This window comes from Coregonus lavaretus, assembly GCF_964263955.1.
Source record: "Coregonus lavaretus genome assembly, contig: HAP1_SCAFFOLD_754, whole genome shotgun sequence".
Classification (NCBI taxonomy): Eukaryota; Metazoa; Chordata; class Actinopteri; order Salmoniformes; family Salmonidae; genus Coregonus; species Coregonus lavaretus.
Window position 1 is genome coordinate 735 of NW_028161992.1, and position 72089 is coordinate 72823.

General features: G+C 43.5%; 2 protein-coding genes across 3 annotated transcripts in view; both read right to left on the reverse strand.

Annotated features, from left to right (window-relative positions):
• Nucleotides 1-6073: 6073 nt before the first annotated feature.
• On the reverse strand, nt 6074-22344 carry LOC311119764 (E3 ubiquitin/ISG15 ligase TRIM25-like). Its single transcript, XM_084194420.1, has 4 exons — nt 21711-22344; nt 14876-15136; nt 13911-14135; nt 6074-7357 (listed from the first exon to the last, which is right to left on the reverse strand). The coding sequence occupies exons 1-4, from the start codon at nt 22296-22298 to the stop codon at nt 6893-6895; spliced, it is 1539 nt and encodes a 512-aa protein (XP_084050546.1). The 5' UTR covers nt 22299-22344; the 3' UTR covers nt 6074-6892.
• A 40064-nt stretch (nt 22345-62408) lies between these two features.
• Nucleotides 62409-72089, reverse strand: part of LOC311119767 (E3 ubiquitin/ISG15 ligase TRIM25-like) — a 12100-nt gene continuing 2419 nt past the window's right edge. The window contains exons 3-7 of one of the 2 annotated variants that reach the window (XR_014612016.1): nt 65972-66205; nt 65692-65851; nt 65507-65566; nt 64140-65270; nt 62409-63084 (exon numbers count right to left, since the gene is read on the reverse strand). Coding sequence is in view for 1 of the 2 variants with exons in the window: in XM_084194423.1 (XP_084050549.1) it covers nt 64759-65270; nt 65507-65566; nt 65692-65851; nt 65972-66205 (966 nt within the window). In the remaining variant the exon portion in view is untranslated. Of the gene's footprint in view, nt 63085-63891; nt 65271-65506; nt 65567-65691; nt 65852-65971; nt 66206-72089 lie in introns of those variants that run through there. The other variant, XM_084194423.1, reaches the window with a different exon arrangement.

The following is a 72089-nucleotide window of genomic DNA, read 5'->3' on the forward strand; positions in this document are numbered from 1 at the left end:
TATACTCAGAGGTGGGGCTTACAATACTCACATTTCATATACTCAGAGGTGGGGCTTACAAGACTCACATTTCATATACTCAGAGGTGGGGCTTACAAGACTCACATTTCATATACTCAGAGGTGGGGCTTACAAGACTCACATTTCATATACTCAGAGGTGGGGCTTACAAGACTCACATTTCATATACTCAGAGGTGGGGCTTACAAGACTCACATTTCATATACTCAGAGGTGGGGCTTACAATACTCACATTTCATATACTCAGAGGTGGGGCTTACAAGACTCACATTTCATATACTCAGAGGTGGGGCTTACAAGACTCACATTTCATATACTCAGAGGTGGGGCTTACAAGACTCACATTTCATATACTCAGAGGTGGGGCTTACAAGACTCACATTTCATATACTCAGAGGTGGGGCTTACAATACTCACATTTCATATACTCAGAGGTGGGGCTTACAAGACTCACATTTCATATACTTTTCAAGACATCACTGTAGGACAAACATTTGATTTGATATCAGAATATACTTCAAATAAAATAAATCAATGTATGCTACAGCAGAACACATATTATAGTATATAGGCCTCCTGCCTATCTGATAATATGAAGCGCATATTCAGATTAACTTCACAGGACAGAACAAGTTTGTAAAGTTTTCCAGAACCTTCCACAACACGGCCATTTCCTGGTGCGTCTTCTCTTCCCTATCTCTTGTTTTGCTCCTGGTGTCTGTGACACATCTGGGTCCTTTAGCAATCCATGACCTCACATAGGGGACTGGGTTGAATTTGGTCAGGGGTGGGCCAACAAGGTTCAGAAAGAGTAGCCCTGATATGGTGGAGGTATGCAGAGAGGCGCGGGTTGAGGTGCAAATCAGATTCATTTGAGAAAATCCCTGCTGGCCTTCTGCACTGGAGATGGTGATGGTGCTGACCACCATCAACATCTCTTTAAGTCCATCTGGAGATGGGGATGGTGCTGACCACCATCAACATCTCTTTAAGTCCATCTGGAGATGGGGATGGTGCTGACCTCCATCAACATCTCTTTAAGTCCATCTGGAGATGGGGATGGTGCTGACCTCCATCAACATCTCTTTAAGTCCATCTGGAGATGGGGATGGTGCTGACCACCATCAACATCTCTTTAAGTCCATCAACATCTCTTTAAGTCCATCTGGAGATAGGGATGGTGCTGACCTCCATCAACATCTCTTTAAGTCCATCTGGAGATGGGGATGGTGCTGACCTCCATCAACATCTCTTTAAGTCCATCTGGAGATGGGGATGGTGCTGACCTCCATCAACATCTCTTTAAGTCCATCTGGAGATGGGGATGGTGCTGACCTCCATCAACATCTCTTTAAGTCCATCTGGAGATGGGGATGGTGCTGACCTCCATCAACATCTCTTTCAGTCCATCTGGAAAGTCTCCTTTATCATTACCATCAGTGTCCCTGTTCTGCCTGTAGGCCCGTATGACCGTACGTGGACTGTCAATGCCAAACCTCTGGCAGAGAGATTCTATCACTGTTTCTCCATACAGTGCTCCTGCATCCTCTGGCCAGTATTGAGCATAAAGCACCTTCAGCTCCTCTATGAACTGGCTGTATCCTGTATTGTCCACTGGTGACTGCCCTGTGTGCAGTAATAACACCCTCACTTCCCTGGTGACTGCCCTGTGTGCAGTAATAACACCCTCACTTCCCTGGTGACTGCCCTGTGTGCAGTAATAACACCCTCACTTCCCTGGTGACTGCCCTGTGTGCAGTAATAACACCCTCACTTCCCTGGTGACTGCCCTGTGTGCAGTAATAACACCCTCACTTCCCTGGTGACTGCCCTGTGTGCAGTAATAACACCCTCACTTCCCTGGTGACTGCCCTGTGTGCAGTAATAACACCCTCACTTCCCTGGTGACTGCCCTGTGTGCAGTAATAACACCATCACTTCCCTGGTGACTGCCCTGTGTGCAGTAATAACACCATCACTTCCCTGGTGACTGCCCTGTGTGCAGTAATAACACCATCACTTTCCTGGTGACTGCCCTGTGTGCAGTAATAACACCCTCACTTCCCTGGTGACTGCCCTGTGTGCAGTAATAACACCCTCACTTCCCTGGTGACTGCCCTGTGTGCAGTAATAACAAAATCACTTCCCTGGTGACTGCCCTGTGTGCAGTAATTACACCCTCACTTCCCTGGTGACTGCCCTGTGTGCAGTAATAACACCCTCACTTCCCTGGTGACTGCCCTGTGTGCAGTAATAATACCATCACTTCCCTGGTGACTGCCCTGTGTGCAGTAATAACACCATCACTTCCCTGGTGACTGCCCTGTGTGCAGTAATAATTGTGCAGTCTCTCTTTTGGAGCTCGAGTGACAATTCAGATAGTTGTTGAAGTGCATAGTTCCCCATACTGACCAATCCCCTGTCTACTACATTTGCTTGGTCTTGAACTGAGCCTCTGTCCAAATTGCACCTGCTCCAGGCACTGCCAGGAGCAGGTGCAACACACTGATGACTGTTTCTCACTGTAGAACTGAGTCAAGCCAAGCAGGGCCAAACTGGGCTGGCTAACACTACAGAGCTGAGTCAAGCAGGGCCAAACTGGCCTGGCTAACACTACAGAGCTGAGTCAAGCAGGGCCAAACTGGGCTGGCTAACACTACAGAGCTGAGTCAAGCCAAGCAGGGCCAAACTGGGCTGGCTAACACTACAGAGCTGAGTCAAGCAGGGCCAAACTGGGCTGGCTAACACTACAGAGCTGAGTCAAGCAGGGCCAAACTGGGCTGGCTAACACTACAGAGCTGAGTCAAGCAGGGCCAAACTGGGCTGGCTAACACTACAGAGCTGAGTCAAGCAGGGCCAAACTGGGCTGGCTAACACTACAGAGCTGAGTCAAGCAGGGCCAAACTGGGCTGGCTAACACTACAGAGCTGAGTCAAGCAGGGCCAAACTGGGCTGGCTAACACTACAGAGCTGAGTCAAGCCAAGCAGGGCCAAACTGGGCTGGCTAACACTACAGAGCTGAGTCAAGCAGGGCCAAACTGGGCTGGCTAACACTACAGAGCTGAGTCAAGCAGGGCCAAACTGGGCTGGCTAACACTACAGAGCTGAGTCAAGCAGGGCCAAACTGGGCTGGCTAACACTACAGAGCTGAGTCAAGCAGGGCCAAACTGGGCTGGCTAACACTACAGAGCTGAGTCAAGCCAAGTTCTGGAACCATCCTTGAAAGGACAATGTGTAAAGAAAATATCCCAGCCAGTCCAGTCCAGTTGTGGTCAGCTCTGTTGTGTGAATCTTGTTTCTCCATACCTCTAAATGCCATCTTTCTAGATGGTGCCATTTTCAAATAAAACAAAATAAAATGTAATTACATTTTTCACATGCGCCGAATACAACAGGTGTAAACCTTACCGTGAAATGCTTACTTACAAACCCTTAACCAACAATGCTGTTCAAGAAATAGAGTTAAGAAAATATTTACAAAATAAACTAAATTTAAAAAAAAAAATCAAATCAAAAAGTAACACAATAAAATGACATAACAATAATGAGGCTATATACAGGGGGTCATTCTAGAGGTGGAGTAGCTCTGCCAGTCAATGTGTGGGGGTACATGTTAGTTGAGGTCATTTGTAAAGTGACTATGCATAGATAAACAGCAAGTAGCAGCAGTGTAAAATCAAAAAGGGGGGGGGGGGGTCAATGTAAATAGTCCGGGTGGCCATTTGATTAATTCTTCCCCCATTCGTTTGGGATTGAGACTTGCAGTCACCTTGATTTAAGACCACTTTTGAGAAGTGTTCCACAGGCAGTAAATCTATTGTAGAATAAATGGAACCTGGATCCATTTCATTCTATTAACATGGCTTGTGTGTGTTGTAGCAGTAATGGGGTTAAACTGATATTAAAATGACAACTCCATAGGTGGGTACCAGGTCAGGGGAGTTCATCTCTGCTCCCAGCATCCCTGGGACAGTACTGATCCACATAGCTGACCTGATGCAGAGGTGGACCAGTGATGTTTTCCTCTCAGTGGTGAGACTTGTCCTTCCATTTGACACATTGTTACCTCATAAGATCATACAAGATGTTACAGGCTTATTGCATGTGTAAACAGACCTGTGTTCAAATACTATTTAAAATAATTTTGATTGAGTTTTCCTGTTCCAACGGAACAAATAGAAAAGTCCTAAAAGTATAAGCTAACCCCGCCCACCTGGAAGATTAAAGGAAATGCTCAAAGTATTTGTAATATTTCAAATAGTATTTAAATCCAGGGTCGTATTCATTAGGGAACACTGTAGCAAAACATTTTGCAACAGAAAACGTAAACAAACGTTTATTTTCAGTTAGTCCATCCCTGTTTCATTTAATTTTCTTCAGTTTGGTGCCTAGTGAATACGACTCAGGTCTCTATGGAAACATCAATGTAAATTCACCTTAGATTTTTACTCCTCACTTTCCCTTTCAGGTCCATAGGGTTTTGCTGCCCCCTGCTGGAGACTGGAGCACAAGGCAGTCCCTGGCTTTCTTTGGGCAGCTGGAGGATGAGGCCCTCCTCACCTGTTGTGACGGGTCCAACAAATATCCCCTGGTGAAGGCAGGGTCCTATCTCATCCAACGCTTCAATGACTCTTATGGGAGGCAGTGAGCATTTCCCATGTTAAGCTATGGAATTAATTGTACAGCATTGGATTGGTGTTGGCATGGGGTAGAGGGAGTTTACATATACCAGTCATTTCCTTTTAAATCCATGAAGGGAAGTGGACAAGTTCACACTTAGAAAGGAGATAATAGTTCCACACCCCATGTGTCCTGATAACTACAGGAATGGAACCATATTGAGGTTGTCTGCTTTCTACAGTCTCCCGAGTGGAGCAGTGGTCTAAGGCACTGAATCACAGTGATAGCTGTGCCACTAGAGATCTTGGTTCAAATCCAGGCTCTGTCGTAGCCGTCAGCGACCGGGCGGTGCACAATTGGTCCAGGGTAGGGGAGGGAATGGCCGGCAGGGATGTAGCTCAGTTGGTAGAGCATGGTGTTTGCAATGCCAGGGTTGTGGTTTCGATTCCCATGAGGGCCAGTATGAAAAATATATATAATAATAATATAATATGCGATTTAGCGGACGCTTTTATCCAAAGCGACATACAGTCATGTATATATATATATATGCACTAACGGTAAGTTGCTCTGGATAAGAGCGTCTGCTAAATGACGTAAATGTGTATGGTTTGAGAGAGAGAGAGAACATCAGGTAAAGTTCTGGGGGATGTCAGCCATGAAGTTGTCTAAACACAACTGGAATATAATTCATTTCTGATTCATTGTTAATGGATTTTCCATTAGGAACACAGGGGGAAAACCTAACACAACAACACACATAACACACAACCAATAAAAACAAAGGGGGAGGAAACCACTAAAGTCATTACCATATTGTCATTTTCTAACGACAGGGAGAAAACATGTAAAATCTAGAAGACTACTTTAGATCTGGTCAAAAGAAGCCTAGTGCACTACGTAGGGAACAGGGAGAGATTTGGGACAGAGACAGTAACCCCTGTATGGAAATCTTCATTCTAATGACAGCGAGCAAATCTCCAATCTCCACCCTATTCCCTATGTAGTGCACTACTTTAGATCTGGTCAGAAGTAGCCTAGTGCACTACGTAGGGAACAGGGTGTCATTTGGGCCAGAGCCAGTATCTCCCCTGGGTATGAATTGTCTCTCTATCTTATCTGTCTTCTATATGATGTTCTCCTCTCCTCCTCTCTTCTCTCCTCTATTCACTATATTCTATCATCCACACCACATGCCAGCTTCAACACAATCCATTTACAAGTTAAAGACACACCTTGGAATAAATAGCAAAGGAAAACTACTACTAGATGGATTTTTTATTTCCCATCACCATGAATCATATTTAATAACTGAACAGTAGCAGACCTAACTTCATCTGTTCCTGACTCTGGGTAGTGGATTAAAAAGACCATCAATCTCCAATGATATTAAAGTACAATTCTGAACATTACTGATATACTGAGTGGCAAGTCAAGATATCTACAGGGTTTTTATTGTTTGGTTAATATCACCACCTGCTGGACAGGTTTAATGTTGCTTGACTGAGCAGTATGGGAGAATAAAAGATGCCAAATTTAGGGCCGGTTTCCCGGACATCTCCATTAAACATGCTTTTTAGTCTAGGACTAGGCTTCATCTGTGTCCGGGAAACCGGCCCATATAGTTCAATTAGCAAGTAAGTAACACTACCTGTTCCATGATACTGAGGAAAATGACATTGAGACAGAGAACCAATTGAGAAAACATTTAAATGTTTCTGAATGACAACCAACATACATTAACAGCATACATCATGATTAATGTAAATTTATAAGATTAAAACGTTGCACTTACAAATAATATGAATGCATTGAATTGTAATTCATAACATCTTCTGAAGATCAAATCAATCAAATCATTGTACATAAAAACAGAGCAGAATGAATCATCACATCTGGGGACCATCACCACCAGCATGACTAGTATCTATGTGGACCCTACTACAGTTTAACCAGCTCAGCTATAGACTACACCAGCATGACTAGTATCTATGTGGACCCTACTACAGTTTAACCAGCTCAGCTATAGACTACACCAGCATGACTAGTATCTATGTGGACCCTACTACAGTTTAACCAGCTCAGCTATAGACTACACCAGCATGACTAGTATCTATGTGGACCCTACTACAGTTTAACCAGCTCAGCTATAGACTACACCAGCATGACTAGTATCTATGTGGACCCTACTACAGTTTAACCAGCTCAGCTATAGACTACACCAGCATGACTAGTATCTATGTGGACTCTACTACAGTTTAACCAGCTCAGCAGTACCATTGAGCCTAAACCCAGGATAAAGGGGCTGAGTGAATGTGGTCTGGACTCTGTGGAGGAGGGTCATTGTGTCAGAGACACTGTAGAAGGAAAGAGTACCTGCCTTGTGATCCAGGTACACTCCTACTCTGGAGGACTGAGGGCCTGATACTTTAGTTACAACATTATTGTGTCTGAAACAATAACTACCTCTACAACACTCTAACCTCCAGGACTTGTCATTGTCTCCAAATCCACTACCTGTCCCTGTTCTGCTGATGTCTTTATATGAGACTGCTGTAACACACTCCCCACTCCACTCCACCTCCCAGTAACAGCGTCCAGACAGACCCTCTCTACACAGAACCTGATAGTAGTATGTGAATCTGTCTGGATGAACAGGATATGGTTGGACTTGGCCTGTACGTGTCACCTTTCTGTTCCCTTCAGACAGAGAGAGGTGTGTTTGTTGTCACGGTTCAGACAGACGACCAGAGGACCACAATTGCGTCACACCAGAAAGTTTATTAAACTTAAGGGAAAAGGGAAGTAGGGAGTGAATGAAGGCTCCAGGGGTAACAGGGATCCCGTCCAATGCGCTGGGTCTGTGCCCCCCCCAGTGGCAGCGATGCGTCCTATGAAGCCGGTGGTGGGTGGTCCAGAAGTCCTGGGGGGGGGAGACACAGACACAACAGGGCGGAATGAAACCAGGCAGCAGTACAGTTCAAGGGAAATCCAAAATACGTAGTAGCAAGGCAGAAGGCTGGTCAGAGTTACCGGGATTGAAGAGTAGTCAGGAGTCGTAATGGCAGAAGCAGGTCTGGATCTCCTGAGGCAGAAGAGTATCCAAAAAACAGGCAGGTCCGGGGTCACAAAACCAGGGTGAGCCAGAAGCGCGAGCAAACAGGTTCCGGGTGTGAGCTTTGCAGACGATCTGACACCGGAGAGCTGAAAGACAGGGCCTTAAATACTGGGAGAGGTAGTGGGTAATGCAGCGCAGCTGGCAGAGTAATTAGAGCAGAGCAGAGCAGGGACAGGTGGAGCTAGTTAGGCTGAGTAGAGAGAGTGGTGAGCAGAGTGGAAGAAAATTAAGGTGGTAACCCGGTGGAGTGAGAGGCCCATGACAGAACCCCCCCCCCAAGGGACGGCCCCAGAAGTCCCAAGAGCAACACCACGCCGGGCGGGAGGAGGGGAGCCGGAGGAGGGCTAGAACTCCTCCGAACGGTCCGAGTGAACGTCCTCATCCTCGGAGGAAGCCGGAGGGCCGTGGTCGGGAGATGGGACAGGTCCCGAGACAGGATCAGGCACAGGACAGGAAGCCGAGCGGGCCGGACGGTTAGGGACCCCTCTGGGGCGGCCCCTACGGATTGCAGGTTGATCAGGATGCCGTTGGTGGAAAGCGGTGATGAGAGTCCTATCCACAATCCGACTAGCTGGCACCCAGGTCCTTTCCTCAGGTCCATAGCCCTCCCAGTCAATGAGGTACTGGAGACCCCTACCCCTCCGTCTGGACCGAAGCAGGCGGCGGACGGTGTAAACCAGACCACCATCGACGAGCCGTGGAGGAGGAGGACCAGGCGCAGCAGGGACCAGCGGACTCTCATGGATGGGCTTAATCTTAGACACATGGAAAGTGGGGTGCACCCTCAGGGAATTAGGCAGTTGGAGCCGGACAGCAGTTGGGCTAATCACTCTTATGATAGGGAATGGGCCAATGAACCGAGGTGCCAGCTTCTGCGACTCCACCCTGAGTGGCAGGTTCTTCGATGACAACCACACCCTTTGACCAACATGGTAGGTGGGAGCAGGAATTCTCCGACGGTTGGCCCCGGTAGTGTAGCTGGCAACGGATCTGAGGAGTGTGGCTCGGGCTTGTGACCAGGTGCGGCGACATCGACGGGCAAAAGCAAGTGCAGATGGGCAAGTAACCTCCTCTTCCTGGCTGGCAAATAGAGGAGGCTGGTATCCATAAACACATTGGAAAGGGGACATACCGATGGCAGAGCAGGTCAGAGAATTGTGTGCGTACTCCACCCATGTCAATTGCTGCGACCAGGAGTGGGGGTTGCGTGAAGTCATGCATCGCAGTGCCTTCTCGAGCTCCTGATTAGCCCGCTCTGACTGCCCATTGGATTGGGGATGGAATCCGGAAGTCAGACTGACTGTGGCTCCCAGCAGGTGACAGAACTCCTTCCAAAAAGCGGAGGAGAATTGTGGACCACGGTCAGAAACTACATCCTTTGGCAGTCCGTGGATCCGGAAGACGTGTTCCAGGACCACCTGGGCGGTCTCCTTGGCGGTTGGGAGCTTGGGGAGGGGAATGAAGTGTGCCATCTTGCTGAAACGGTCAACGATGGTGAGAATGACGGTCATGCCACTTGAAGAGGGCAGCCCCGTGACAAAGTCAAGGGTGATGTGAGACCAGGGACGTCTGGGCACAGGCAGGGGCTGCAGCAATCCGGCTGGGGGCTGGCAGGACGACTTGTGTTGGTTGCAGATGGGGCAGGCTTGGACGAATTCCCGTACATCCTTCCTCAGAGAGGGCCACCAGAACCTCTGGGCGAGCAGGTTGTAAGTGCGGGTGGAGCCAGGGTGACAAGCTAGGCGGGAGTCATGTCCCCACTGAACGACCTGGGACCTCAGGTCTTCGGGGACAAAAAGGCGGTCAGCTGGGCAAGTGCTGGGACCTGGCTGGTTACGGAGAGCCTCCAGCACCTGTTCCTCAACAGCCCAGGTCAGAGCTGCAACGATGCAGGGACTTGGCAGAATCGACACAGGGTCCTTGGAGGGGGTGTCATCCTTCTGGAATTGACGGGAGAGGGCGTCTGGCTTGGTGTTGCGTGATCCAGGCCGGTATGACAGAGTGAAATTAAACCTGGTGAAGAACAGGGCCCAGCGGGACTGCCTGGAGTTCAACCGTTTGGCCGTGCGGATGTACTCCAAGTTCTTATGATCGGTCCAAACGAGAAATGGAATGGTGGACCCCTCCAGCCAGTGACGCCACTCCTCCAAGGCAAGCTTCACAGCCAGCAGCTCACGGTTCCCTATGTCGTAATTGCACTCAGAGGGGGACAACCGACGTGAGAAAAAGGGACAGGGATGGAGCTTCCTATCCTCCGCAGCCCACTGAGAAATCACAGCACCAACTCCCACATCCGAGGCGTCCACCTCCACAATGAATTGCCGGTCCACATCAGGCATCTGGAGGATGGGAGCGGAGGTGAACCTCACCTTGAGGGTACTGAAGGCTTTGTCGGCTGCTGGGGTCCAGGTGAAGGGTTGCTTGGTGCTGGTTAGAGCAGTGAGAGGGGCAGCAACGGTACTGTAGTTCCGGATAAACTTCCTATAGAAGTTAGCAAACCCCAGAAACTGTTGCAGCTTCTTTCTGTTCTCCGGAACTGGCCATGAAGTGACTGCTGATACTTTGGCAGGATCCATTTGGATACTTCCCTCTGCCACTATGTACCCCAGGAAGGCCACTGTCTTGACGTGAAACTCACATTTCTCTGCCTTGGCGTAGAGGGAATTCTCCAGAAGACGATGAAGGACTTGCTGGACATGGCGGGTGTGTTCAGACAGGTTTCTGGAGTAGATTAAGATGTCATCCAGGTAAACGAAGACAAACTTGTTTAACATGTCCCGCAGTACATCATTCACTAGAGCCTGGAACACAGCAGGAGCATTGGTGAGGCCAAAAGGCATAACCAGATACTCGTAGTGGCCTGTTGGTGTATTGAATGCGGTTTTCCATTCATCTCCCTCCCGGATCCGCACTAGGTGGTAAGCGTTTCTGAGATCCAACTTGGTAAAAACAGTGGCTCCCTGGAGCAACTCAAAAGCAGAGGTGAGCAGAGGCAGAGGGTAACGGTTTTTCACTGTGATGTCGTTGAGTCCCCTGTAGTCGATGCAGGGGCGAAGAGATCCGTCCTTCTTCCCCACAAAGAAGAAGCCAGCACCAGCAGGAGATGAAGATGAACGGATTAATCCTGCGGACAGAGAGCCATTGATGTAGTCCTCCATGGACTTTCTTTCAGGAGCAGACAACGAATAAAGACGACCCTTTGGAGGAGCTGTTCCAGGGAGGAGGTCGATGGCACAGTCGTACGGTCGGTGAGGGGGCAGAGATGTGGCTCTTGCTTTGTTAAACACCTCTCTGAGACCATGGTAGCATTCTGGGACATTGGAGAGGTCAGGAGCGGAGTTAGTAGGTACTGGCCGAGGGGGTAGTGCGGCAGCAAGCAGGCAGGTTCGGTGGCAGTCCTCTCCCCACTCCCTGATCACCCCGGTCACCCAGTCGAGCTGAGGGTTGTGCCGGCGGAGCCATGGGTAACCCAGGATGAGGGGTTGGCCTGGAGAGGGGAGCAGGTGAAACTGGATAGTTTCTTGATGGTTTCCGGACAGACCCATCGAGACCGGGGCCGTGACATGAGTGACCGATCCGAGTAAGTGTCCGTCCAGTGCCCGGGCAGGAATAGGAGGTGTCAAACGGAGGTTCTCCAGTCCCAGTTGGCGTGCCAGCTTGATGTCCATTATGTTGGCTTCGGCGCCAGAATCCACCAGAGCAGCCAGGGTGTGAGTTGAGTCAGAGAGGCGGAGGTGAACTTGCAGCAGGGGTTTGCGGTCGGAGGACTGGATGGTCATTGAACTCAACCGGACTCCCCCTATGCCCGGTGAGCTTCGGCCCTTTAAAGGGCAGGTTACCACACGATGTCCATCACCTCCACAATAGAGGCAGAGGTTTGAGGTGAAGCGGCGCTGGCGCTCTGCAGGAGTGAGGGAGGCTCGCCCAATCTCCATAGGCTCAGACTGATCAAGCTGACCTGGGTGAGTGGCAGTAGATGACAGGAGCCCAGTCGGATCTCTCCGAATGCCGGTAGTAGGTGGACCTTGGCGCCCCCTCTCACGACGACGGGTCTGTATCCTTCTGTCGATCCTGACAGTCAGTGCGATGGCTTCATCAAGAGTGGAAGGCAGTTCATGGGAGACCAACTCGTCCTTGATATAGTCAGCCAAACTATGGAAGAACGCGTCCACCAACGATGGTGTGTTCCAAGAACTTCGTCTAGCCAGGGTTCGGAAGTCGATGGAATGGTCTGCGACTGTACGTCTGCCTTGTCGAATACTGAACAGTTCACGAGACGCCTCTGCGGTGGGTGAATCCAGGTCAAACACCTTCAGCATCTCCTCAGCAAACAGGTCGAAGGTTGCACATGCGGGGGTTTGACGTTCGAACTCTGCTGTTCCCCAGAGTCGAGCTCGGCCCGTCAGGTGAGTGATGGCATACCCAACTTTAGCCCCCTCCGTGGCGAAGGTCCTTGGCTGCAAGGAGAACTGAAGTCGGCAGCTAGTCAGGAATGGCCGGACCTGGGTTGAATCGCCGTTGAACCGCTCGGGGTTTCCAATCTTGGGTTCCGGAGCAGCGGCTGCAATGACCGGGGCAGGTAACTCGGGGGCTGGGCTGGTGGGCAGACTGGCTGGGGTAAGGTTGGTGAGGAGTTGAATGATCATGGCGAGTTGTTGTTGCTGCTGCTGGAACTGCTGCTCATGCTCATCGGTTTCCATGTCGGGGAAAGTGTGCGCTGAGTCCATAATGGTCAGATCGTACTGTCACGGTTCAGACAGACGACCAGAGGACCACAATTGCGTCACACCAGAAAGTTTATTAAACTTAAGGGAAAAGGGAAGTAGGGAGTGAATGAAGGCTCCAGGGGTAACAGGGATCCCGTCCAATGCGCTGGGTCTGTGCCCCCCCCAGTGGCAGCGATGCGTCCTATGAAGCCGGTGGTGGGTGGTCCAGAAGTCCTGGGGGGGGGAGACACAGACACAACAGGGCGGAATGAAACCAGGCAGCAGTACAGTTCAAGGGAAATCCAAAATACGTAGTAGCAAGGCAGAAGGCTGGTCAGAGTTACCGGGATTGAAGAGTAGTCAGGAGTCGTAATGGCAGAAGCAGGTCTGGATCTCCTGAGGCAGAAGAGTATCCAAAAAACAGGCAGGTCCGGGGTCACAAAACCAGGGTGAGCCAGAAGCGCGAGCAAACAGGTTCCGGGTGTGAGCTTTGCAGACGATCTGACACCGGAGAGCTGAAAGACAGGGCCTTAAATACTGGGAGAGGTAGTGGGTAATGCAGCGCAGCTGGCAGAGTAATTAGAGCAGAGCAGAGCAGGGACAGGTGGAGCTAGTTAGGCTGAGTAGAGAGAGTGGTGAGCAGAGTGGAAGAAAATTAAGGTGGTAACCCGGTGGAGTGAGAGGCCCATGACAGTTTGTGCTGTGTTTGGGTCCAGTGTGAGCTGACAGGAATCTGGGAGAAGAGCAGAGCAGAGACCAATGAGGGGAGTTAGAACAATAAGTGAAGTCAGATACTGTATCTACCCTGTCTTTGATTAGAGCACAGCAGAGATCAAATCAGAGAAATATGAGGAGTCAGATAGATACCCAGTCTTTGATTAGATCTACTATTGCTATATATTTCTAGAGGGATTGTTAGGAGTGTCAGTAAAAAGAGACTGTTAGTTACTTCAGAATAAAGAGACTCACATTGTAAGAACTGTTCTCTGGTCTTGGGCTCTGGAGGCAGTACAACCTCCACTATATTCACTACAGACACACAAACACATTCACAGAGAGAGGGAATGTTATCATCACACCATATTCCACATGTATATGACTAGTAGGGAACTTTCAATGGTCTAAAGTTGATGTTCTTATTATTTTCAACACACCTGTAGTGGAGATCTTGGTCCATTCTCCTTTAAGGACGTCTTCTAGTTTCTCTCTCAGTTCAGACACAGTCTTACTCACATCTCCAAAGTACTGAAGAGGACGGACAACGATGCTGGGTAAGTCTGAAGATACACTGGTACTGGAGAGAGACTGATAACTCTGGGGGGGGGAGAGAGAGAGAGAGAGAGGGAGAGAGAGAGAGAGAGAGAGAGAGTGAGAGGGAAAAGAACCAAATTATTGAGAGTTTTAATTTCATATCACATGTATCAAGGCAGTTGAGTTACCTGGAGGAAATGGATGTGATCCTCTGTGTGTGAGAGCTGCTCCAGCTCAGTGCTTCTCTTCCTCAGCTCAGCTATCTCCTGCTCCAGTTGCTCCAGGAGTCCTTCAGCTTGACTCACTTGAGCCTTCTCTTGGGCTCTGATCAGCTCCTTCACCTCAGAGCGCCTTCTCTCAATGGAGCGGATCAGCTCAGTAAAGATCTTATCACTGTCCACCACTGCTGCCTGTGCAGAGCTCTGTTAAGAGAGAGAGAGAGAGACTGACTTGTCTTACTTTAATGAGCCATCCTCATTACACTAACACTCCCACCCCTAAAAACACATTGCGTGCCACCACAACCTCCACACAATCACATTATCCAGTACCCAACACCACAGTACAATACACCAACCAGCACCACATTCCAACCGTCCATCCAACCCCTCCTCTCCAGCCGTACAGACAGCCCCACTGAGCCCCCATACCTCCTGAAACATCTCCACACTGTTGATCATTTTGTACAACTCAAACTCAACCCTAAGGCGTCAACAGTAATGGCATTACCCTGGCAACACAGAAAAAACATGATGAACAGTCTGTCATTGCAGAAAACGGACACCCCTCCCAGGTCAACCCGAGCCAACCAGCTATTGGTGTCCAGGGCTTCATGTAATACCCTCCACTGGACGACCCCTGACCTTTCCAGCACTGGGAGCTTATAGAGCACCCTCCACCTATACCCTGCCATGCTCTCAGCCCCCACAACCCCCTGCCACTGATGCCCCTTCACTCCCACTAAGCTCCTGATGTGTCTAACCTTGACACTGAGGGTGTACAGCACCTTACCCCCCACCTCCTCAAACTCCCCCAGGCTCAGCGTGTTAAAAGTCAGTAAGTCTTCCGGACTCTCCTGCCAGTCCCCAGTCTCTGCTGTCACTTGCAGTGGTGGAAACGGTGGTGGCCCCTCCTCAGGCTGCTCCAGCCCCCTCCTCACTGGGTCAGGCAGAGCCTCCTGGACCTCCCCCATGACTCTCTCCAGCAGCCTAAGAGACGTTTGTCCCGCCTGCTGTGCCGACTCTTGGGGGGTTTTCCACCCCCCCGCAGCCGCAGGTCTGCTAGTCTCCTGATGCCTGCTGCCATTAAAGGTCCCTGCAGGATGGCTGAATGAGTGGACCTCAACAGGATCAATGGGTTGTGAAAGATGGGCTCCTCCCATACCCATGGCCCAGGCGTCACACCCCCCTCTCCTGTGGACCTCAACAGGACCAGACACTTGGGAGATGAGCCACCTCCACTTCGTCAGCCTCGACACCACCGCTTGTGACACTCCTTCCCAGTTCTTCCTATCCCAACCCTCCGAGCCCAGATACACCCCAAGCATCTTGAGCCACTCACAGCCCCACTGCAACCCCCCTGGAAGCTGCGGAGGTGCCCTGTCCCTCCTTACCCACCCAGCAGGTTCCCTCATCTCCCCACAACAGAAGTTACCCACCCATCAGGCTCCCTCATCTCCCCCACAACAGAAGTTACCCACCCATCAGGCTCCCTCATCTCCCCACAACAGAAGTTACCCACCCATCAGGCTCCCTCATCTCCCCACAACAGAAGTTACCCACCCATCAGGCTCCCTCATCTCCCCCACAACAGAAGTTACCCACCCATCAGGCTCCCTCATCTCCCCCACAACAGAAGTTACCCGCCCATCAGGCTCCCTCATCTCCCCCACAACAGAAGTTACCCGCCCATCAGGCTCCCTCATCTCCCCACAACAGAAGTTACCCACCCATCAGGCTCCCTCATCTCCCCACAACAGAAGTTACCCACCCATCAGGTTCCCTCATCTCCCCACAACAGAAGTTACACGCCCATCAGACAAATGTAAACAATGGATTTTTTTGGTTTCCCCACTCTGTTTCTCCAACCCAAAAGAGCTGGGAGCATCCATCTCCCTCAACATGGAAAAACTAGCTCTTACAAGTGATCCTTTTGCTTTCTCTGAAATGAAAGCCCCTAGGTCCCTGAGTAGTTCAGATAGATTATCTTGTAGCCCCACTTTGCCCCACCAACTCAGCCTCCACCTCATAAATGAACCACTCAAGCTCCCCCAGTACTCTCCTGGCCTCTGAAGAGGAAAAAAAGCTGTTTAGTGCTGACAGAAAACCTGAATCTGGGCTTTCCCTACATCCCACCACTGACTGAGAGACCCAAACTCCCCCTTCTGCTGTCCCCACCTCTCCCAAAAGCCTTGGAAGTTTGAGCAAAAAGTGGCACCTTGTAAGAGCTTTACAATGAATTTCCAATAGGACACCTGCCTGGGCCCTGGTGAAACAGAGAACTGAGCCATGGCAATATGATTGTCTGAAAACCCAACTGGGAGAATGGAGGCCCTCAATAGCCTGTTGCTGATTCTTGAATGTATAGATACGATCCAGGAGAGCTGTGCTCACCCTACCCCCAACCACCTTCACCAACAAATACTGCTTTGAGGTGGGATACTTAATTCTCCATGTGTCCACTAGATGGAACTGATTCAGAACATCATTCAACACCCCTGCCCAGCCCAAATGAGTTCCCTCACTATTCCTGTCTTTAGCAAAGTCAATGGTGCAGTTCCAAGCCTAAACATTAATTCAGTCACCTCTGGTCGACAAAAACGTATTTTCCTAGTACATTCATTGTCAAATTCATCAACCAGCATCGAGCACTCTGCCTTCTCACGCAAGCGAGGGGCATGTTGAGGTAAATATGCTAACCGCAACGGTTGCATTATGTAATTTATTGGTGGGCTGGAAGATGCACTCCTCTTTTCTATTTACTCCCAATATGAGATATTAAGTTGATTTTTATCATGCATGTTTTCTAGGGTTGAGGTTAGCGCATCGGACAACATTATGACACTTTATCAAGTGTTCTGCCTTGCAATAATAAATAGAAAAAATTACTAGTAACAAAAAACAGCAAAGTGCTTCGATAGAATTTTGATTATTTTGTTCATCAAAACCTATTTAGTACTATAATGGTATTTACTAACAATATTATTACTTAAATAGTTTCTAAATGTGTTCTAGGCTACCCTACCCTAGAATTAGGGTTAAGGCTAAAATAGGTTATTAGTAGGGTTAAAGTTTCTGTATAGCACTCAGAGCTCAATACAACTAATAGGAGCTGGCAGGGTGAAACATGCCCTATTATTTCTAACCTACGGCAAGCATCTGGGACATATGGTAATATTACGAAACTGGGCTCCATGGCGGATGCAATGAAGTAATTTTATCAGAAAAATGTGTTAAAAATGTATTGTGTCCAGCCTAGTCCTAGCCCCCCGCAGCCGGCTGGTGGCGCTTGTCTGCACTAGCATTATGCCCTACATCCCCACACTAGAAACACCCAAAACTATCTGTGCTAGCTAACCCTGCGTTCCACCCCTCCCCTCCCTCCTGGTACCACCACCACTTGACCCTGCTCTACTCCCCTCCCTCCTGGTACCACCACCACTTGACCCTGCTCTACTCCCCTCCCTCCTGGTACCACCACCACTTGACCCTGCTCTACTCTCCTCCTTCCTGGTACCACCACCACTTGACCCTGCTCTACTCTCCTCCCTCCTGGTACCACCACCACTTGACCCTGCTCTACTCTCCTCCTTCCTGGTACCACCACCACTTGACCCTGCTCTACTCTCCTCCCTCCTGGTACCACCACCACTTGACCCTGCTCTACTCTCCTCCCTCCTGGTACCACCACCACTTGACAACTTTCATGTTTTGAAATTATACTTCATTACTATAATGATTATCAATAAGCTTAAACATTAATTCAGTCACCTCTGGTCGACAAAAACGTATTTTCCTAGTACATTCATTGTAAAATTCATCAACCAGCATCGAGCACTCTGCCTTCTCACGCAAGCGAGGGGCATGTTGAGGTAAATATGCTAACCGCGACGGTTGCATTATGTAATTTATTGGTGGGCTGGAAGATGCAGTGTTTTTTATTTTCTATTCAGAGGCTATTTACTCCCAATATGAGATAATTTTATATAGAAGGTTTTTATAATGCATGTTTACTAGGTTTGAGGTTAGCGCATCTGAGTAGGGATTATTTGGGTTCAATACCTGTCCTACCTATTAATCATATTGCTGCTTGTAGCCTAAAACTGATGATCCCCACACTAGAAACACCGAAAACTATCTGTGCTAGCAAACCCTGTGTTCCACCCCTCCCCTGTGTAACCTTGAAGTTTGTTAAGAAACAAACACTTGTCTACGAAAAGAGACAACATGTTTAACGGATTCCGCTTGGCACCCAGCCGAGAACACACGAAAACCACTTGCAAATTTACCAAAACTAACCAACTACTTGCGGTCTGTTCGTAAGTAATAAACGGAGGCAGATTAGCCACCACAACTCTTATCGAAAGAGGCGAAATCTGCACCAACACACCCCTCACAAAAATCCCACTCGCAACAAGACAAACCTTTTTCATTAACACAACCACCGCCTTGTTCATGTAATAACTCCAATAGTAGGTCACTCCTATTAGATTTACTAGATGATACACTATTCAATACAGACAGAGAATCTGACCATACTATAATTCTAACAGGTTGTACGTCCTCCACCCACTGGAGGGCAACTATTATCACCAACAGTTCAACTGAGTATACTGACAGTTCATCTGTTAGTCTTCTACATATCTGCACATCAAATTCAGGAACGTAAACGCCTGCTCCTGTGCGCCCACTATCTGGGTCCTTGGATCCATCTGTGAAAAGCAGTAAAAAAGCATAAAATCTTCTACCAATGTAATTGTCAACCAGTTTCACTATATCACTGACTTCTGAACAATCTTTCCGTTTCTCTACCAAGGTTAGATCAACAACAGGGTCTGGGAGTAACCATGGAGGAACATCCCCTATCACCACAGAAGGGCCAACCTCCAACTCCCTCAAACCACTCTCATCAGCAAGCTTTCCAACTGTCCAACCAAAACCACTGCCTTGTCTACTAGTATATTCCCAACAGTCATCTAGAACAGTAGCAGTGGGATGCTCAACCTCACAGCCTTTCAACCCAATAAGATAATGACCATTTCTTACGCTGTATATCCAAAGGCATCTCTCCTGCCTCCACCAGTAAGGCACATACAGATGTTGATTTAAATGCACCAATACATATCCTTAAAGCTATATACTGGATTCTGTCCAGCTTCTGAAGCCAAGTCTTTACCTCTGTTCCATAAACTGTACACCAGTAATCAATTGGCGTCCTGATCAGAGCTCTATAAATATCCATCAACAATTGTCTGTCAGCACCCTATTCATAACCAGAGACCCACACAACCAACTACCATGAAAGTTAATGAATGAGAGAGACAGAGACATCGTTACAATACTGTACATAGACATAATGTAACGGTTCTTCTTCTTTGGTGTTTAACGGCGGTTGGCATCCAATATGTTGCATTACCGCCCCCAACTGGACTATAATATAAATCCATTATACTTTGTGATACAAAATGGGAAAATGGGAAATTATAATAATAATAAAAAAACACCCTTCCAACTAACCCTACACTCATTAAATACCCACTACCCCATTCCACTACTTTGACCCTATCTGCTCATGCACCATGCCAACGGCCTGGGAGGACGGGACACCACTCAACACACCCTGTAACTCTTCTGAAGTCTAATCTTGTATGCCCAAATAGTTATCTGCAGCTGCCACCACAACATCTATTTTCTGTGATTTACATTCAATTTCATTCAATTTCTGCTGTACAGTTGATAACCATTGCTATGAACGGCAAGAAGCTAACTTTACTGAAGCATATATCACTCGTTGGCCTATCCCTCTGTGCTGGCACAGATCTACTACTCACAGGGATCCTCTCAGGATCTCTCACCCTTGACCCATCCTCCTCTACTTTCTTCACTGTCTCAGCATACGACACCTTCTGTACTACTCTGACTCTAGCCACCTCAACCTGCCTCTCTCGCACCGGACACTTCCGATCCCCAGCAACATGGGTATCCCAACAGTTGACACACACTTTATTCACCAGAACAATCCTTTATCCCATTCTCTTCCGCACACATAAAACATCTTGGAATCTCCCTCCCACAAACTGCTGCAACATGACCATAAACGTTGCACCTGAATCAGCACAGTGGATTCGCCACAAAAGCTCTAACAGGATAACTGATATATCCTACCATGACTTTGTCGAGTAAAGACTCATAACTCAAAAGGACTGACAGTGACTCCTCTGTTTCACCACGCTCACCACCGGGTCTGCGTTGCACCAAACGGCGGGAATCACAAACACCAGCAGTCTTCAACCTTAATTGCTCCACTTCTACACTTAACGCTACCCCAGAAATCACTCCTTTCAATGGTGCCCTGTTCCTAAGAGCAAAGCAAGAAACAGATCTTGACCCAAGTTGCGTAACACGGAGCGCCCACTCTCTCTGGTCAGAAGAAACACAAACAAATATCACAAGTCCACTACAGGTTACCTTCACTGATTCAACTGCACCCAACTCCTTTCCCACCCACCCTGAAACTACAAATGGATCTGCCAAAAGGTATGGATCCACTTTGTCCTACAATGTAACTCCTACTGCACCAGATTCTTCTTTATCATGTCCATTGATGCCAGGCTCTGGTTCTGAGCTCTTCACCACACCTTCTACCTCACTTAACTCTCCCTCATTCATTTCCATTTCACCTCCAGAACTCAGTCTGGCGAATGGCTCACTCTGTTTGCACTTGAGTTATAACATTTGAAAGTTTTTATTCCTTTGAAACTTTTGTGAGTGTAATGTTTACTGTTCATTTCTGATTGTTTATTTCACTTTTGTTTATTATCTATTTCACTTGCTTTGGCAATATAAACATATGTTTCCCATGCCAATAAAGCCATTTGAATTGATTTGAATTGAGAGAGAGAGAGAGCTCCATGTTAATGTATAGGGGACATGAGTCAGTCATGATTTCTCAAGGTTTTGTGATGAGGTAGCCCCGCCTTCGACTTCAAAATCAGTGTCGGCCCTCAGCCCAATAGGGAATATCCTCTTGGTGTAACGGTCAAGCTGTTGCTTTCTCTCCTCAGTAGACCCGGGTTCATATCCCGCCGGTTACATTAAGCAGTCTATTCTCTGAAAGGGGTCCAGACAGCCTGTTCCCAACAGTGGAGCCAGTGGGATTGGATAGGGGCATCTCCCTCTCTCTGACTGGAGGAGAGAAGTGAAATGGTGTGTCTCCTCTGGTCAACAATACTCACCTTGAGAGACTCCACAGCCTGATGGAGCTCCTTCAGGTCCTTCTCTCTCTCCTGGAATCTCTGCTGGACTTTCTGCTGACTCATCCCCAGCTGCCTCTGTGGAGAATCACTCTTCAATGAGCTATCAAGCTTTATTTGTCCAGTAGATCAATAGTATAGTAATGGGACATAGGGCACATTGAAGATAGGGATTAAAATGTTGAGGAAGAGTCTGTGTGAAATTATATTATTAAGTTGTTATGTGAATGATTATAGTTTTAACAGTGCACAAAACAGGGGAGCTGATTGGGTGTTTGATAACGAATGATAATGGTGTTTGATAACGAATGATAATGATGTTTGACTTTAGAAAATGGTGATACATTTGGAGAATCTGGGTTAGCATATCTATATAATCAAGGTTTGTGTTCATATTTGTTCTGCCGTGGATCGGTATCATTTGAATGATCTCATATTCAAACAGCCTTAGTTCCTACTGTATCTTTAATTATTTGTTTATCAGACAGTCACCAACAAGTAGTTCTGGTCTTACCTGTTTCTCAGTCCTCTCTGCTGCAGCTGACACTGTATCATGGCCTTTATGTTCATCCATTGTACACAGATAACAGATACACTGCTGATCGGTACGACAGAAAACCTCCAGCAGTTTGTCATGATGAGAGCAGATCTTCTCCTGTAGTTGTGTGGTGGCTTTGACCAGCTTGTGCTTCTTGAAAGCAGGATATTCATAGTGAGGTTGGAGGTGAATCTCACAGTAAGAGGCCAGACACGCCAGACAGGACATGAGGGCTTTCTGCTTTCTGGTCCCAGTGCAGAAATCACACGCCACATCTCCAGGTCCAGCATAGCACAGAGCAGGAGGGGGAGCAGCCTGGAGTCCTGTCTTCTTCAGTTTCTCCACCACTTCAGCCAACATGTTATTTTTCCTCAGATTAGGCCTTGGAGTGAAGGTCTCTCTGCACTGAGGACAGCTATAGACCCCTTTCAGAACATCCTGATCCCAGCAGCCCTCAATACAGCTCCTACAGTAACTGTGTCCACAGGGAATAGCCACCGGCTCCTTCAGTAGATCCAGACAGACAGAACAACAGAACTGGTCCTGGTCCAGCAGAACTCCTTGCTGAGCCATTTGGACGGTTGTTCACTCTCACACAGACAGACGACACAGAGACTCAGATCAGTTTCGTTTCCACAGAAGAGAGTTTGTGGGAGGGGGAGGGACTTCCTGGTTCTGCCAGAGGGGTGGGGTTAAAAGGAGGGAGGGAGGGGTTAGAAGAAGGGAGGAAGAGAGAGAGGAACTGCATGCAACAGGAAGAGGGAGACAAATAGTTTTGTTCCTGGGTTAGAGTCCTTAACATGGAACAAATGAAATAATGAATCTTAAAATGTGAGTTGTTAGAATATATAAAGGATAACAGTTTCTATGAAGAACATATGTATAATTATTTTAATGACCTTTATAATGCCTTATAATACACTTATGTGTTCTACTTAAGCAATAAGGCCTGAGGAGGTGTGGTATATGGCCAATATACAATACCACAGCTAAGGGCTGTTCTTAGGCACAACGCAACGCGGATTGAGAATGATGTAACACTTTCAAAAATCAAATCAAATTATTGGTCGCATACACATATTTAACAGATGTTATTGCAGGTGTAGCGAAATGCTTGTGTTCCTGGCTCCAACAGTGCAGTAATAACTAACAATACACACATCTAAAAAGTAAAGGAATGGAATTAAGAAATATATAAATATTAGGACGAGCAATGTAGGAGTCTGGAGTGTAAATATATTTATAAACTGGGTAGTTCAAGCCCTGAATGCTGATTGGCCGACAGCCGTGGTATATCAGACCGTATACAAAACATTTATTTTACTGCTCTAATTACGTTGGTACGTTAATAGCAATAAGGCAGTTTTAGAACACCTACTCATTCAAGGGTTTTTCTTTATTTGGACTATTTTCTACATTGTAGAATAACAGTGAAGACATCAAAACTATGAAATAACACATATGGAATCATGTAGTAACCAAATAAGTGTTAAACAAATCAAAATATATTTTATATTTGAGATTCTTCAAATAGCCACCCTTTGCCTTGATGATAGATTTGCACACTCTTGGCATTCTCTCAACCAGCTTCATGAGGTAGTCACCTGGAATGCATTTCAAATAACAGGTGTTCCTTCTTAAAAGTTCATTTGTGGAATTTCTTTCCTTCTTAATGCATTTGAGCCAATCAGTTGTGTTGTGACAAGGGAGGGGTGGTATACAGAAGATAGCCCTATTTGGTAAAAGACCAAGTCCATATTATGGCAAGAAGAGCTCAAATAAGCAAAGAGCAACGACAGTCCATCATTACTTTAAGACATGGTCAGTCAATACGGAACATTTCAAGAACTTTGAAAGTTTCTTCAAGTGCAGTCGCAAAAACCATCAAGCGCTATGATGAAACTGGCTCTCATGAGGACCGCCATAGGAAAGGAAGACCCAGAGTTACCTCTGCTGCAGAGGATAAGTTCATTAGAGTTAACTGCACCTCAGATTGCAGCCCAAATAAATGCTTCACAGAGTTCAAGTAACAGACACATCCCAACATCAACTGTTCAGAGGAGAATCAGGCCTTCATGGTCAAATTGCTGCAAAGAAACCACTACTAAAGGACACCAATAAGAAGAAGAGACTTGCTTGGGCCAAGAAACACAAGCAATGGACATTAGACCGGTGGAAATCTGTCCTTTGGTCTGATGAGTCCAAATTTGATATTTTGGGTTCCAAGCGCAGTGTCTTTGTGAGACACAGAGTAGGTGAACGGATGATATCCACATGTGTGGTTCCCACCGTAAAGCATGGAGTAGATGGTGTGATGGTGTGGGGGTACTTTACTTATGACACTGTCTGGGATTTCTTTAGAATTCAAGGCACACTTAACCAGCATGGCTACCACAGCATTCTGCAGCGATACGCCATCACATCTGGTTTGGTCTTAGTGGGACTATCATTTGTTTTTCAACAGGACAATGACCCAACACACCTCCAGGCTGTGTAAGGGCTATTTGACCAAGAAGGAGAGTGATGGAGTGCTGCATCTGATGACCTGGCCTCCACAAATCACCCGACTTCAACCCAATTGAGATGGTTTGTGATGAGTTGGACCGCAGAGTGAAGGAAAAGCAGCCAACAAATGCTCAGCATATGTGGGAACTCCTTCAAGACTGTTGGAAAAACATTCCTCATGAAGCGGTTTGAGAGAATGCCAAGAGTGTGCAAAGCTGTCAAGGCAAAGGGTGGCTACTTTGAAGAATCTGAAATCTAAAATATATTTTGATTTGATTGAACACTTTTACTACATGATTCCATGTGTTATTTCATAGTTTAGATGTCTTCACTATTATTCTACAATGTAGAAAATAGTCAAATAAAGGAAAACCCTTGAATGAGTAGGTGTTCTAAAACTTTTGACCAGTAGTGAAGGTATCCAAACTTTTGACTGGTACTGTATACAGGCTCTGACTGTCTGCTCTATATCAGCATTCATCTTGGGCCAGAATAACACTGCTTTAGCACCTTGTTTTGACTTTTCCATCCCTAGATGGTCCTTGTGTATTTTGATCAGAATGTTTTTCTGTATCACACACTTGGTATCACAATTCTTGAACCCTTAAACAGAATTCCATCAAGTCCAGATAGCTCATCCCTGTATTGACCATAAGGGTATGGTATAGCTTGTACAGACCACCTGCATGTTATGGCTTGAATCACCTTCTGCAAACACTCATCTTCTGCAGCAGCACGTGAAATAACTGTCCACATTTCATCTGAGACTGGGCAACTCTCTCTGATAAGGTTTACATGTATGGTCTCGTCCTGCTCATATATATCTGGTTTGGTTCTGAGCTGTCAAAAGCTCTGGACAATGTGTCTGCCACTAACAATTCTTCCCCTGGCCTGTACTCGAGTTGCAAGTCATATTTCTGAAGTTTTAGAAACAGTCCCTGTTCTCTTGGTGGTGTGTGTGTTAGACCCTTCCTTGCAATAGTAACTTAAGGTTGATGATCTGTTTCATCCCACACTGTTTTACCACAGATAAACACACTGCATTTCTCACATGCATATGACAGTGCCAATACCTCTTTCTCAATCTGAGCATAGTTACACTCAGAAGTTGGCAGAGCCCTGGAGGCATATGCAACTGGGCGCCATCTAGTGCCATACTGCTGTAACAACACTGCACCTTAACCTGCTTTAGAGGCATCTGCTGAGATTTAGGTTTTGAGCTTTTTATCATAGAACCAAAGTACTGGAGCATGCATGATCAATGCCTTGAGCGCCTCAAAACTCTTTCTGGTGATTACTGTTCCAACACCACTCTGTAGTTTTACACAGTAGACTTCTCATCTGACTAGTGTGAGTTGCCAGATTAGGTACACATTAGCCCACATAGTTAACCAGCCCTTAGAACCTTTGTACGTCCTCTTGATCGGTAGGCAGTGGCATGTTCTTGATGGCGGTCACTTTGCTCTGGTCTGTCTGAACACCTTCACATGTTAGTTTTTCACCCAAGAAGGTTATTTCTGTCTTTCTGAATTCCCATTTGTCTGCATTTAGCTTTAGCCCATTATTATACATTTAAGTCATTTAGCAGACGCCCTTATCCAGAGCGACTTACAGTTAGTGAGTGAATACATTATTATTATTTTTTTAAACTGTCCCCCTGTGGGAATTGAATCCACAACCCTGGCATTGCAAACGCCATGCTCTACCAACTGAGCTACATCCCTGCCGGCCATTCCCTCCCCTACCCTGGACGACGCTGGGCCAATTGTGCACCGCCCCATGGGTCTCCCGGTCACGGCCGGCTATGACAGAGCCTGGATTCGAACCAGGATCTCTAGTGGCACAGCTAGCACAATGTAGTGCCTTAGACCACTGCGCCACTCTGACTAGATCAAGTGCTGCTTTCAACCTGGTGTTGTGCTCTTCAAGAGTCTGAGCCCATATTAGCACATCATCAATGGACACTGTGGTGCCTGACACACTCTCAGATATCTGTTGGACTGTCCTGTGAAAGACTTCTGGTGCTGAAGTGAGACCAAACGGGAGCCTTTTAAATGACTAGCTACCAAAATGATTATTGAAAGTACAAAGCCTTGTACTCTCCTTGTCTAGACTGATCTGCCAAAACCCTGAAGAGGCGTCTAGCTTTGAGAAGTATTTAGCCCCTGCTATGTCCCTGAATATCTCCCCTCTGGTAGGCAGCTGAAAGTGTTCCCTTTTTACATGCTTGTTTAGCTCTTTTGGATCCATACACAGTCTGAGCGAGCCGTCTTCCTTCTCAACTATTACTAGTGAGTGGACCCATTCAGTAGGCTCTTCTACTTTGTCTAGGATATCTAAGGACTCTAGCCTCAGCAGCTCTGCTTTTAGCTAGTCTCTTGGTGATAATGGTACCTTTCTAGGTGCATGGATCACTGGTCTATTTGGCTGATCTAACTCCATTTTGTACTGCACCTTGAGTTTTCCTATTCCCTGAAAAACATCAGCATATGCATCCTCAACATTAGTCATTTCACCATATGAACCCATTTCACTAGACCCAGTAAGTTACATGACTTTAACCCAATGATGGGTGTTGTTTCTCCCTTTACTATGACAAACGGAACCTTGTGAAATTCATCATCTACCTCCAGCACCAACCTGCATGTCCCTGAAGACCACTGGTTTTACCTGTAACCGTAACAATTCAGTCTCTGGAATGATGTTGACCTGTGCTCCAGTGTCAAGTTTGAACACAAGATCAGTTCCATTAGTCTTGTAGGTAGCAGTCCAGTCCTCGTCTAGTCCTACAAGTGTGACTGTTCCCACAAAGAGGTCACCAAAAGACCCATCACTGTACTCGTTGTCACCACTGTTGTCCTGGTCCTCGTTGACACAGTGTACTGTATTTTGTTGTCTCCGCTGCCTGCATTTGAGTGAGAAGGGGTTCTTCATGCCACAGTTGTAACACTATTTTCTATATGCTGGGCACTGGCAAGGTCTGTGCTCTCCTCCACAGCTGCTGCAGGAGCGCTAGTTCCCTGAAGTGGGCTGCTGTCCTTTGAAGTTAGCCGTTTAGCTGTAGCTCTTCCTTCGCTAACGTACTCCACTTTGCATACGGTGTCACTAAGAACACCGCTGTCCATTGGCCGTATGCGACTCTGAGTCACCTCTCTAGCTTGACACATTTGTATCGCTCTTTCTAGTGTCAATTCATTCTCACCAAATAACTTCTCTCAGCCCCTTGTCTCTCACCCCCATGACAATTCTCTCATATCAGAAAGTCTGCAATTTGACTGAAATTACACCACTGACATTTCAGTTTCAAGTCCATAATAATTTATTCTGGGAGTTCAAAAAGACAGGAATTTGACTTATACCAGTTCATAATCTGCTTGCTCTTCATCCATTAGCTGAAAGCTGTTGTAGACATCAATGGTGTCCTAGACTGTGAGAAACAGTGCGACCTTCTGTGCGTCGTCTTTTCCAGCCGCTCCTATCGCCGTCAGATAGAGGGTGAAACGCTGCTTAAACCGCTTCCATTGCTCTTCAACGTTGCCGTTCAGTTTCAGTTTTGTTGGAGGCTTTAGCTGCTCCATGTCGTTAGCCAGCTAGCACTGCAAAAAGACTAGCTACATGCACTGCACGCTCCGTTAGTTCCGGCGTGGTTATTTTTACCTCAGTCTCGTTAGCCCAGTGGCTAGTTAGCTAACGTTAGTCAAGTTAGCTAGCTAGTTGACGTGAAGCCTCTTGGCGGCGTTCAGCATTTTCGACCAAAACTCGATGATGGATGAGTCAAATCGAGTTATTTCACTCCTGGTACCATGTTGTATCTTCTTGTCTAAGAAATACTAAAGAAAACAACTGTTCTTTAAAACATAAGTACTTCTTTATTCAAGTTAACCGGAGCCGTACAAGTATCGTGCATTAAGCTGAGATCTCCCACTCTTTGTTTGAATGTTAAATGACGAGACAGAGGCATTGATGCGAGTAACCCGTCTTGTTCAGTATATTGCAATACATCCGGGTATCTCAAGTACACCGGTAAAACACTGGAGTTGCAGTAATTAACATTTACCAACAGATGGCATCATTGTGCCTTCTTCCACCCATAACATCTTCCCTTTTATAAAATAGGACAGGAACTGTCAATTCACTAACAAAACAAACCTAGTAGTAATTTCCAACATGAACAGTTTAGTATTTTTTTTATTTTTTCAGTTAACCACTTAACACATTTTGATACTCTCTTCACTTTTATCTCTGTCTGTCAACAATCCCTAATGGGAAACCTACAGATTAAGTATTTTTGGTGGCTGGGACAGACGCCCGCAGCGTGAAAAGACAGGGGACTTGTCTGCAGGGACTGCGGGCTCCCGCACAGGCGTGTCACCTGACTGTCTAAGGGGAGTATTGATGGACGAGGGAGTGGCCGACCTGTGATCCCCTGGCACTTCGCCCAGTGCCTCAGGCCCCATGTGACTTGCTGGGGTTCCGTCTTTTGTCATGCGACCCCTATGACCATCAGAGTTCTGAGTAGATGCTGGCTCAGCAATCCGAAGGTCAACCCTGTTACGACGGTACAGTGATCCATTCACTTCGACCAAGTTTCTGTACACAGGATCCGAGTCTCCAGAGGCCCGTCCGGTCCCCTGGTAGTGGCTTCATTCGCACCGTTTCACCCACCCTGAGCTCAGGTAAGTCTTTTGCTGATTTGTCATAGATGAACTTGGAGACCTGTCTTCTGTGACGTAGCTTCACCAGCACATCTGTCACCACACATGGCTCCAGGAGAGTGCTTGCTACTGGCAGAGCTGCTTTTAAACGCCGTGCCATGAGGCACTGGGCCGGGCTGCTAATCATGCCTTCTGTCGGGGTATTGCGCCACTGCAGGATTGCTTTCCAGGCAATTTTCGGAACTCACTTCCGGAGAATTGGGGTCCATTATCTGAAATTACCCTATCTGGCTGGCCATAGCGGGCAAACTGAGCCTTGCAGCGTTTGATCATTGTCTCTGCTGAGAGGTCGGGGAGGAGGTCAATCTCCCAGAAGTCTGAGTAATGATCAACTACCAGCAGAAAGTCTTTGCCACTGTGCTGGAAGAGATCTAGACTTACTATCTGCCAGGGGCGCATTGTTGCTCAATGGCATATTCATTGCAGATTGTGCATTTACTGACATAGTCTTTGATTTCACTCTGCATTCCTGGCCAATACAGTGTGTCACGTGCTTGTCTGTAACAGGCCTCACCTCCAATGTGACTTGAGTGCACGCGCGCCAACATCTCAGTGCGCAGAGACCGGGGAATAACGACTCTCTGACCCTTGAATATTACTCCGTTTTGAACACTGAGCTCTTCTTTGACTGGCCAATATTCTCTGGTGGCTAAAGCAGTTTCTTCCTTGCAGTCGGGCCAGCCCATCAGAATCACAGACCTCAATGCCTGGAGTTGCTCGTCCCTGTCTGTGTGCTGTCTGATTTGTATAAGGTGCTGGTCCGTAACATTGAGGTAGTCAGCCTGGTTGATGTGTTCAACATCCACTTGCTCTGTTTGTAAGCTGCACACTGCGTGTTGTTCATGCATGGAGCGTGTGTGAGTGCCTGATGCAGTAGCCCTGCTGAGCGTGTCACTCACATACATCTCTGGCCCTGGCTTATACACCACCTTGAGGTTGTAGTTTTGTAGGGCCAGTAGCTCTGCAGTCGTTTCGGGGCATTCAGGAGAGGCTTGCTGAATATAGCAATAAGGGGCTTGTGATCTGTCTCTGCGGTAATATTGTCACGCCCGTACAGGTAGTGGTGGAAGCGTTGACATGCAAACACAATGCTGAGGCACTCCTTCTCTGTCTGGGCATAGTTCTGCTCTGTTGGAGTGAGTGCCCTAGAGGCGAATGCCACAGGCTGGCCCTCTTGCATGAGGCAACAGCCCAGTCCATACTGGCTTGAGTCACTCTGAATCGTGACAGGTTTTGACACATCGTAGTATCGCAGTACAGGTGTCTGGGTGACCAGTTGTTTTATTTCCCTCACCGCTGTGTCATGTTTTGGGAGCCAATGCCAGATGGTGTCCTTGTCCATGAGCCTCCTTAGTGGTTCACACACTTCAGAGAGCCGCGGTAGGAACTTGGCCAGGTAGGTGACGAATCCGACGAAGTGCTGCACTGCCTTCACGTCAGATGGGTGGGGCATATCCAAGACAGCCTTCACTTTTTCTGGATCCGCCTTCAATCCGGTGGAGGACAAGATGTGCCCATGAAAGCGAACCTCTGGCACTTTAAACTGAAGCTTTTTTATGCTTAGCCTTAGCTTGACCTGTCTGCATCTGACCATCAGGGCCAGCAGCTTGGTGTCATGGTCACATTCTGCCTCCTCATCACTGTCCCCACAGCCCACTACGAGGATGTAATCTGCTATGGGTTCCACGCCACTGAGTCCCATCAACAGCTCGTGCTGTTTCCGCTGATACACCTCTGGAGCCACGGAGACACCAAACGGGAGCTTCAACCACCTCTTCCTGCCCCAGGGTGTCCAAAAGGTGGTCATGTAGCTGCTGGGCTCGTCAAGCTTGCACTGCAGGAAGGCATCTCTGGCGTCCACGAGCGTGAAGACTCTGGCCTTTGGGAGCTTGTAAAGAACATCCTCCAACGTGGGCATAATGTAATGTGAACGTCTCAGAGCCCGGTTGAGGTGTTTAGGATCAATGCATATCCGTAGCTTGTCTGGTTTCTTGACGATAACCATATTACTTATCCAGTCTGTAGGCTCGGTGACGGATATGATGTGGCCATCTGCTTCGTATTTGTCAAGCTGAGCCTTCGTAGCTGCTTTCATGGCCACTGGTACATTGCGGGGTGCACACTGGACAGGCTGGATTGCTGCGTCCAACTCAAAGTGGACTTCGCCGGGAACTGACTCGACCGGTGCGTTGAAGACATCATGGTACTTGCTTAAGAGTGTCTCCTTGCTCAGGGGCCCAGCCTGGACTTTGTCTATAATGTTAAGATCAGCTGGGATGGTGAAGTTAATAAACCCAAGGTGCTCGCATGTAGAACCTGACAGTAATGGCTGTTGACTAGCCTCAACTATTTCAAACTCAAGAGTGTGTTTCTGGCCACGTAAAACTCACTCTGTCACAAACAGGCCTTTAGAGGTCATGAACTGGCCTGAATACAGTTTCAGCTTGGTGCTACTCTGTGTGAGTTTGTCTCTGGGCGCGAGCCTCTTTTTATCTTTAAGGCTCATAACGTTACATGTGGCCCCTGAATCTAGCTGGCATTGCTGTGGTTTATTATTAAGTAGCAGAGTGACAAACCATTTTTTTCCTTTTGCCCTTACTGCCCCTATGCACTCGCTAGCATATACATCCTCTGTGCTGTTGTTCCCTTCATCTGTGTTTATTTCAATGGAGTGCACTTTACCCTCCTTTCTCTTGCTTTTCATGCAGGCCCTTGCGAAGTGATTAGCTGTACCACAGGATTTGCATCTTTTTCCATAGGCTGGACAGTGTTCTTTTCCTCGTCCATGAGAAATGCCACAATATCGGCATGCATTGGGGTTGTCTACTGCAGAGTTGGCTGTAGTATTAGCATTAGCTGTGGCAAAAGGGAATTTCTTTACTGGCTGCCTGAATGTACCATTGACATTGTCCATATGTTGCCTTTCTAGCTCCATGGACCGTATCTGTATATCCGTAAGCTCTGCTGCACGGCATGTCTCCACTGCCAAGACCAGTGTCAGGTCACGTTCTCTCAGCAAACGTCTGCGGGTGCCCTCATCAGTTATGCCAAGCACTATCTTATCTCTGATCAGTTCATCTCTTAAAGCACCATAGTCACATGTAGCTGCCTTTTCCCTTAGCCTAGTGACAAAGCTGTCAATGGACTCCCCGTCCTCCTGTTTGCAACAACCGAAAACATAACCCTCGTAGATAACGTTCTTTGCTGGCTTAAAGTAAAGTTGGAGAGCATCAAGAATAGCTGTAGCGTTACCTTGCTGAGCTGCTGTTCGGTTCAGGTTGTGTTTGTATACGTGTCGGCATTCAGCTCCCATTATAGTCCTCAAAGTGGCAGCCACTACCTCATCGTCCTTTTCCCGAAGTCCCGTTGCTAGTGCATAGTCCTCCCATTCACCTCTAAACGTATCCCAGTTTGTGCTCCAATCTCCGCTGAGCTTCATAACGGCGGGAGGGGGAATGTTCGCTGCCATGTCTAAACGGTGCTAACAACACGGAAGCTAACTAGCAAACTCAATCTAGCTAAGGACAATTCCAGCAAAGATTTACTCAACTAAGCTTTTTTTTTTTTTTTGTAAACCAGAACAGGTGACTCTAATTTGCGGAAAGCATGGTTAGTTATCCCACTTCTGACACCATGTTTGAATGTTCAATGACGAGACAGAGGCATTGATGCGAGTAACCAGTCTTGTTCAGTATATTGCAATACATCCGGGTATCTCAAGTACACCGGTAAAACACTGGAGTTGCAGTAATTAACATTTACCAACAGATGGCATCATTGTGCCATCTCCCACCCATAACACTCTTCTGCGCCGGCTTCGTGTCCGATACAGTATGCCACAGAGGCAGGGTTGCCAGGTGAAGCTACATTTCTAACCCAATGACAACTCAAAACCCGTACAAAAGCCTGAAAACTATCCCCATTTCATTTTTTTCACAGCAAGAGAGGACTTGCCATCATTATACAATAAACCCTTTTTCCATAATGTTATCAAGCCAATTAAGAAGGAATATCATAGTAACTTGTAACGGCTTTAGAAACAAAATTCGAGTTTCCTCAAAATAATAATTATTGCAAGCTATGACATAACATAATAAAGGAATTTGAATATGTGGCAAGAGAAAAGATAATTCGCCCTAATTAAAATCGCCAGATCATTTTCCATCAATGGATGTTGATTTAACTCGTTTAACTGCTATGATTAAGCAATAAGGCACAATGGGGTATGGGATATGGCCATATACCACAAACCCCGGGGTGCCTTATTACTATTATAAACTGGTTACCAATCACTGATTTAAATATTAATAATATGTATATAAACTAAATATGCTTGTCAACAACAGCCAGTGTTTATTTTTTAGAATTTGTTTTACCTATAGCCTAATCTGACTACTGTTACCATCAATCTACTGCGTTCTAACAACTGATCGGCTTTGATCATTTCAAATTTAATTAACTAAAAATGTCCATTAATAATAGCATAATAACACAAGTCTACAACAAACTGAAGTTATAGGCTACTTATTAAATAGGTTTTTCAGTCTAAGTCTACCCCTAACCAGTTTGAATACACTGTTTGATTTCACCCCCAGACCCCAAAACACACCCCATTCAAAACAGTTTTAACAGCCCCCCACCCGATGCAACTCAATATTAAGAAGGCATACAGTCAGTGTACAGACCAATGCACTACCCCCAGGATCACAACAAGCCCCTCACACATTGGACCACACACACACAATGTGAATGGAAATATATTATTATATTTCTATATATTACAATCAAAATAAAGGGTGTTGGTTATTTTAGTTTTCCAAGTAACATTTCTTGGACATGTCCTTACTTTAAAAATAAGCATGTTTGGTCTTGTTTGAATCAGCCCAATTCTCTGGTTGGAGAGAGTCCCCTCTCCCTCTCTCTGTCTCCTCCCGAGTATCATTTCTTACTCGGCAGGATCCGTCCACGTTATCGGAGGGCTCCTGGCAAGCGGGGAGTCGCCGACCCGCGTTCAATGTGCCGGTCCGCTTAGCGAGTGCGTCCCGCACGCCCCCATGTCTTCTTTTTTTTCATTTTCATATTTTTGAAAAAATAATTTTACATATTTTTTTTTCTGCTTCAAAGTAGATTAAGTGAAGCTTCACCTCCATTCAGGCAGTTATCACACCCCCCCACCCGGATTCGACCCCACTGGTCATTTAAAGACGTGTTTGGCTACGGGCACGTGGTAAGTTATGCGTTCACCTGGTAGTCGTCTTTTTTTTCATTTTCATATTTATGAAAAAATATATATATTTTTTTGGTAGTCATTTAGCAGACACTCTTATGATGCATATTTTCTTCATATTTTTTATTATTTTTTATATATATTTTTTTCTAGCTTTATAAAAAAACAAAACGGATAAAAACCTGGTTTTCTAATATGTATGGGTTCATGAGGGTTGCCTAATCACACATGTGACATTTTGGAAGGATGTGACCTTTTTAACCCTTCGAAACAGCACCTATGACCACAATGTAAGGCACTTCCGGTTGTCACAGGAAGCTGTAATTAAACACATATCCTCATTGGGACAAGCTCTTACAGAATCCTGAGTTTCAGGTCAATCCGTGAAAAACTAAACTTTTTACAGAGGGTTGAATGTAGCGTTTTCACTATCTGCTGGTGGATACATCTAAACCATGTTTAGGGTCAATCTTCCCACTTCCGGTTGCTCCAGGAAGCTTAAACTCAACACAGGTAATCCTTATAGTGGCCTGATGGGTTGACAAAGTCACGCGGCGAACATGGGACAGTTAGACCACTGCGCCACTCAGGAGTAGTATGCCACAGAGGCAGGGTTGCCAGGTGAAGCTACATTTCTAACCCAATGATAACTCAAAACCCGTACAAAAGCCTGAAAACTAGCCCCATTTCTTTTTTTCACAGCAAGAGAGGACTTGCCATAATAATACAATAAACCCTTTTTCCATAATGTTATCAAGCCAATTAAGAAGGAATATCATAGTAACGGCTTTAGAAGCAAAATTCGAGTTTCCTCAAAATAATAATTATTGCAAGCTATGACATAACATAATAAAGGAATTTGAATATGTGGCAAGAGAAAAGATAATTCGCCCTAATTAAAATCGCCAGATCATTTTCCATCAATGGATGTTGATTTAACTCGTTTAACTGCTAGGATTAAGCAATAAGGCACAATGGGGTATGGGATATGGCCATATACCACAAACCCCGGGGTGCCTTATTACTATTATAAACTGGTTACCAATCACTGATTTAAATATTAATAATATGTATATGAACTAAATATGCTTGTCAACAACAGCCAGTGTTTATTTTTTAGAATTTGTTTTACCTATAGCCTAATCTGACTACTGTTACCATCAATCTACTGCGTTCTAACAACTGATCGGCTTTGATCATTTCAAATTTAATTAACTAAAAATGTCCATTAATAATAGCATAATAACACAAGTCTACAACAAACTGAAGTTATAGGCTACTTATTAAATAGGTTTTTCAGTCTAAGTCTACCCCTAACCAGTTTGAATACACTGTTTGATTTCACCCCCAGACCCCAAAACACACCCCATTCAAAACAGTTTTAACAGCCCCCCACCCGATGCAACTCAATATTAAGAAGGCATACAGTCAGTGTACAGACCAATGCACTACCCCCAGGATCACAACAAGCCCCTCACACATTGGACCACACACACACAATGTGAATGGAAATATATTATTATATTTCTATATATTACAATCACAATAAAGGGTGTTGGTTATTTTAGTTTTCCAACATTTCTTGGACATGTCCTTACTTTAAAAATAAGCATGTTTGGTCTTGTTTGAATCAGCCCAATTCTCTGGTTGGAGAGAGTCCCCTCTCCCTCTCTCTGTCTCCTCCCGAGTATCATTTCTTACTCGGCAGGATCCGTCCACGTTATCGGAGGGCTCCTGGCAAGCGGGGAGTCGCCGACCCGCGTTCAATGTGCCGGTCCGCTTAGCGAGTGCGTCCCGCACGCCCCCATGTCTTCTTTTTTTTCATTTTCATATTTTTGAAAAAATAATTTTACATATTTTTTTTTCTGCTTCAAAGTAGATTAAGTGAAGCTTCACCTCCATTCAGGCAGTTATCACACCCCCCCACCCGGATTCGACCCCACTGGTCATTTAAAGACGTGTTTGGCTACGGGCACGTGGTAAGTTATGCGTTCACCTGGTAGTCGTCTTTTTTTTCATTTTCATATTTATGAAAAAATATATATATTTTTTTGGTAGTCATTTAGCAGACACTCTTATGATGCATATTTTCTTCATATTTTTTATTATTTTTTATATATATATTTTTCTAGCTTTATAAAAAAAAAAACGGATAAAAACCTGGTTTTCTAATATGTATGGGTTCATGAGGGTTGCCTAATCACACATGTGACATTTTGGAAGGTTGTGACCTTTTTAACCCTTCGAAACAGCACCTATGACCACAATGTAAGGCACTTCCGGTTGTCACAGGAAGCTTTAATTAAAGACATATCCTCATTGGGACAAGCTCTTACAGAATCCTGAGTTTCAGGTCAATCCGTGAAAAACTAAACTTTTTACAGAGGGTTGAATGTAGCGTTTTTACTATCTGCTGGTGGATACATCTAAACCATGTTTAGGGTCAATCTTCCCACTTCCGGTTGCTCCAGGAAGCTTAAACTCAACACAGGTAATCCTTATAGTGGCCTGATGGGTTGACAAAGTCACACGGCGAACATGGGACAGTTAGACCACTGCGCCACTCAGGAGTAGTATGCCACAGAGGCAGGGTTGCCAGGTGAAGCTACATTTCTAACCCAATGATAACTCAAAACCCGTACAAAAGCCTGAAAACTAGCCCCATTTCTTTTTTTCACAGCAAGAGAGGACTTGCCATAATAATACAATAAACCCTTTTTCCATAATGTTATCAAGCCAATTAAGAAGGAATATCATAGTAACGGCTTTAGAAGCAAAATTCGAGTTTCCTCAAAATAATAATTATTGCAAGCTATGACATAACATAATAAAGGAATTTGAATATGTGGCAAGAGAAAAGATAATTCGCCCTAATTAAAATCGCCAGATCATTTTCCATCAATGGATGTTGATTTAACTCGTTTAACTGCTAGGATTAAGCAATAAGGCACAATGGGGTATGGGATATGGCCATATACCACAAACCCCGGGGTGCCTTATTACTATTATAAACTGGTTACCAATCACTGATTTAAATATTAATAATATGTATATGAACTAAATATGCTTGTCAACAACAGCCAGTGTTTATTTTTTAGAATTTGTTTTACCTATAGCCTAATCTGACTACTGTTACCATCAATCTACTGTGTTCTAACAACTGATCGGCTTTGATCATTTCAAATTTAATTAACTAAAAATGTCCATTAATAATAGCATAATAACACAAGTCTACAACAAACTGAAGTTATAGGCTACTTATTAAATAGGTTTTTCAGTCTAAGTCTACCCCTAACCAGTTTGAATACACTGTTTGATTTCACCCCCAGACCCCAAAACACACCCCATTCAAAACAGTTTTAACAGCCCCCCACCCGATGCAACTCAATATTAAGAAGGCATACAGTCAGTGTACAGACCAATGCACTACCCCCAGGATCACAACAAGCCCCTCACACATTGGACCACACACACACAATGTGAATGGAAATATATTATTATATTTCTATATATTACAATCACAATAAAGGGTGTTGGTTATTTTAGTTTTCCAAGTAACATTTCTTGGACATGTCCTTACTTTAAAAATAAGCATGTTTGGTCTTGTTTGAATCAGCCCAATTCTCTGGTTGGAGAGAGTCCCCTCTCCCTCTCTCTGTCTCCTCCCGAGTATCATTTCTTACTCGGCAGGATCCGTCCACGTTATCGGAGGGCTCCTGGCAAGCGGGGAGTCGCCGACCCGCGTTCAATGTGCCGGTCCGCTTAGCGAGTGCGTCCCGCACGCCCCCATGTCTTCTTTTTTTTCATTTTCATATTTTTGAAAAAATAATTTTACATATTTTTTTTTCTGCTTCAAAGTAGATTAAGTGAAGCTTCACCTCCATTCAGGCAGTTATCACACCACCCCACCCGGATTCGACCCCACTGGTCATTTAAAGACGTGTTTGGCTACGGGCACGTGGTAAGTTATGCGTTCACCTGGTAGTCGTCTTTTTTTTCATTTTCATATTTATGAAAAAATATATATATTTTTTTGGTAGTCATTTAGCAGACACTCTTATGATGCATATTTTCTTCATATTTTTTATTATTTTTTATATATATTTTTTTCTAGCTTTATAAAAAAACAAACGGATAAAAACCTGGTTTTCTAATATGTATGGGTTCATGAGGGTTGCCTAATCACACATGTGACATTTTGGAAGGATGTGACCTTTTTAACCCTTCGAAACAGCACCTATGACCACAATGTAAGGCACTTCCGGTTGTCACAGGAAGCTGTAATTAAACACATATCCTCATTGGGACAAGCTCTTACAGAATCCTGAGTTTCAGGTCAATCCGTGAAAAACTAAACTTTTTACAGAGGGTTGAATGTAGCGTTTTCACTATCTGCTGGTGGATACATCTAAACCATGTTTAGGGTCAATCTTCCCACTTCCGGTTGCTCCAGGAAGCTTAAACTCAACACAGGTAATCCTTATAGTGGCCTGATGGGTTGACAAAGTCACGCGGCGAACATGGGACAGTTAGACCACTGCGCCACTCAGGAGTAGTATGCCACAGAGGCAGGGTTGCCAGGTGAAGCTACATTTCTAACCCAATGATAACTCAAAACCCGTACAAAAGCCTGAAAACTAGCCCCATTTCTTTTTTTCACAGCAAGAGAGGACTTGCCATAATAATACAATAAACCCTTTTTCCATAATGTTATCAAGCCAATTAAGAAGGAATATCATAGTAACGGCTTTAGAAGCAAAATTCGAGTTTCCTCAAAATAATAATTATTGCAAGCTATGACATAACATAATAAAGGAATTTGAATATGTGGCAAGAGAAAAGATAATTCGCCCTAATTAAAATCGCCAGATCATTTTCCATCAATGGATGTTGATTTAACTCGTTTAACTGCTAGGATTAAGCAATAAGGCACAATGGGGTATGGGATATGGCCATATACCACAAACCCCGGGGTGCCTTATTACTATTATAAACTGGTTACCAATCACTGATTTAAATATTAATAATATGTATATGAACTAAATATGCTTGTCAACAACAGCCAGTGTTTATTTTTTAGAATTTGTTTTACCTATAGCCTAATCTGACTACTGTTACCATCAATCTACTGCGTTCTAACAACTGATCGGCTTTGATCATTTCAAATTTAATTAACTAAAAATGTCCATTAATAATAGCATAATAACACAAGTCTACAACAAACTGAAGTTATAGGCTACTTATTAAATAGGTTTTTCAGTCTAAGTCTACCCCTAACCAGTTTGAATACACTGTTTGATTTCACCCCCAGACCCCAAAACACACCCCATTCAAAACAGTTTTAACAGCCCCCCACCCGATGCAACTCAATATTAAGAAGGCATACAGTCAGTGTACAGACCAATGCACTACCCCCAGGATCACAACAAGCCCCTCACACATTGGACCACACACACACAATGTGAATGGAAATATATTATTATATTTCTATATATTACAATCACAATAAAGGGTGTTGGTTATTTTAGTTTTCCAAGTAATATTTCTTGGACATGTCCTTACTTTAAAAAGAAGCATGTTTGGTCTTGTTTGAATCAGCCCAATTCTCTGGTTGGAGAGAGTCCCCTCTCCCTCTCTCTGTCTCCTCCCGAGTATCATTTCTTACTCGGCAGGATCCGTCCACGTTATCGGAGGGCTCCTGGCAAGCGGGGAGTCGCCGACCCGCGTTCAATGTGCCGGTCCGCTTAGCGAGTGCGTCCCGCACGCCCCCATGTCTTCTTTTTTTTCATTTTCATATTTTTGAAAAAATAATTTTACATATTTTTTTTTCTGCTTCAAAGTAGATTAAGTGAAGCTTCACCTCCATTCAGGCAGTTATCACACCACCCCACCCGGATTCGACCCCACTGGTCATTTAAAGACGTGTTTGGCTACGGGCACGTGGTAAGTTATGCGTTCACCTGGTAGTCGTCTTTTTTTTCATTTTCATATTTATGAAAAAATATATATATTTTTTTGGTAGTCATTTAGCAGACACTCTTATGATGCATATTTTCTTCATATTTTTTATTATTTTTTATATATATTTTTTTCTAGCTTTATAAAAAAACAAACGGATAAAAACCTGGTTTTCTAATATGTATGGGTTCATGAGGGTTGCCTAATCACACATGTGACATTTTGGAAGGATGTGACCTTTTTAACCCTTCGAAACAGCACCTATGACCACAATGTAAGGCACTTCCGGTTGTCACAGGAAGCTGTAATTAAACACATATCCTCATTGGGACAAGCTCTTACAGAATCCTGAGTTTCAGGTCAATCCGTGAAAAACTAAACTTTTTACAGAGGGTTGAATGTAGCGTTTTCACTATCTGCTGGTGGATACATCCAAACCATGTTTAGGGTCAATCTTCCCACTTCCGGTTGCTCCAGGAAGCTTAAACTCAACACAGGTAATCCTTATAGTGGCCTGATGGGTTGACAAAGTCACGCGGCGAACATGGGACAGTTAGACCACTGCGCCACTCAGGAGTAGTATGCCACAGAGGCAGGGTTGCCAGGTGAAGCTACATTTCTAACCCAATGATAACTCAAAACCCGTACAAAAGCCTGAAAACTAGCCCCATTTCTTTTTTTCACAGCAAGAGAGGACTTGCCATAATAATACAATAAACCCTTTTTCCATAATGTTATCAAGCCAATTAAGAAGGAATATCATAGTAACGGCTTTAGAAGCAAAATTCGAGTTTCCTCAAAATAATAATTATTGCAAGCTATGACATAACATAATAAAGGAATTTGAATATGTGGCAAGTGAAAAGATAATTCGCCCTAATTAAAATCGCCAAATCATTTTCCATCAATGGATGTTGATTTAACTCGTTTAACTGCTAGGATTAAGCAATAAGGCACAATGGGGTATGGGATATGGCCATATACCACAAACCCCGGGGTGCCTTATTACTATTATAAACTGGTTACCAATCACTGATTTAAATATTAATAATATGTATATGAACTAAATATGCTTGTCAACAACAGCCAGTGTTTATTTTTTAGAATTTGTTTTACCTATAGCCTAATCTGACTACTGTTACCATCAATCTACTGCGTTCTAACAACTGATCGGCTTTGATCATTTCAAATTTAATTAACTAAAAATGTCCATTAATAATAGCATAATAACACAAGTCTACAACAAACTGAAGTTATAGGCTACTTATTAAATAGGTTTTTCAGTCTAAGTCTACCCCTAACCAGTTTGAATACACTGTTTGATTTCACCCCCAGACCCCAAAACACACCCCATTCAAAACAGTTTTAACAGCCCCCCACCCGATGCAACTCAATATTAAGAAGGCATACAGTCAGTGTACAGACCAATGCACTACCCCCAGGATCACAACAAGCCCCTCACACATTGGACCACACACACACAATGTGAATGGAAATATATTATTATATTTCTATATATTACAATCACAATAAAGGGTGTTGGTTATTTTAGTTTTCCAAGTAACATTTCTTGGACATGTCCTTACTTTAAAAATAAGCATGTTTGGTCTTGTTTGAATCAGCCCAATTCTCTGGTTGGAGAGAGTCCCCTCTCCCTCTCTCTGTCTCCTCCCGAGTATCATTTCTTACTCGGCAGGATCCGTCCACGTTATCGGAGGGCTCCTGGCAAGCGGGGAGTCGCCGACCTGCGTTCAATGTGCCGGTCCGCTTAGCGAGTGCGTCCCGCACGCCCCCATGTCTTCTTTTTTTTCTTTTTCATATTTTTGAAAAAATAATTTTACATATTTTTTTTTCTGCTTCAAAGTAGATTAAGTGAAGCTTCACCTCCATTCAGGCAGTTATCACACCCCCCCACCCGGATTCGACCCCACTGGTCATTTAAAGACGTGTTTGGCTACGGGCACGTGGTAAGTTATGCGTTCACCTGGTAGTCGTCTTTTTTTTCATTTTCATATTTATGAAAAAATATATATATTTTTTTGGTAGTCATTTAGCAGACACTCTTATGATGCATATTTTCTTCATATTTTTTATTATTTTTTATATATATTTTTTTCTAGCTTTATAAAAAAACAAACGGATAAAAACCTGGTTTTCTAATATGTATGGATTCATGAGGGTTGCCTAATCACACATGTGACATTTTGGAAGGATGTGACCTTTTTAACCCTACGAAACAGCACCTATGACCACAATGTAAGGCACTTCCGGTTGTCACAGGAAGCTGTAATTAAACACATATCCTCATTGGGACAAGCTCTTACAGAATCCTGAGTTTCAGGTCAATCCGTGAAAAACTAAACTTTTTACAGAGGGTTGAATGTAGCGTTTTCACTATCTGCTGGTGGATACATCTAAACCATGTTTAGGGTCAATCTTCCCACTTCCGGTTGCTCCAGGAAGCTTAAACTCAACACAGGTAATCCTTATAGTGGCCTGATGGGTTGACAAAGTCACGCGGCGAACATGGGACAGTTAGACCACTGCGCCACTCAGGAGTAGTATGCCACAGAGGCAGGGTTGCCAGGTGAAGCTACATTTCTAACCCAATGATAACTCAAAACCCGTACTAAAGCCTGAAAACTAGCCCCATTTCTTTTTTTCACAGCAAGAGAGGACTTGCCATAATAATACAATAAACCCTTTTTCCATAATGTTATCAAGCCAATTAAGAAGGAATATCATAGTAACGGCTTTAGAAGCAAAATTCGAGTTTCCTCAAAATAATAATTATTGCAAGCTATGACATAACATAATAAAGGAATTTGAATATGTGGCAAGAGAAAAGATAATTCGCCCTAATTAAAATCGCCAGATCATTTTCCATCAATGGATGTTGATTTAACTCGTTTAACTGCTAGGATTAAGCAATAAGGCACAATGGGGTATGGGATATGGCCATATACCACAAACCCCGGGGTGCCTTATTACTATTATAAACTGGTTACCAATCACTGATTTAAATATTAATAATATGTATATGAACTAAATATGCTTGTCAACAACAGCCAGTGTTTATTTTTTAGAATTTGTTTTACCTATAGCCTAATCTGACTACTGTTACCATCAATCTACTGCGTTCTAACAACTGATCGGCTTTGATCATTTCAAATTTAATTAACTAAAAATGTCCATTAATAATAGCATAATAACACAAGTCTACAACAAACTGAAGTTATAGGCTACTTATTAAATAGGTTTTTCAGTCTAAGTCTACCCCTAACCAGTTTGAATACACTGTTTGATTTCACCCCCAGACCCCAAAACACACCCCATTCAAAACAGTTTTAACAGCCCCCCACCCGATGCAACTCAATATTAAGAAGGCATACAGTCAGTGTACAGACCAATGCACTACCCCCAGGATCACAACAAGCCCCTCACACATTGGACCACACACACACAATGTGAATGGAAATATATTATTATATTTCTATATATTACAATCACAATAAAGGGTGTTGGTTATTTTAGTTTTCCAAGTAACATTTCTTGGACATGTCCTTACTTTAAAAATAAGCATGTTTGGTCTTGTTTGAATCAGCCCAATTCTCTGGTTGGAGAGAGTCCCCTCTCCCTCTCTCTGTCTCCTCCCGAGTATCATTTCTTACTCGGCAGGATCCGTCCACGTTATCGGAGGGCTCCTGGCAAGCGGGGAGTCGCCGACCCGCGTTCAATGTGCCGGTCCGCTTAGCGAGTGCGTCCCGCACGCCCCCATGTCTTCTTTTTTTTCATTTTCATATTTTTGAAAAAATAATTTTACATATTTTTTTTCTGCTTCAAAGTAGATTAAGTGAAGCTTCACCTCCATTCAGGCAGTTATCACACCCCCCCACCCGGATTCGACCCCACTGGTCATTTAAAGACGTGTTTGGCTACGGGCACGTGGTAAGTTATGCGTTCACCTGGTAGTCGTCTATTTTTCATTTTCATATTTATGAAAAAATATATATATATTTTTGGTAGTCATTTAGCAGACACTCTTATGATGCATATTTTCTTCATATTTTTTATTATTTTTTATATATATTTTTTTCTAGCTTTATAAAAAAACAAACGGATAAAAACCTGGTTTTCTAATATGTATGGGTTCATGAGGGTTGCCTAATCACACATGTGACATTTTGGAAGGATGTGACCTTTTTAACCCTTCGAAACAGCACCTATGACCACAATGTAAGGCACTTCCGGTTGTCACAGGAAGCTGTAATTAAACACATATCCTCATTGGGACAAGCTCTTACAGAATCCTGAGTTTCAGGTCAATCCGTGAAAAACTAAACTTTTTACAGAGGGTTGAATGTAGCGTTTTCACTATCTGCTGGTGGATACATCTAAACCATGTTTAGGGTAAATCTTCCCACTTCCGGTTGCTCCAGGAAGCTTAAACTCAACACAGGTAATCCTTATAGTGGCCTGATGGGTTGACAAAGTCACGCGGCGAACATGGGACAGTTAGACCACTGCGCCACTCAGGAGTAGTATGCCACAGAGGCAGGGTTGCCAGGTGAAGCTACATTTCTAACCCAATGATAACTCAAAACCCGTACAAAAGCCTGAAAACTAGCCCCATTTCTTTTTTTCACAGCAAGAGAGGACTTGCCATAATAATACAATAAACCCTTTTTCCATAATGTTATCAAGCCAATTAAGAAGGAATATCATAGTAACGGCTTTAGAAGCAAAATTCGAGTTTCCTCAAAATAATAATTATTGCAAGCTATGACATAACATAATAAAGGAATTTGAATATGTGGCAAGAGAAAAGATAATTCGCCCTAATTAAAATCGCCAGATCATTTTCCATCAATGGATGTTGATTTAACTCGTTTAACTGCTAGGATTAAGCAATAAGGCACAATGGGGTATGGGATATGGCCATATACCACAAACCCCGGGGTGCCTTATTACTATTATAAACTGGTTACCAATCACTGATTTAAATATTAATAATATGTATATAAACTAAATATGCTTGTCAACAACAGCCAGTGTTTATTTTTTAGAATTTGTTTTACCTATAGCCTAATCTGACTACTGTTACCATCAATCTACTGCGTTCTAACAACTGATCGGCTTTGATCATTTCAAATTTAATTAACTAAAAATGTCCATTAATAATAGCATAATAACACAAGTCTACAACAAACTGAAGTTATAGGCTACTTATTAAATAGGTTTTTCAGTCTAAGTCTACCCCTAACCAGTTTGAATACACTGTTTGATTTCACCCCAGACCCCAAAACACACCCCATTCAAAACAGTTTTAACAGCCCCCCACCCGATGCAACTCAATATTAAGAAGGCATACAGTCAGTGTACAGACCAATGCACTACCCCCAGGATCACAACAAGCCCCTCACACATTGGACCACACACACACAATGTGAATGGAAATATATTATTATATTTCTATATATTACAATCACAATAAAGGGTGTTGGTTATTTTAGTTTTCCAAGTAACATTTCTTGGACATGTCCTTACTTTAAAAATAAGCATGTTTGGTCTTGTTTGAATCAGCCCAATTCTCTGGTTGGAGAGAGTCCCCTCTCCCTCTCTCTGTCTCCTCCCGAGTATCATTTCTTACTCGGCAGGATCCGTCCACGTTATCGGAGGGCTCCTGGCAAGCGGGGAGTCGCCGACCCGCGTTCAATGTGCCGGTCCGCTTAGCGAGTGCGTCCCGCACGCCCCCATGTCTTCTTTTTTTTCATTTTCATATTTTTGAAAAAATAATTTTACATATTTTTTTTTCTGCTTCAAAGTAGATTAAGTGAAGCTTCACCTCCATTCAGGCAGTTATCACACCCCCCCACCCGGATTCGACCCCACTGGTCATTTAAAGACGTGTTTGGCTACGGGCACGTGGTAAGTTATGCGTTCACCTGGTAGTCGTCTTTTTTTTCATTTTCATATTTATGAAAAAATATATATATTTTTTTGGTAGTCATTTAGCAGACACTCTTATGATGCATATTTTCTTCATATTTTTTATTATTTTTTATATATATTTTTTTCTAGCTTTATAAAAAAACAAAACGGATAAAAACCTGGTTTTCTAATATGTATGGGTTCATGAGGGTTGCCTAATCACACATGTGACATTTTGGAAGGATGTGACCTTTTTAACCCTTCGAAACAGCACCTATGACCACAATGTAAGGCACTTCCGGTTGTCACAGGAAGCTGTAATTAAACACATATCCTCATTGGGACAAGCTCTTACAGAATCCTGAGTTTCAGGTCAATCCGTGAAAAACTAAACTTTTTACAGAGGGTTGAATGTAGCGTTTTCACTATCTGCTGGTGGATACATCTAAACCATGTTTAGGGTCAATCTTCCCACTTCCGGTTGCTCCAGGAAGCTTAAACTCAACACAGGTAATCCTTATAGTGGCCTGATGGGTTGACAAAGTCACGCGGCGAACATGGGACAGTTAGACCACTGCGCCACTCAGGAGTAGTATGCCACAGAGGCAGGGTTGCCAGGTGAAGCTACATTTCTAACCCAATGATAACTCAAAACCCGTACAAAAGCCTGAAAACTAGCCCCATTTCTTTTTTTCACAGCAAGAGAGGACTTGCCATAATAATACAATAAACCCTTTTTCCATAATGTTATCAAGCCAATTAAGAAGGAATATCATAGTAACGGCTTTAGAAGCAAAATTCGAGTTTCCTCAAAATAATAATTATTGCAAGCTATGACATAACATAATAAAGGAATTTGAATATGTGGCAAGAGAAAAGATAATTCGCCCTAATTAAAATCGCCAGATCATTTTCCATCAATGGATGTTGATTTAACTCGTTTAACTGCTAGGATTAAGCAATAAGGCACAATGGGGTATGGGATATGGCCATATACCACAAACCCCGGGGTGCCTTATTACTATTATAAACTGGTTACCAATCACTGATTTAAATATTAATAATATGTATATGAACTAAATATGCTTGTCAACAACATCCAGTGTTTATTTTTTAGAATTTGTTTTACCTATAGCCTAATCTGACTACTGTTACCATCAATCTACTGCGTTCTAACAACTGATCGGCTTTGATCATTTCAAATTTAATTAACTAAAAATGTCCATTAATAATAGCATAATAACACAAGTCTACAACAAACTGAAGTTATAGGCTACTTATTAAATAGGTTTTTCAGTCTAAGTCTACCCCTAACCAGTTTGAATACACTGTTTGATTTCACCCCCAGACCCCAAAACACACCCCATTCAAAACAGTTTTAACAGCCCCCCACCCGATGCAACTCAATATTAAGAAGGCATACAGTCAGTGTACAGACCAATGCACTACCCCCAGGATCACAACAAGCCCCTCACACATTGGACCACACACACACAATGTGAATGGAAATATATTATTATATTTCTATATATTACAATCACAATAAAGGGTGTTGGTTATTTTAGTTTTCCAAGTAACATTTCTTGGACATGTCCTTACTTTAAAAATAAGCATGTTTGGTCTTGTTTGAATCAGCCCAATTCTCTGGTTGGAGAGAGTCCCCTCTCCCTCTCTCTGTCTCCTCCCGAGTATCATTTCTTACTCGGCAGGATCCGTCCACGTTATCGGAGGGCTCCTGGCAAGCGGGGAGTCGCCGACCCGCGTTCAATGTGCCGGTCCGCTTAGCGAGTGCGTCCCGCACGCCCCCATGTCTTCTTTTTTTTCATTTTCATATTTTTGAAAAAATAATTTTACATATTTTTTTTTCTGCTTCAAAGTAGATTAAGTGAAGCTTCACCTCCATTCAGGCAGTTATCACACCCCCCCACCCGGATTCGACCCCACTGGTCATTTAAAGACGTGTTTGGCTATGGGCACGTGGTAAGTTATGCGTTCACCTGGTAGTCGTCTTTTTTTTCATTTTCATATTTATGAAAAAATATATATATTTTTTTGGTAGTCATTTAGCAGACACTCTTATGATGCATATTTTCTTCATATTTTTTATAATTTTTTATATATATATTTTTCTAGCTTTATAAAAAAACAAACGGATAAAAACCTGGTTTTCTAATATGTATGGGTTCATGAGGGTTGCCTAATCACACATGTGACATTTTGGAAGGATGTGACCTTTTTAACCCTTCGAAACAGCACCTATGACCACAATGTAAGGCACTTCCGGTTGTCACAGGAAGCTGTAATTAAACACATATCCTCATTGGGACAAGCTCTTACAGAATCCTGAGTTTCAGGTCAATCCGTGAAAAACTAAACTTTTTACAGAGGGTTGAATGTAGCGTTTTCACTATCTGCTGGTGGATACATCTAAACCATGTTTAGGGTCAATCTTCCCACTTCCGGTTGCTCCAGGAAGCTTAAACTCAACACAGGTAATCCTTATAGTGGCCTGATGGGTTGACAAAGTCACGCGGCGAACATGGGACAGTTAGACCACTGCGCCACTCAGGAGTAGTATGCCACAGAGGCAGGGTTGCCAGGTGAAGCTACATTTCTAACCCAATGATAACTCAAAACCCGTACAAAAGCCTGAAAACTAGCCCCATTTCTTTTTTTCACAGCAAGAGAGGACTTGCCATAATAATACAATAAACCCTTTTTCCATAATGTTATCAAGCCAATTAAGAAGGAATATCATAGTAACGGCTTTAGAAGCAAAATTCGAGTTTCCTCAAAATAATAATTATTGCAAGCTATGACATAACATAATAAAGGAATTTGAATATGTGGCAAGAGAAAAGATAATTCGCCCTAATTAAAATCGCCAGATCATTTTCCATCAATGGATGTTGATTTAACTCGTTTAACTGCTAGGATTAAGCAATAAGGCACAATGGGGTATGGGACATGGCCATATACCACAAACCCCGGGGTGCCTTATTACTATTATAAACTGGTTACCAATCACTGATTTAAATATTAATAATATGTATATGAACTAAATATGCTTGTCAACAACAGCCAGTGTTTATTTTTTAGAATTTGTTTTACCTATAGCCTAATCTGACTACTGTTACCATCAATCTACTGCGTTCTAACAACTGATCGGCTTTGATCATTTCAAATTTAATTAACTAAAAATGTCCATTAATAATAGCATAATAACACAAGTCTACAACAAACTGAAGTTATAGGCTACTTATTAAATAGGTTTTTCAGTCTAAGTCTATCCCTAACCAGTTTGAATACACTGTTTGATTTCACCCCCAGACCCCAAAACACACCCCATTCAAAACAGTTTTAACAGCCCCCCACCCGATGCAACTCAATATTAAGAAGGCATACAGTCAGTGTACAGACCAATGCACTACCCCCAGGATCACAACAAGCCCCTCACACATTGGACCACACACACACAATGTGAATGGAAATATATTATTATATTTCTATATATTACAATCACAATAAAGGGTGTTGGTTATTTTAGTTTTCCAAGTAACATTTCTTGGACATGTCCTTACTTTAAAAATAAGCATGTTTGGTCTTGTTTGAATCAGCCCAATTCTCTGGTTGGAGAGAGTCCCCTCTCCCTCTCTCTGTCTCCTCCCGAGTATCATTTCTTACTCGGCAGGATCCGTCCACGTTATCGGAGGGCTCCTGGCAAGCGGGGAGTCGCCGACCCGCGTTCAATGTGCCGGTCCGCTTAGCGAGTGCGTCCCGCACGCCCCCATGTCTTCTTTTTTTTCATTTTCATATTTTTGAAAAAATAATTTTACATATTTTTTTTTCTGCTTCAAAGTAGATTAAGTGAAGCTTCACCTCCATTCAGGCAGTTATCACACCCCCCCACCCGGATTCGACCCCACTGGTCATTTAAAGACGTGTTTGGCTACGGGCACGTGGTAAGTTATGCGTTCACCTGGTAGTCGTCTTTTTTTTCATTTTCATATTTATGAAAAAATATATATATTTTTTTGGTAGTCATTTAGCAGACACTCTTATGATGCATATTTTCTTCATATTTTTTATTATTTTTTATATATATATTTTTCTACTTTTATAAAAAAACAAATGGATAAAAACCTGGTTTTCTAATATGTATGGGTTCATGAGGGTTGCCTAATCACACATGTGACATTTTGGAAGGATGTGACCTTTTTAACCCTTCGAAACAGCACCTATGACCACAATGTAAGGCACTTCCGGTTGTCACAGGAAGCTGTAATTAAACACATATCCTCATTGGGACAAGCTCTTACAGAATCCTGAGTTTCAGGTCAATCCGTGAAAAACTAAACTTTTTACAGAGGGTTGAATGTAGCGTTTTCACTATCTGCTGGTGGATACATCTAAACCATGTTTAGGGTCAATCTTCCCACTTCCGGTTGCTCCAGGAAGCTTAAACTCAACACAGGTAATCCTTATAGTGGCCTGATGGGTTGACAAAGTCACGCGGCGAACATGGGACAGTTAGACCACTGCGCCACTCAGGAGTAGTATGCCACAGAGGCAGGGTTGCCAGGTGAAGCTACATTTCTAACCCAATGATAACTCAAAACCCGTACAAAAGCCTGAAAACTAGCCCCATTTCTTTTTTTCACAGCAAGAGAGGACTTGCCATAATAATACAATAAACCCTTTTTCCATAATGTTATCAAGCCAATTAAGAAGGAATATCATAGTAACGGCTTTAGAAGCAAAATTCGAGTTTCCTCAAAATAATAATTATTGCAAGCTATGACATAACATAATAAAGGAATTTGAATATGTGGCAAGAGAAAAGATAATTCGCCCTAATTAAAATCGCCAGATCATTTTCCATCAATGGATGTTGATTTAACTCGTTTAACTGCTAGGATTAAGCAATAAGGCACAATGGGGTATGGGATATGGCCATATACCACAAACCCCGGGGTGCCTTATTACTATTATAAACTGGTTACCAATCACTGATTTAAATATTAATAATATGTATATGAACTAAATATGCTTGTCAACAACAGCCAGTGTTTATTTTTTAGAATTTGTTTTACCTATAGCCTAATCTGACTACTGTTACCATCAATCTACTGCGTTCTAACAACTGATCGGCTTTGATCATTTCAAATTTAATTAACTAAAAATGTCCATTAATAATAGCATAATAACACAAGTCTACAACAAACTGAAGTTATAGGCTACTTATTAAATAGGTTTTTCAGTCTAAGTCTACCCCTAACCAGTTTGAATACACTGTTTGATTTCACCCCCAGACCCCAAAACACACCCCATTCAAAACAGTTTTAACAGCCCCCCACCCGATGCAACTCAATATTAAGAAGGCATACAGTCAGTGTACAGACCAATGCACTACCCCCAGGATCACAACAAGCCCCTCACACATTGGACCACACACACACAATGTGAATGGAAATATATTATTATATTTCTATATATTACAATCACAATAAAGGGTGTTGGTTATTTTAGTTTTCCAAGTAACATTTCTTGGACATGTCCTTACTTTAAAAATAAGCATGTTTGGTCTTGTTTGAATCAGCCCAATTCTCTGGTTGGAGAGAGTCCCCTCTCCCTCTCTCTGTCTCCTCCCGAGTATCATTTCTTACTCGGCAGGATCCGTCCACGTTATCGGAGGGCTCCTGGCAAGCGGGGAGTCGCCGACCCGCGTTCAATGTGCCGGTCCGCTTAGCGAGTGCGTCCCGCACGCCCCCATGTCTTCTTTTTTTTCATGTTCATATTTTTGAAAAAATAATTTTACATATTTTTTTTTCTGCTTCAAAGTAGATTAAGTGAAGCTTCACCTCCATTCAGGCAGTTATCACACCCCCCCACCCGGATTCGACCCCACTGGTCATTTAAAGACGTGTTTGGCTACGGGCACGTGGTAAGTTATGCGTTCACCTGGTAGTCGTCTTTTTTTTCATTTTCATATTTATGAAAAAAAATATATATTTTTTTGGTAGTCATTTAGCAGACACTCTTATGATGCATATTTTCTTCATATTTTTTATTATTTTTTATATATATATTTTTCTAGCTTTATAAAAAAACAAACGGATAAAAACCTGGTTTTCTAATATGTATGGGTTCATGAGGGTTGCCTAATCACACATGTGACATTTTGGAAGGTTGTGACCTTTTTAACCCTTCGAAACAGCACCTATGACCACAATGTAAGGCACTTCCGGTTGTCACAGGAAGCTTTAATTAAAGACATATCCTCATTGGGACAAGCTCTTACAGAATCCTGAGTTTCAGGTCAATCCGTGAAAAACTAAACTTTTTACAGAGGGTTGAATGTAGCGTTTTCACTATCTGCTGGTGGATACATCTAAACCATGTTTAGGGTCAATCTTCCCACTTCCGGTTGCTCCAGGAAGCTTAAACTCAACACAGGTAATCCTTATAGTGGCCTGATGGGTTGACAAAGTCACACGGCGAACATGGGACAGTTAGACCACTGCGCCACTCAGGAGTAGTATGCCACAGAGGCAGGGTTGCCAGGTGAAGCTACATTTCTAACCCAATGATAACTCAAAACCCGTACAAAAGCCTGAAAACTAGCCCCATTTCTTTTTTTCACAGCAAGAGAGGACTTGCCATAATAATACAATAAACCCTTTTTCCATAATGTTATCAAGCCAATTAAGAAGGAATATCATAGTAACGGCTTTAGAAGCAAAATTCGAGTTTCCTCAAAATAATAATTATTGCAAGCTATGACATAACATAATAAAGGAATTTGAATATGTGGCAAGAGAAAAGATAATTCGCCCTAATTATAATCGCCAGATCATTTTCCATCAATGGATGTTGATTTAACTCGTTTAACTGCTAGGATTAAGCAATAAGGCACAATGGGGTATGGGATATGGCCATATACCACAAACCCCGGGGTGCCTTATTACTATTATAAACTGGTTACCAATCACTGATTTAAATATTAATAATATGTATATGAACTAAATATGCTTGTCAACAACAGCCAGTGTTTATTTTTTAGAATTTGTTTTACCTATAGCCTAATCTGACTACTGTCACCATCAATCTACTGCGTTCTAACAACTGATCGGCTTTGATCATTTCAAATTTAATTAACTAAAAATGTCCATTAATAATAGCATAATAACACAAGTCTACAACAAACTGAAGTTATAGGCTACTTATTAAATAGGTTTTTCAGTCTAAGTCTACCCCTAACCAGTTTGAATACACTGTTTGATTTCACCCCCAGACCCCAAAACACACCCCATTCAAAACAGTTTTAACAGCCCCCCACCCGATGCAACTCAATATTAAGAAGGCATACAGTCAGTGTACAGACCAATGCACTACCCCCAGGATCACAACAAGCCCCTCACACATTGGACCACACACACACAATGTGAATGGAAATATATTATTATATTTCTATATATTACAATCACAATAAAGGGTGTTGGTTATTTTAGTTTTCCAAGTAACATTTCTTGGACATGTCCTTACTTTAAAAATAAGCATGTTTGGTCTTGTTTGAATCAGCCCAATTCTCTGGTTGGAGAGAGTCCCCTCTCCCTCTCTCTGTCTCCTCCCGAGTATCATTTCTTACTCGGCAGGATCCGTCCACGTTATCGGAGGGCTCCTGGCAAGCGGGGAGTCGCCGACCCGCGTTCAATGTGCCGGTCCGCTTAGCGAGTGCGTCCCGCACGCCCCCATGTCTTCTTTTTTTTCATTTTCATATTTTTGAAAAAATAATTTTACATATTTTTTTTTCTGCTTCAAAGTAGATTAAGTGAAGCTTCACCTCCATTCAGGCAGTTATCACACCACCCCACCCGGATTCGACCCCACTGGTCATTTAAAGACGTGTTTGGCTACGGGCACGTGGTAAGTTATGCGTTCACCTGGTAGTCGTCTTTTTTTTCATTTTCATATTTATGAAAAAATATATATATTTTTTTGGTAGTCATTTAGCAGACACTCTTATGATGCATATTTTCTTCATATTTTTTATTATTTTTTATATATATTTTTTTCTAGCTTTATAAAAAAACAAACAGATAAAAACCTGGTTTTCTAATATGTATGGGTTCATGAGGGTTGCCTAATCACACATGTGACATTTTGGAAGGATGTGACCTTTTTAACCCTTCGAAACAGCACCTATGACCACAATGTAAGGCACTTCCGGTTGTCACAGGAAGCTGTAATTAAACACATATCCTCATTGGGACAAGCTCTTACAGAATCCTGAGTTTCAGGTCAATCCGTGAAAAACTAAACTTTTTACAGAGGGTTGAATGTAGCGTTTTCACTATCTGCTGGTGGATACATCTAAACCATGTTTAGGGTCAATCTTCACACTTCCGGTTGCTCCAGGAAGCTTAAACTCAACACAGGTAATCCTTATAGTGGCCTGATGGGTTGACAAAGTCACGCGGCGAACATGGGACAGTTAGACCACTGCGCCACTCAGGAGTAGTATGCCACAGAGGCAGGGTTGCCAGGTGAAGCTACATTTCTAACCCAATGATAACTCAAAACCCGTACAAAAGCCTGAAAACTAGCCCCATTTCTTTTTTTTCACAGCAAGAGAGGACTTGCCATAATAATACAATAAACCCTTTTTCCATAATGTTATCAAGCCAATTAAGAAGGAATATCATAGTAACGGCTTTAGAAGCAAAATTCGAGTTTCCTCAAAATAATAATTATTGCAAGCTATGACATAACATAATAAAGGAATTTGAATATGTGGCAAGAGAAAAGATAATTCGCCCTAATTAAAATCGCCAGATCATTTTCCATCAATGGATGTTGATTTAACTCGTTTAACTGCTAGGATTAAGCAATAAGGCACAATGGGGTATGGGATATGGCCATATACCACAAACCCCGGGGTGCCTTATTACTATTATAAACTGGTTACCAATCACTGATTTAAATATTAATAATATGTATATGAACTAAATATGCTTGTCAACAACAGCCAGTGTTTATTTTTTAGAATTTGTTTTACCTATAGCCTAATCTGACTACTGTTACCATCAATCTACTGCGTTCTAACAACTGATCGGCTTTGATCATTTCAAATTTAATTAACTAAAAATGTCCATTAATAATAGCATAATAACACAAGTCTACAACAAACTGAAGTTATAGGCTACTTATTAAATAGGTTTTTCAGTCTAAGTCTACCCCTAACCAGTTTGAATACACTGTTTGATTTCACCCCCAGACCCCAAAACACACCCCATTCAAAACAGTTTTAACAGCCCCCCACTTGATGCAACTCAATATTAAGAAGGCATACAGTCAGTGTACAGACCAATGCACTACCCCCAGGATCACAACAAGCCCCTCACACATTGGACCACACACACACAATGTGAATGGAAATATATTATTATATTTCTATATATTACAATCACAATAAAGGGTGTTGGTTATTTTAGTTTTCCAAGTAACATTTCTTGGACATGTCCTTACTTTAAAAAGAAGCATGTTTGGTCTTGTTTGAATCAGCCCAATTCTCTGGTTGGAGAGAGTCCCCTCTCCCTCTCTCTGTCTCCTCCCGAGTATCATTTCTTACTCGGCAGGATCCGTCCACGTTATCGGAGGGCTCCTGGCAAGCGGGGAGTCGCCGACCCGCGTTCAATGTGCCGGTCCGCTTAGCGAGTGCGTCCCGCACGCCCCCATGTCTTCTTTTTTTTCATTTTCATATTTTTGAAAAAATAATTTTACATATTTTTTTTTCTGCTTCAAAGTAGATTAAGTGAAGCTTCACCTCCATTCAGGCAGTTATCACACCACCCCACCCGGATTCGACCCCACTGGTCATTTAAAGACGTGTTTGGCTACGGGCACGTGGTAAGTTATGCGTTCACCTGGTAGTCGTCTTTTTTTTCATTTTCATATTTATGAAAAAATATATATATTTTTTTGGTAGTCATTTAGCAGACACTCTTATGATGCATATTTTCTTCATATTTTTTATTATTTTTTATATATATTTTTTTCTAGCTTTATAAAAAAACAAACGGATAAAAACCTGGTTTTCTAATATGTATGGGTTCATGAGGGTTGCCTAATCACACATGTGACATTTTGGAAGGATGTGACCTTTTTAACCCTTCGAAACAGCACCTATGACCACAATGTAAGGCACTTCCGGTTGTCACAGGAAGCTGTAATTAAACACATATCCTCATTGGGACAAGCTCTTACAGAATCCTGAGTTTCAGGTCAATCCGTGAAAAACTAAACTTTTTACAGAGGGTTGAATGTAGCGTTTTCACTATCTGCTGGTGGATACATCCAAACCATGTTTAGGGTCAATCTTCCCACTTCCGGTTGCTCCAGGAAGCTTAAACTCAACACAGGTAATCCTTATAGTGGCCTGATGGGTTGACAAAGTCACGCGGCGAACATGGGACAGTTAGACCACTGCGCCACTCAGGAGTAGTATGCCACAGAGGCAGGGTTGCCAGGTGAAGCTACATTTCTAACCCAATGATAACTCAAAACCCGTACAAAAGCCTGAAAACTAGCCCCATTTCTTTTTTTCACAGCAAGAGAGGACTTGCCATAATAATACAATAAACCCTTTTTCCATAATGTTATCAAGCCAATTAAGAAGGAATATCATAGTAACGGCTTTAGAAGCAAAATTCGAGTTTCCTCAAAATAATAATTATTGCAAGCTATGACATAACATAATAAAGGAATTTGAATATGTGGCAAGTGAAAAGATAATTCGCCCTAATTAAAATCGCCAAATCATTTTCCATCAATGGATGTTGATTTAACTCGTTTAACTGCTAGGATTAAGCAATAAGGCACAATGGGGTATGGGATATGGCCATATACCACAAACCCCGGGGTGCCTTATTACTATTATAAACTGGTTACCAATCACTGATTTAAATATTAATAATATGTATATGAACTAAATATGCTTGTCAACAACAGCCAGTGTTTATTTTTTAGAATTTGTTTTACCTATAGCCTAATCTGACTACTGTTACCATCAATCTACTGCGTTCTAACAACTGATCGGCTTTGATCATTTCAAATTTAATTAACTAAAAATGTCCATTAATAATAGCATAATAACACAAGTCTACAACAAACTGAAGTTATAGGCTACTTATTAAATAGGTTTTTCAGTCTAAGTCTACCCCTAACCAGTTTGAATACACTGTTTGATTTCACCCCCAGACCCCAAAACACACCCCATTCAAAACAGTTTTAACAGCCCCCCACCCGATGCAACTCAATATTAAGAAGGCATACAGTCAGTGTACAGACCAATGCACTACCCCCAGGATCACAACAAGCCCCTCACACATTGGACCACACACACACAATGTGAATGGAAATATATTATTATATTTCTATATATTACAATCACAATAAAGGGTGTTGGTTATTTTAGTTTTCCAAGTAACATTTCTTGGACATGTCCTTACTTTAAAAATAAGCATGTTTGGTCTTGTTTGAATCAGCCCAATTCTCTGGTTGGAGAGAGTCCCCTCTCCCTCTCTCTGTCTCCTCCCGAGTATCATTTCTTACTCGGCAGGATCCGTCCACGTTATCGGAGGGCTCCTGGCAAGCGGGGAGTCGCCGACCCGCGTTCAATGTGCCGGTCCGCTTAGCGAGTGCGTCCCGCACGCCCCCATGTCTTCTTTTTTTTCATTTTCATATTTTTGAAAAAATAATTTTACATATTTTTTTTTCTGCTTCAAAGTAGATTAAGTGAAGCTTCACCTCCATTCAGGCAGTTATCACACCCCCCCACCCGGATTCGACCCCACTGGTCATTTAAAGACGTGTTTGGCTACGGGCACGTGGTAAGTTATGCGTTCACCTGGTAGTCGTCTTTTTTTTCATTTTCATATTTATGAAAAAAAAAATATATTTTTTTGGTAGTCATTTAGCAGACACTCTTATGATGCATATTTTCTTCATATTTTTTATTATTTTTTATATATATTTTTTTCTAGCTTTATAAAAAAACAAACGGATAAAAACCTGGTTTTCTAATATGTATGGGTTCATGAGGGTTGCCTAATCACACATGTGACATTTTGGAAGGATGTGACCTTTTTAACCCTTCGAAACAGCACCTATGACCACAATGTAAGGCACTTCCGGTTGTCACAGGAAGCTGTAATTAAACACATATCCTCATTGGGACAAGCTCTTACAGAATCCTGAGTTTCAGGTCAATCCGTGAAAAACTAAACTTTTTACAGAGGGTTGAATGTAGCGTTTTCACTATCTGCTGGTGGATACATCTAAACCATGTTTAGGGTCAATCTTCCCACTTCCGGTTGCTCCAGGAAGCTTAAACTCAACACAGGTAATCCTTATAGTGGCCTGATGGGTTGACAAAGTCACGCGGCGAACATGGGACAGTTAGACCACTGCGCCACTCAGGAGTAGTATGCCACAGAGGCAGGGTTGCCAGGTGAAGCTACATTTCTAACCCAATGATAACTCAAAACCCGTACAAAAGCCTGAAAACTAGCCCCATTTCTTTTTTTCACAGCAAGAGAGGACTTGCCATAATAATACAATAAACCCTTTTTCCATAATGTTATCAAGCCAATTAAGAAGGAATATCATAGTAACGGCTTTAGAAGCAAAATTCGAGTTTCCTCAAAATAATAATTATTGCAAGCTATGACATAACATAATAAAGGAATTTGAATATGTGGCAAGAGAAAAGATAATTCGCCCTAATTAAAATCGCCAGATCATTTTCCATCAATGGATGTTGATTTAACTCGTTTAACTGCTAGGATTAAGCAATAAGGCACAATGGGGTATGGGATATGGCCATATACCACAAACCCCGGGGTGCCTTATTACTATTATAAACTGGTTACCAATCACTGATTTAAATATTAATAATATGTATATGAACTAAATATGCTTGTCAACAACAGCCAGTGTTTATTTTTTAGAATTTGTTTTACCTATAGCCTAATCTGACTACTGTTACCATCAATCTACTGCGTTCTAACAACTGATCGGCTTTGATCATTTCAAATTTAATTAACTAAAAATGTCCATTAATAATAGCATAATAACACAAGTCTACAACAAACTGAAGTTATAGGCTACTTATTAAATAGGTTTTTCAGTCTAAGTCTACCCCTAACCAGTTTGAATACACTGTTTGATTTCACCCCCAGACCCCAAAACACACCCCATTCAAAACAGTTTTAACAGCCCCCCACCCGATGCAACTCAATATTAAGAAGGCATACAGTCAGTGTACAGACCAATGCACTACCCCCAGGATCACAACAAGCCCCTCACACATTGGACCACACACACACAATGTGAATGGAAATATATTATTATATTTTTATATATTACAATCACAAGAAAGGGTGTTGGTTATTTTAGTTTTCCAAGTAACATTTCTTGGACATGTCCTTACTTTAAAAATAAGCATGTTTGGTCTTGTTTGAATCAGCCCAATTCTCTGGTTGGAGAGAGTCCCCTCTCCCTCTCTCTGTCTCCTCCCGAGTATCATTTCTTACTCGGCAGGATCCGTCCACGTTATCGGAGGGCTCCTGGCAAGCGGGGAGTCGCCGACCCGCGTTCAATGTGCCGGTCCGCTTAGCGAGTGCGTCCCGCACGCCCCCATGTCTTCTTTTTTTTCATTTTCATATTTTTGAAAAAATAATTTTACATATTTTTTTTTCTGCTTCAAAGTAGGTTAAGTGAAGCTTCACCTCCATTCAGGCAGTTATCACACCCCCCCACCCGGATTCGACCCCACTGGTCATTTAAAGACGTGTTTGGCTACGGGCACGTGGTAAGTTATGCGTTCACCTGGTAGTCGTCTTTTTTTTCATTTTCATATTTATGAAAAAAAATAATAATAATTTTGGTAGTCATTTAGCAGACACTCTTATGATGCATATTTTCTTCATATTTTTTATTTTTTTTTAATATATATTTTTTTCTAGCTTTATAAAAAAACAAACGGATAAAAACCTGGTTTTCTAATATGTACGGGTTCATGAGGGTTGCCTAATCACACATGTGACATTTTGGAAGGATGTGACCTTTTTAACCCTTCGAAACAGCACCTATGACCACAATGTAAGGCACTTCCGGTTGTCACAGGAAGCTGTAATTAAACACATATCCTCATTGGGACAAGCTCTTACAGAATCCTGAGTTTCAGGTCAATCCGTGAAAAAATAAACTTTTTACAGAGGGTTGAATGTAGCATTTTCACTATCTGCTGGTGGATACATCTAAACCATGTTTAGGGTCAATCTTCCCACTTCCGGTTGCTCCAGGAAGCTTAAACTCAACACAGGTAATCCTTATAGTGGCCTGATGGGTTGACAAAGAAGACAGTTTGATATGGCAATATAAACCCACATAGGCATCAAGTTGAAGTTAGGGCAGCAGGCAATGTATTTCTATATCCCCTGTGGAGGCTGGCCACTCTCTCCCCCCTTTCTCCTAGCCTGCTGCACCTCATATGACATTTTGGAAGGATTTAACCTATTTGAAAAAAGTTGAAAGGCAACGTGGATCTACTGTGGTGTAGTTCTTCCCAGCATTGCAACCAAATCAGATTTGTATTACATATTGCCTGGAGTGATTTAAAAAGGAAAGAAAGCTCTAATCTTTACCCAAATGGTCTCAAATGATAGGCCTGATCACCCTGGACCAATGCCTGTTGGTAATTTCAGTAGAACCAAGCAACTCAAGTAGCTATTCAACCTCAAAACTACCTGGTTTTGCTATACATTCAAAACAGCAGTATAATGTGAATTTTTTTTATGGGCATTTAAAAATGACAGAAAATCTTTTCCAAAATGGTCTCAAATGAGCTGTACTCTCAGGCCCATGGGAGAAAGGGTTTTACTAGGCAGGGAGTGTAGAACAAGATGCATGGAGCTCCAGAGGTCACAAGGTCAATGTGGGCCTGCATGGATGTCAGCAGGGCATGAGGGAGAAGGCCCAAGTGAATAGGTGTGTCTGTGTGAGTGTGTGTGTGAGTGATGTATGTTGTTAAGCTATGGAATTAATTGTACAGCATTGGATTGGTGTTGGCATGGGGTAGAGGGAGTTTACATATACCAGTCATTTCCTTTTAAATCCATGAAGGGAAGTGGACAAGTTCACACTTAGAAAGGAGATAATAGTTCCACACCTCATGTGTCCTGATAACTACAGGAATGGAACCATATTGAGGTTGGCTGCTTTCTATACGGTTTGATGGGAGAGAGAGAGAGAGAGAGAGAGAGAGAGAGAGAGAGAGAGAGACAGAGACAGAGACAGAGACAGAGACAGAGAGAGAGAGACAGAGAGAGAGAGAGAGACAGAGACAGAGAGAGAGAGAGAGAGAGAGAGAGAGAGAGAGAGAGAGAGAGAGAGAGAGAGAGAGAGAGAGAGAGAGAGAGAGAGAGAGAGAGAGAGAGAGAGAGAGAGAGAGAGAGAGAGAGAGAGAGAGAGAGAGAGAGACAGAGAGAGAGAGAGAGAGAGAGAGAGAGAGAGAGAGAGGACATCAGGTAAAGTTCTGGAGATGAGGGAATATGTGTGCAGAAAGAAACCCTCCAGTATGGTTAACCCCAGTTAGGCCCAGTATGGACTATCAATACAAGTGACCATTTAGAATGTGACCCAGTTCAATGGGTCTTAACAGAACTGGGGGATGTCAGCCATGAAGTTGTCTAAACACAACTGGAATATAATTTGTTTGTGATTCATTGTTAATGGATTTTCCATTAGGAACACAGGGGGAAAACCTAACACAACAACACACATAACACACAACCAATAAAAACAAAGGGGGAGGAAACCACTAAAGTCATTACCATATTGTCATTTTCTAACGACAGGGAGAAAACATGTAAAATCTAGAAGACTACTTTAGATCTGGTCAGAAGAAGCCTAGTGCACTATGCAGGGAACAGGGAGAGATTTGGGACAGAGACAGTAACTCCTGGATGGAAATCTTCATTCTAATGACAGTGAGCAAATCTCCAATCTCCACCCTATTCCCTATGTAGTGCACTACTTTAGATCTGGTCAGAAGTAGCCTAGTGCACTACGTAGGGAACAGGGTGTCATTTGGGCCAGAGTCAGTAACTCCCCTGGGTATGAATTGTCTCTCTATCTTATCTGTCTTCTATATTATGTTCTCCTCTCCTCCTCTCTTCTCTCCTCTATTCACTCTATTCTATCATCCACACCACATGCCAGCTTCAACACAATCCATTTACAAGTTAAAGACACACCTTGGAATAAATAGCAAAGGAAAACTACTACTAGATGGATTTTTTATTTCCCATCACCATGAATCATATTTAATAACTGAACAGTAGCAGACCTAACTTAATCTGTTCCTGACTCTGGATAGTGGATTAAAAAGACCATCAATCTCCAATGATATTAAAGTACAATTCTGAACATTACTGATATACTGAGTGGTAAGTCAAGATATCTGCTGTTTTTATTGTTTGGTTAATACCACCACCTGCTGGACAGGTTTAATGTTGCTTGACTGAGCAGTATGGGAGAATAAAAGATGCCAAACTTAGGGCCGGTTTCCCGGACATCTCCATTGAACATGCTTTTTAGTCTAGGACTAGGCTTCATCTGTGTCCGGGAAACCGGCCCATATAGTTCAATTAGCAAGTAAGTAACACTACCTGTTCCATGATACTGAGGAAAATTACATTGAGACAGAGAACCAATTGAGAAAACATTTCAATGGTTCTGAATGACAACCAACATACATTAACAGCATACATCATGATTAATGTAAATGTATAAGATTAAAACATTGCACTTAAAAATAATATGAATGCATTGAATTGTAATTCATAACATCTTCTGAAGATCAAATCAATCAAATCATTGTACATAAAAACAGAGCAGAATGAATCATCACATCTGGGGACCATCACCACCAGCATGACTAGTATCTATGTGGACCCTACTACAGTTTAACCAGCTCAGCTATAGACTACACCAGCATGACTAGTATCTATGTGGACCCTACTACAGTTTAACCAGCTCAGCTATAGACTACACCAGCATGACTAGTATCTATGTGGACCCTACTACAGTTTAACCAGCTCAGCTATAGACTACACCAGCATGACTAGTATCTATGTGGACACTACTACAGTTTAACCAGCTCAGCTATAGACTACACCAGCATGACTAGTATCTATGTGGAACGTACTACAGTTTAACCAGCTCAGCTATAGACTACACCAGCATGACTAGTATCTATGTGGACCCTACTACAGTTTAACCAGCTCAGCTATAGACTACACCAGCATGACTAGTATCTATGTGGACCCTACTACAGTTTAACCAGCTCAGCTATAGACTACACCAGCATGACTAGTATCTATGTGGACCCTACTACAGTTTAACCAGCTCAGCTATAGACTACACCAGCATGACTAGTATCTATGTGGACGCTACTACAGTTTAACCAGCTCAGCTATAGACTACACCAGCATGACTAGTATCTATGTGGACCCTACTACAGTTTAACCAGCTCAGCTATAGACTACACCAGAATGACTAGTATCTATGTGGACCCTACTACAGTTTAACCAGCTCAGCTATAGACTACACCAGCATGACTAGTATCTATGTGGACGCTACTACAGTTTAACCAGCTCAGCTATAGACTACACCAGCATGACTAGTATCTATGTGGAACCTACTACCGTTTAACCAGCTCAGCTATAGACTACACCAGAATGACTAGTATCTATGTGGACCCTACTACAGTTTAACCAGCTCAGCTATAGACTACACCAGCATGACTAGTATCTATGTGGACCCTACTACAGTTTAACCAGCTCAGCTATAGACTACACCAGCATGACTAGTATCCATGTGGACCCTACTACAGTTTAACCAGCTCAGCTATAGACCACACCAGCATGACTAGTATCTATGTGGACCCTACTACAGTTTAACCAGCTCAGCTATAGACTACACCAGCATGACTAGTATCTATGTGGACCCTACTACAGTTTAACCAGCTCAGCTATAGACTACACCAGCATGACTAGTATCTATGTGGACCCTACTACAGTTTAACCAGCTCAGCTATAGACTACACCAGCATGACTAGTATCTATGTGGACCCTACTACAGTTTAACCAGCTCAGCTATAGACTACACCAGCATGACTAGTATCTATGTGGACCCTACTACAGTTTAACCAGCTCAGCTATAGACTACACCAGCATGACTAGTATCTATGTGGACCCTACTACAGTTTAACCAGCTCAGCTATAGACTACACCAGCATGACTAGTATCTATGTGGACCCTACTACAGTTTAACCAGCTCAGCTATAGACTACACCAGCATGACTAGTATCTATGTGGACCCTACTACAGTTTAACCAGCTCAGCTATAGACTACACCAGCATGACTAGTATCTATGTGGACCCTACTACAGTTTAACCAGCTCAGCTATAGACTACACCAGCATGACTAGTATCTATGTGGACCCTACTACAGTTTAACCAGCTCAGCTATAGACTACACCAGCATGACTAGTATCTATGTGGACCCTACTACAGCTTAACCAGCTCAGCTATAGACTACACCAGCATGACTAGTATCTATGTGGACCCTACTACAGTTTAACCAGCTCAGCAGTACCATTATAGAGCCTAAACCCAGGATAGAGGGGCTGAGTGAATGTGGTCTGGACTCTGTGGAGGAGGGTCATTGTGTCAGAGACACTGTAGAAGGACAGAGTACCTGCCTTGTGATCCAGGTCCACTCCTACTCTGGAGGACTGAGGGCCTGATACTTTAGTCTCAACATTATTGTGTCTGAACCAATAACCACCACTATAACACTGTAAACTCCAGGACTTGTTATCGTATCCAAATGCACCATCTGTCCCTCTTCTGCTGATGTCTTTATATGAGACTGCTGTAACAGCATTACCACTCCACTCCACCTCCCAGTAACAGCGTCCAGACAGACCCTCTCTACACAGAACCTGGTAGTGGTTTGTGAATCTGTCTGGATGAACAGGATATGGTTGGACTTGGCCTGTACGTGTCACCTTTCTGTTCCCTTCAGACAGAGAGAGGCGTGTGTGTGCTGTGTTTGGGTCCAGTGTGAGCTGACAGGAATCTGGGAGAAGAGCAGAGCAGAGACCAATGAGGGGAGTTAGAACAATAAGTGAAGTCAGATACTGTATCTACCCTGTCTTTGATTAGAGCACAGCAGAGATCAAATCAGAGAAATATGAGGAGTCAGATAGATACCCAGTCTTTGATTAGATCTACTATTGCTATATATTTCTAGAGGGATTGTTAGGAGTGTCAGTAAAAAGAGACTGTTAGTTACTTCAGAATAAAGAGACTCACATTGTAAGAACTGTTCTCTGGTCTTGGGCTCTGGAGGCAGTACAACATCCACTATATTCACTACAGACACACAAACACATTCACAGAGAGAGGGAATGTTATCATCACACCATATTCCACATGTATATGACTAGTAGGGAACTTTCAATGGTCTAAAGTTGATGTTCTTATTATTTTCAACACACCTGTAGTGGAGATCTTGGTCCATTCTCCTTTAAGGACGTCTTCTAGTTTCTCTCTCAGTTCAGACACAGTCTTACTCACATCTCCAAAGTACTGAAGAGGACGGACAACGATGCTGGGTAAGTCTGAAGATACACTGGTACCGGAGAGAGACTGATAACTCTGGAGAGAGAGAGAGAGAGAGAGAGGGAGAGAGAGAGAGAGAGAGAGTGTGAGAGGGAGCAGAACCAAATGATTGAGAGTTTTAATTTCATATCACATGTATCAAGGCAGTTTAGTTACCTGGAGGAAATGGATGTGATCCTCTGTGTGTGAGAGCTGCTCCAGCTCAGTGCTTCTCTTCCTCAGCTCAGCTATCTCCTGCTCCAGTTGCTCCAGGAGTCCTTCAGCTTGACTCACTTGAGCCTTCTCTTGGGCTCTGATCAGCTCCTTCACCTCAGAGCGCCTTCTATCAATGGAGCGGATCAGCTCGGTAAAGATCTTATCACTGTCCTCCACTGCTGCCTGTGCAGAGCGCTGTTAAGAGAGAGAGAGAGAGAGACTGACTTGTCTTACTTTAATGAGCCATCCTCATTACACTAACACCCCCACCCCTAAAAGCACATTGCGTGCCACCACAACCTCCACACAATCACATTATCCAGTACCCAACACCACAGTACAATACACCATCCAGCACCACATTCCAACCATCCATCCAACCCCTCCTCTCCAGCCGTACAGACAGCCCCCCTGAGCCCCCATACCTCCTGAAACATCTCCACACTGTTGATCATTTTGTACAACTCAAACTCAACCCTAAGGCGTCAACAGTAATGGCATTACCCTGGCAACACAGAAAAAACATGATGAACAGTCTGTCATTGCAGAAAATGGACACCCCTCCCCAACTCCCAGGTCAACCAGCTATTGGTGTCCAGGGCTCCATGTAATACCCTCCACTGGACGACCCCTGACCTTTCCAGCACTGGGAGCTTATAGAGCACCCTCCACCTATACCCTGCCATGCTCTCAGCCCCCACAACCCCCTGCCACTGATGCCCCTTCACTCCCACTAAGCTCAGAGTGTTAAAAGTCAGTAAGTCCTCCAGACTCTCCTGCCAGTCCCCAGTCTCTGCTGTCACTTGCAGTGGTGGAAACGGTGGTGGCCCCTCCTCAGGCTGCTCCAGCCCTCAGTACTGCAGCATAGAAATCAGAGACCCCTGCTGTATTGAGTCTCTCCGGCCGCATGATGAAGAGCTGCTGATCCAGCCCCAAACCACCAGCCCTCCTCAACAGAGCACATGCTGGTTCCCTCCAGCCCACCTCCGTACGGTACAGAATCCTCTGCGCTGCTTTGAGTCAGAACGCTGCCACCCTGCTCTCCAGGTCCACCAGGCCTTGTCCCCCCTCCTGGACAGGCAGGTACAGCACTGCCGCCCTCAGCCAGTGATGCCCAGACCGGAAAGAAATCACTGGCCAATTTATGCCATAGGGAGGATGCCGCCAAGTTGTTGATGATCAGAACCCTCCCTCTGTATGACACTTGGGAGAGGAGCCACCAAACGTCCTGGTACACAGTACGTTTGGTCCTTGTGTACAATAGAGTCCAGGTGGGACTTCAGTCTGTTAACGAGGACCTTGGCAAAGACCTTATATTCCACACAGAGCAAAGCCACAGGCCTCCAGTTCTTTATGTCGCTCAAATCCCCTTTTTTGGGCAGGAGAGTCAAAGCCTCCCGTCTACAGCTTAGCGACAGCTCCCCCACCCCGACGCACTCACGCAACACACGTTCTGTCCAATAATTCCCCAGAACTTTTTATAAAAATCCACAGGCAGACCGTCTGAGAGACAGCAGCTGAGAGTTTGTGAAAGGCCAGGGAAATGTCAATTTGATTTCTCTGTGACAGAGAGAGTTTGGAAAGGTCTGTGAGCAAAACCTGAGAACACCCAGGATCACAGAGTTCTGCCCTCTATAAATCAGAGTACAACTCCACAGCCGCAGCCTCATCTCCCCCACAACAGAAGTTACCCACCCATCAGGCTCCCTCATCTCCCCACAACAGAAGTTACCCACCCATCAGGCTCCCTCATCTCCCCACAACAGAAGTTACCCACCCATCAGGCTCCCTCATCTCCCCCACAACAGAAGTTACCCACCCATCAGGCACCCTCATCTCCCCACAACAGAAGTTACTCACCCATCAGGCTCCCTCATCTCCCCACAACAGAAGTTACCCACCCATAAGGCTCCCTCATCTCCTCACAACAGAAGTTACCCACCCATCAGGCTCCCTCATCTCCTCACAACAGAAGTTACTCCCCCTTCTGCTGTCCCCACCTCTCCCAAAAGCCTTGGAAGCTTGAGCAAAAAGTGACATTTTGTAAGAGCTTTACATGGAATTTCCAATAGGACACCTGCCTGGGCCCTGGTGAAACAGAGAACTGAGCCCTGTACTAGGTGCAGACACATTTTGGAAAGCAAAGACAAGGTCATTGATTTTGGCTCTAACCACTAACAACCTACCCTTACACACCTCTTTTGCTACCCCTGCACTAATATTTGTGCCATGGCTCAGCACCTGCGTCCCCTTCCACCAGACCCCCAATACACTTCATTAATCACATCACTGTGTGTCTCTTGCTAAAAAATCACGTTTTTTGGGGGGACAGTATGAAAATGTATGCACTCACTAACTGTAAGTCGCTCTGGATAAGAGCATCTGCTAAATGTCTAAAATGTAAAAAATGTACTCTTTTCCCTCCTGGTACCCCTGCCATTTTTTTGCAATTCTGAGTAATCACTATTTTAGTACGGATTAGTAAGGAAAAACACTTTATTCAGTACTACTGCAGTTGCTTAATAATTCCAATAGATGGCAGCATAAGACCATGAATGACATTTCAGAAGATTAGTTTAGTTCTCTACCTGGATACACCACCACTCCACCTCACAGGAAAACTCCTCCTGCCTGAGCTTTTTACTGTCCCTTTCCACACTGCTAACGCAAGAGGACTGAAAACACATTACTGTGAAGTAATATAATGATGAGTCATGTTTATTATTACCTGTTTTTATGGTCATGTTTTTAAATTATACTTCATTACTATAATGATTATCAATACGCCTGAACATTAATTCAGTCACCTCTGGTCGACAAAAACGTATTTTCCTAGTACATTAATTGTCAAATTCATCAACCAGCATCGAGCACTCTGCCTTCTCACGCAAGCGAGGGGCATGTTGAGGTAAATATGCTAACCGCGACGGTTGCATTATGTAATTTATTGGTGGGCTGGAAGATGCAGTGTTTTTTCTTTTCTATTCAGAGGCTATTTACTCCCAATATGAGAATTTTATGTAGAAGGTTTTTATAATGCATGTTTACTAGGGTTGAGGTTATCGCATCTGAGTAGGGATTATTTGGCCGGGGTTCAATACCTGTCCTACCTATCAATCATATTGCTGCTTGTAGCCTATAACTGAAGATCCCCACACTAGAAACACCGAAAACTATCTGTGCTAGCAAACCCTGTGTTCCACCCCTCCCCTGTGTAACCTTGAAGTTTGTTAAGAAACAAACACTTGTCTACGAAAAGAGACATGTTTAACGGATTCCGCTTGGCACCCAGCCGAGAGCACACGAAAACCACTTGCAAATTTACCAAAACTAACCAACTACTTGCGGTCTGTTCGTAAGCAATAAACGGAGGCAGATTAGCCACCACAACTCTTATCGAAAGAGGCGACATCTGCACCAACACACCCCTCACAAAAATTCCACTCACAACAAGACAAACCTTTTTCATTAACACAACCACCGCCTTGTTCATTCTGGATGCAGATGTTCCGCTCCAACCTGTTCGCCGACCATGAGCAAAACTTCCTCCACACCTTTCTCCGGAACGCACCCGAAGCGACAGCGTTTCTTCTCCACTCGGTTGAGGCCATCACGCCGCCCTAACAAACTACCCCTACTCCCCCCTCAACTCTAAACGATAAACAGTGGAAACCAATAAACAAACCCTCCACCATCAGAAAATATATTCAGAAAATACGCAAGAACCAAAAGAAAAAAGAATAGTAGCCCTCCTCAAGAACCACAAAACTCTCACGCAACCAACATCTTCTTCTATGATATAATGGCGGTCCACAAACCAACGTTAAAGGTGCATGCCGCCACCTACTGTGCTGGAGTGTGTGGTCAATCACGGTTTCCAACATTTCTAAATCCTCCTACCTAACTCAGTACTTCTGAGAAAATAAAGAAGAGCCCTACTAACTTCTAATAGACCCTCCCCCATCCCCAAAATCCCTTCCAACCCCCCCCAACCCATTCCAACCTCAATGACCCTACACTTCAATCTTTCCGTCTCTTCAACATACTTACAACAATATAACAACACATGCTCCACCGTTTCATCGACCGTACCTTCCAGACACAAACCATTCCCATGCTTGCCAACCAGATGTAATGACGAGTTCAATGTACAATGTCCTAAGCACAATCTAGTAAACACCACATCTTCCTTCCTAATCTGACTTTTGAATCTTGGTCCATCGACCTTTCTGTAAAACTGTAAACTATTCATATAAATGCCGGCCCTTGTGCTCAGAGTACCATCTCTTCTGCCACACATCTATCAAAATGTCTCTGATCTTACATTTGGCCTCACCTCTACCCAGTGGAACATTAATATCAATTATATCTTGTTTCAAAGCTCTTTTAGCTAACTGGTCTACAATTTCATTCCCTTCCACACCCGAATGTGCTGGGACCCAGCAGAATCTCACTACTACACCCATTCTCTCAATTCTCCATAATAACATTAATACCTCCAATAGCAGGTCACTCCTATTAGATTTACCAGATGATAAACTATTCAATACAGACAGAGAATCTGACCATACTATAATTCTAACAGGTTGTACGTCCTCCACCCACTGGAGGGCAACTATTATCACCAACAGTTCAACTGAGTATACTGACAGTTCATCTGTTAGTCTTCTACATATCTGCACATCAAATTCAGGAACGTAAACGCCTGCTCCTGTGAGCCCACTATCTGGGTCCTTGGATCAATCTGTGAAAAGTGGTAGAAAAGCATAAAAACTTTTACCAATGTAATTGTCAACCAGTTTCTCTATATCACTGACTTCTGACCAATCTTTCCTTTTCTCTACCAAGGTTAGATCAACAACAGGGTCTGGGAGTAACCATGGAGGAACATCCCCTATCACCACAGAAGGGCCAACCTCCAACTCCCTCAAGCCACTCTCATCAGCAAGCTTTCCAACTGTCCAACCAAAACCACTGCCTTGTCTACTAGTATATTCCCAACATTCATCTAGAACAGTAGCAGTGGGATGCTCAACCTCACAGCCTTTCAACCCAATAAGATAATGACCATTTTTTACGCTGTATCTCCAAAGGCATCTCTCCTGCCTCCACCAGTAAGGCACATACAGATGTTGATTTAAATGCACCAGTACATATCCTTAAAGCTATATACTGGATTCTGTCCAGCTTCTGAAGCCAAGTTTTGCCTTGTTCGATAAACTATACACCCGTAATCAATTGTCGTCCTGATCAGAGCTCTATAAATATCCATCAACGATTGGTTATGAATGGGGTGCTGACAGACAGAGACCCATACAACCACTGCAAAAGTGATGGAATGAGAGAGGCAGAGACACTGTACATTGCCATAATGTAACGTTTCTTCTTCTTTGGAGTTTAACGGCGGTTGGCATCCAATATGTTGCATTACCGCCCCCAACTGGACTATAATATAACTCTATTTTACTTTGTGATACAAAATGGGAAAAGGGGAAAGGAACATTTAATTAAAAACCTTCCAACTAACCCTACACTCATTAAATACCCACTACCCCATTCCACTACTTTGACCCTATCTGCTCCTGCACCATGCCAACGGCCTGGGAGGACGGGACACCACCACTCAACACACCCTGTAACTCTTCTGAAGTCTAATCTTGTATGCCCAAATACTTCTCTGCAGCTGCCACCACAATATCTATTTTCTGTGATTTACGTTCCATTTCTGCGGTACAGTTGATAACCATTGCTATGAACTCTAAGAAGCTAACTTTACTGAAGCATATATCACTCGTTGATCTATCCCTCTGTGCTGGCACAGATCTACTACTCACAGGGATCCTCTCAGGATCTCTCACCCTTGACCCATCCTCCTCTACTTTCTTCACTGCCTCAGCATACGACACCTTCTGCACTACTCTGACTCTAGCCACCTCAACCTGCCTCTCTCGCACCGGACACTTCCGATCCCCAGCAACATGGGCATCCCTACAGTTGACACACACAACTTTATCCACCGAAACTACACAATCCTCTATCCCATGCCCTCCTGCACAATTCCCACATCTTGGAATCTCCC

Bases quoted from the DNA above. Each gene is read 5' to 3' on its own strand.
- LOC311119764 (XM_084194420.1), bottom strand. From the start codon at position 22,298: ATGGCTCAGCAAGGAGTTCTGCTGGACCAGGACCAGTTCTGTTGTTCT. The intron at 14,136-14,875 runs GTGAGGAGGGGG...TCTTAACAGAGC, and splicing joins AGGAGGCTCTGCCTGACCCA to TCTGCACAGGCAGCAGTGGT. The intron at 7,358-13,910 runs CTCCAGGTAACT...CAACAAACACAC, and splicing joins CAGAGGATCACATCCATTTC to CTCTCTCTGTCTGAAGGGAA.